This window comes from Peromyscus maniculatus, chromosome 23, assembly GCF_049852395.1.
Source record: "Peromyscus maniculatus bairdii isolate BWxNUB_F1_BW_parent chromosome 23, HU_Pman_BW_mat_3.1, whole genome shotgun sequence".
Classification (NCBI taxonomy): Eukaryota; Metazoa; Chordata; class Mammalia; order Rodentia; family Cricetidae; genus Peromyscus; species Peromyscus maniculatus.
Window position 1 is genome coordinate 53,828,941 of NC_134874.1, and position 72,089 is coordinate 53,901,029.

Genomic DNA, 72,089 nt, shown 5'->3' on the forward strand with positions numbered 1-72,089 from the left:
TGTCATGTTTGACAATTATTTTCTCCATAATATGAATCTCTTGTTCTACATCCACTATCTGAAAGGTTAAAATGTAGGTTGAGGGTCCCAAATCTTCTCAATCATCTCCCCAAAATGGTGCCATTCCAAAGTCATTATTTCTGCCACTAATCTTTTTGTCAGACACATGGGACACATTGGTGTCACTTTGCAATCCTTCCCCCTCTTCTGATTCTCCGGAGACTGCAGGCACCTCTCCCCAGTCACTATGGAGCTAGTGTGCATTGAGTCTGCAGGGACCTGTGCTTGGTCTGACCCTCACTGCCAAGGACTTCTATTCCCCAGAGACCAGGCCAACAGCCAGGGTGGGAACCCTCTGCCTGGAGAGGTCTTGAGATGCCTGTAAAGAAAAACTAGAGCAGGTAGGATTTCAAGAGTTCAAGACTCCATAAGAAGAGTTGTGCCTGCTGAGACCCATCACTGGCATGGTCCCACGGCATTCTGGGTAGCTACCAAATCAACCCCCTGGGTTGCCCCAGTCTGCCATATTGGCTGCTAAGATCCTGCTTCTCAGCCTAGTTAGTATCTAGTGAACAATAAAATGCTCAATTTAAGTTAATTATTATTCATTTGTTTGTTAATTAAGCACCAGAAGGAACTAACGACTCTTTTACATCTCCTACCCTTGATCTCAGGAGAATAGGTGAGCATTGTCTCAGGAGAGCCGTGAGTAGTGACGCTTGTGGACTGAATTGTGCACCCCCTGATGGTGAGTGTGAGTACTTTTAAAGGACTAAGCAAGCTAAGGGAGGTTTACCTAGTGCAATACGTCTGTGATCCTTGTGGAAAGAGGAGCTGAGGACGTATGTACATGATGGGTTATTAATGCTGCCTTGAGATTCCTCTTCTAGGGGTGACGAGGAAGAGGTCATGTCCTTTCCTGTGGCCACATGGACAAGTTACAAGCACCACTGGAAGGCTAGTGTGTGTGTGTGTGTGTGTGTGTGTGTGTGTGTGTGTGTGTGTGTGTGTGTGTGTGTTGGCGGGTGCGTGTGCGTCTGATTTCTAAAGATTAAAATCATACAGCATCTCCTTGCTTTCTATCACTCTCATAGAGTGTCTGCTTATGTTTCCAGTGATCTGCAGAGCTAAAGGGCTTTCTGAGGCACACGTTTTCTGAGTTACAGAGCTGAACAGTCTAGCAGCTTACATTATAGTATTTCTTATAGAACATTGTGTTTTTCCACCCACATTATAAAAAGACCGAAACTGGTTTCTTCTGTAATTGACTTCAACCACGAACGCTGTGTGAATTTGCTGTTTTGATGGTGCACTTTGGATTACCCAGCCCGGCGACCCCCACATATGAATGCTGGGACTGGAGAGGGGATCGCTAGCTTACACAGCCGTAATGCGAGCTAAGCACGGAGCCTTGTTTCTTCTGCATCACAGACTATTTTTTTTTCTGCAATTCTCCCCTGCTCTTAATGTAGACTGCAAATTCCGTAGCCTAATTTAGGAAGTGCTGTCGATTCTGAATCAGGTTGTTTAAGCGACAACCAACCTGTCTCCACCCCACCAGGATGCTCCACGCCACTCCTTCCAGCTCTCCAGGTACATTGCTCAGTTAAACGTCTTCTCTTTCCCTCATTACCACAGTACCCTTCCCTCCAAGATTCTAGACCTTCTGTTTCTGTCATCCTTCATTTGGCAACACAGCTATCCCTTTCATGTGATTATTCCCCTGTCCCCTAGCCTGGAAAAATCCCCTTCCTCTATGGATCAAGAGTCTCTTTTATGTCCCCAAGTTCTAGTCCACATCGCGTCCCCCTTTCGCCCTCCTACATCTACTGCGCTATAAGAAACTCGAGGGCCAAGTCATGAGACCTTAATAAACAACAGGACAATAGCCAGTGCTCCTGAGAATTCACATGTCGCTTGTTGCACTGGCTGTCCCCTGGGGCACAGCCCATCTGAACTTCCCAGGGCATACAGCCATTGGCGATACACTCTGACACCCCTTAACTTAAGTAGCCAAACAAGGATTATATATGGAGGAGTACAGAAATATGAATAATCGATGGAATCAAAGGCAAGTTCAATACCCAGGCTAAGGGGCAGATAAGAATCTAGAAGCATCTAGTGAGCTTCTATTGCCACTGTGTGACTCAAAATGTTCAACAGTCTCCAGTGAACACATCCAAAACTTCATGGAAAGCAGAGGAATAATTCCATAAAGGAATATTGATGAGGGTGAAGGAAGAAGCCTAATGAAACACTATCACAACCAGAACAATTTTGTCACCAACAAACAAGGTTTAATTGATGCTTTGAGGAATGTCATATAGCCATTATAGCCATCTGTCAGCATCTGTGAGGGATTGGTTCTAGGCCCCCACATGGATGCTAACATGCATGCATACTTGTCCCGGTACAAAATGCTGTAGCATTTACTTTGAGCCTGTACACAGCCTCTCATAAGCCTTAAACCACCTACCTCTAGCTGATTCATATAAAAGTTAACACAATGCAAATACCATGCAAACAGCTGCTTCACTGTGTGGCTTAAGGAATAATTGTTTTTTTTTTTCAAATTCTGCACATATTTAGTACAGGTGTAAGCTTTAAGAATTATTTTTGATTCATAATTGATTGAATCCATAGCTGTCCAGCTACTCATGGTCACAGAAGGCTGTCAAGGAAGTCGTGGGAAGATACTGACTCTAAGCTCATTTGACCACGAAGTTCATTCCTCTAACCTCATCCCTGGGGACACGAGGCAAGCACTCTGCACGTTCCTCAGGCGGTGAATGTAAAGATGGAGAAGCAAATGAGTATATAACGAGAAGTGTAAAAACGGTGGAGTGCATAGACATTTCTGTAAGAACCTACAGAAGGCTTGGGAAGTACAATAAGGCACAGTTCCCAGGATGGTCCTGTATTGTCCTTCTGTCTCATTTTCCACAGGTGATGGCTACTTTTGTCTGTCCAGTTGAAATGTCTGGGATGAGGGAACTCCAGATGAGGAATTGCTTCCATCAGATTCTCCTATTACATGGGGTTGTTTTTTTTTTTTTTGATTGCTGACTGATGGAGGAGAACCACACCCACTGTGGCACCTTGGGGCAGATGGGCCTGGGTTGCATTAGAGAGCAAGCCGAGGGGAGCAAGCCAGTAAGCAGCGTTCCTCTATGCTTTCTGCATCGGTTCCTGCCTCCAGGTTCCTGCCTTGAGTTCTGCCCAGGTTTACCTTGATGACAGACTGTAACCTGCCAGCCAAATAAACCCTTTCCTGTCCAGAATGCTTTTGGTGAGTGTTTTACCACAGCATCACAAAGCAAACTAGGGCACCACAAAAAAAAGATTTTCTGCTCTGCTTTGCTACCACATTTCACAAACACTGCCTCAGTAGATTTGTGCATTTCTTTAACCATCAATGCATCGACTTTCACCTTCAGTTCAGTCTCCTTCAGATTGAAAGCCTCCTCTATAATTTATACCCTTGTGGATCTTCCTATTCTGTGAGTCTCAGAGAAAGTTTCATCTCTGCAACACTCCCTGTATTAAAAACATTGATCTGCACAACCAGCTCATTGTTTAATATCTAATACATATTAAACAGCGCATCTTTCCAACCACAATCGCATTAGTTATAGGGCAGATAAAGGGTACTCCACAGGGTCTCAAGGAGTAGAGGACAAATTAAAGGTGCCTCATGAATAATTATTCCACGATTAATCACCATGGCATTGTTTCACCAATCAATGCATTATCTCTGGAATCAACAAGGCTGAGTTCCTAGACTGGAGATCAGTTAGAGTGATGTCAAGGTCAGAAGGGCTGGATCTGGATGAGCCGCTGCTGACCTCCAGCTGGACACAGACATATGGCGCTTGAATTCTGCCCTGTGTGCTCTGCTCTGAGCAGCATGGGAGGGGCAGAAGTCATGCGGAGTATGAGGGACTCATCAAACAAGGACTTAGAAAAGTCATCGATAGAGCTGGCCACCGGTCCACGAGCAACCTGCATGCTTTAGTAGCACAAGATCCCCCTCCGACTTGGTCATTTCTTCCATGCTAAGTCATGTGGAAACCACAGAACGCTCTCAAAACGGATCTCCATGAATTAATCTGTCTTGAGCAAAGGATAATTTCTTGTTTATCAGTGGTTTCTTCGATCTTCCTGCAAGGGATTTATTTTTCTTATGAATGAAGCTTAAAGTATTGTGTGTGTGTGTGTGTGTGTGTGTGTGTGTGTGTGTGTGTGTGAGAGAGAGATGTTTTCTTTGGGGGATTAAAAAAATCTCTCAACAACAGTACACAGCTTTGAACTTTTTTCTTCTGAATATGTTATACGATGTCTCAGCCAGATCTCCATATCCTTAGATTCAAGTAAGAAGCTTGAAAGAAAAATTTTATCTGTACTGAGTCCTTTTTATCTCGTCAACATTTTTTAAGCTGCACAGTAGAACTAATGCATGTAGTGTTCTCATATCATGAATCCTCTTGAAATGACTTAACATCAATGGGGTACCTGTATGTTCTATGAGAAACCCACACCATTTCCAAGGGAGTCTTGCCCATGTGAAGGTTTGAATATTTTGTGACAGAGGGGGCTTTGCTGAAACCAACCCTCCACCCATACTGAGGGACAGCTGCACCTGGCTCACTGTAGCATGAATCTTAACAGTTCTTATTAATAAAATCAAACCCGAGGCCAGTTATTGGGGTGAACACTGGAAGATCAGAGAGACAGAATAAGCCACAGCTACCTCACCTCACTGGATCCTCAGCTGATCTTGTCTCCTCAGACTGGAAGCCTCTGAGTTCTCATCCAGAATGGGTCTCAGCTGAACTGCTGCTAGAAGCCTGAAAGCTTAACCAGCCAAATGCTTAACCAGCCAAATGCTTCTAGTTTCTGGTTCTCACGCCTTATATATCTTTATGCCTTCTACCATCACTCCCTGGGATTAAAGGCGTGAGTCACCATGCTTGGCTGTTTCCTTGAACACATGGATTTCTGCCTAGCTCTGCCTCCCAAGTGCTGGGATTAAAGGCGTGAGCTACCACTGCCTATCCTCTATATTTAATATTGTGGCTATTCTGTCTCTGACCCCAGATAAGTTTATTAGGGTGTACAATATTTTAGGGAACACAATACCACCACATTTCCCCTTTTTTTGTCTAAAATTTAAAAAAAGCTTATAACTAATACAAGAAAAATTATATCCAATAAGTATATACAATATACAGTCAAGATTACATTAACTATGTCTAGTCCATTAACATTTGACAGATTCAGATAAAAACTCCATTATATATATAAACAATGTCCAGTCCAGTAACATTGATAAACTCAAAAAATTTCATTACTTATCCTATTTAAAACAAGTAATTCCTTTTTAAAAGTATTTTTTCTTTTCATAATAGATTCAGTAACATACCTTTTGTTATTTTTATATCTTCCCCTTTTTCTTTTCAGTGTAGATTCAGTCATCTACATATTTATCCTATTATTTCTTTATCTTTTTTCTCAGAGTAGATTTAATGATCTATCTCATATCTATATTCTCTTTTCCTTTTTGCTTTCTAGGGGTGAAGACATCTTTAGGGAATCTTGAAAAGAAAATTTTTAGGTTAATTGTCAAGTCCTGTATCGTTTGTCCTGTCTCTGCATATTGAGAAAGTTCAGGGCTTGTTTCAAATCCTTGTTCGAGTAGTCTGTCAGGCTGGATCATCTCAGCTAGCCATCTCGAAATTGTCCTAAACACTTTGTAGTACAAAGTCGATCTTTCCTTGGTGTTAATCAGCTTAATGGCTTTACCATAGTCCATGTAAAATCATCTTTGTGGAGTCCTGTCATCTTTTTGAAGATTTCAAAGTCGCTGTTAGACATGGTCATGGTTCCCTGCAGATTTTTTTTTGTGTGCCTCCTCTGTGGTTTGGAGCAATCACAGTCTGATAAATGTCTGTCTCTCAGAACCACAAATGTTCTTCCCTAGAAGAGAATACCTTCACAGCAATTTCTCCCCACCATTTGTCTTGCCAAACTTTTCCAAACTGACCTTTGCCGATGCTTTCTTGTAACATGATGGTCCTGGCAATTCTTCTCTGAACAGTGGTAAACTTTTTGTCCCAGGTAGCAGCATCACCGCAGTCACCAACATGATAAGAAGAAGCCAGCAACTCAGAGCAGTAGCCGGTGCCTCCATGGTCCCACCACTGTTTGTGGCTTGGCCCCGGCCAAAGCTTCTCCTTAGCAAGCCTCCTAGGCTGGCCTCAAACTCAGGATTCTCCTGCCTCTGCCTTCTTCAGTAAATCCAACCAGTGTGCACCACCATAATTGGCCAAGTGTAGCTCCGGCCTGAGCTGGGGCCCACAGGGCCACAGGCAAGCAACTTTTTCATGAATTTGTACCACGAACGTTGGGCAACAGATGTAGCAGGAACCTTAAAAAGTTCTTATTAATAAAATCAAACCTGAGGCCAGTTATTGGGGTGAAATGATGGAAGGTCAGAGAGACAGAACAAGCCACAGCCTCCTCACCTGGCCAACTTCTCAGCTGGTCTTGTTTCCTCAGACTGGAAACCTCTGTGTCCTCATATCTGAATGGCTCTCAGCTGAACTGTGCTGCTCAAAACCTAAAAGCTTAACCAGCCAAATGCTTAACCAGCCAAATGCTTCTAGTTTCTGGTCCTCACGCTTTATATACCTTTCTACTTTCTACCACCACTCCCTGGGATTAAAGGCGTGAGTCACCATGCCTGGCTGTTTCCAATGTGGTCTTGAACTCACAGATATCCAGAGGGATTTCTACCTCTGGAGTGCTAGGATTAAAGGTGTGAGTGCCACCATTTTCTAGCCTTTGTATCTAGTGGCTGTTCTGTTTATTAGGGTGCACAATATTTTGGGGAACACAATACCACCACAGCTCACAGCGAAATTCAGACGTCTCAAATGTCCTTTCCTGAGATCGGATTTCTAGCAACTCATGAAAGTGAAACAGCTACTTACAGAGGAGTCAGGAAGTTCAATACGGCCCATGCACACACACACACACACACACACACACACACACACACACACACACACACACGCACACACACACAGAGGTTTACTTTTACTAACTAAAATCACTTTACATGCCCAATATTCCTTTTACTCCAAAAGCCATCTATCTGTAAGACAGTGATGGAGCAGCTAACACATGGTCACCTGACTCTAGGACAGTGATGGAGCAGCTAACACATGGTCACCTGACTCTAGGACAGTGATGGAGCAGCTAGCACATGCTCACCTGACTCTAGGACAGTGATGGAGCAGCTAGCACATGCTCACCTGACTCTAGGACAGTGATGGAGCAGCTAACACATGGTCACCTGACTCTAGGACAGTGATGGCTACCACATGGTCACCTGACTCTAGGACAGTGATGGAGCAGCTAACACATGGTCACCTGACTCTAGGACAGTGATGGAGCAGCTAGCACATGGTCACCTGACTCTAGGACAGTGATGGAGCAGCTAACACATGGTCACCTGACTCTAGGACAGTGATGGAGCTGCTAACACATGGTCACCTGACTCTAGGACAGTGATGGAGCAGCTAGCACATGGTCACCTGACTCTAGGACAGTGATGGAGCAGCTAGCACATGGTCACCTGACTCTAGGACAGTGATGGAGCAGCTAGCACATGGTCACCTGACTCTAGGACAGTGATGGAGCAGCTAGCACATGGTCACCTGACTCTAGGACAGTGATGGAGCAGCTAGCACATGGTCACCTGACTCTAGGACAGTGATGGAGCAGCTAACACATGGTCACCTGACTCTAGGACAGTGATGGCTACCACATGGTCACCTGACTCTAGGACAGTGATGGAGCAGCTAACACATGGTCACCTGACTCTAAGACAGTGATGGAGCATGTGGTGATAATCTAATTGTACTGAATTATTATTTTGATTGTATGTTAATAAATAAAGTTGTCTGGGAGTCAGAGCTATTAGAGCCATAGCAAGAGTGTGGCGGTGGCGGCACACGCCTTTAATCCCATAAGATCTCTGTGTGTTCAGGGATACAGCCAGCATTGGAGACATATGCCTTTAAGACCTAGGGGGCTGTACATTCAGACAGTGACGAGGCAGTCATGTGTTTGGGTTTACAACCAATGAGAAGGCAGAACAACATACTTTAAAAATACGAACCGACAGGAAGTAGGTCTCTTTTCGCGAAGCTGGGACAGCAGGAGGAAGGGTGAGATTTTAGCTCTGAGCTCTGACTTCTCGGCTTTCTCTTTTACATTGTTTCTGTGTTTCTTATTTAATAAGACGGTTGGTTACATCTACATCTGGCGCCCAACGTGACAAGAATCCATTAAAAACTGCTTGGCTTGGCGGCAGGTCCGCTTTCCCGCAAGGGCGGCAGGCGGCCCGCGGCGGCGGCGGCGGCGGCAGCGGCGGCACACGGCGGCCGGCGGCGATCGGCTTCTTAGTCCGAGCTGCTGGCGTCCTAGTCCGGGTAGCAACTTCTAGCCCGGGCCTAGGTCTGTGAGCAGCTTGCCTAAAGCCGGTGCTACAAACAACTCAGACCTGCCCTGCCGAACAGGGCCCTGCCTGTAAAGCCAACGCACGTGGTCGGAGCTTAAGGAAGCCAGACCCAAGCCTTGACTCGGCACAAGAGGGAACACGTGGCTGCATTTAAGCTTTAGCCGGCTACGCTTTCTTGTGCGTTCTCTCTTTCCTCTCTCTCTCTCTCTCTCTCTCTCTCTCTCTCTGGATTTACACCTGGGACACTAGGTGGCTGCTTTGAAAATCCCCTCGGATTTCTACTGTTCTACGCAGATTTGGTAAGTCATAATATATCAGATATTTTAAAGGAAACTATCTAAAAGAGAATTTTTTTCCACATTAAAAAACAAATGGGTTTTATGTGTACATTGGAAGAAAATTGGTTTTTGTTCGAAATTTTAGGCAGTCTGGCAATGGAACAACTATATAATATTAGTATTGGTGGAATTATGCACCTCATCACTATAATAATCCACATTTTAATATTTAAAAAGATAGTCAATTTAAGTGCCAGGATAACAGCATTAGAAGAACTTGTTAAACCTGTAAAAATTCAGACAGAAGAAATTAACAGTGAAGTTGTTTCAAGTCGGGATCATAAGGTTGCAGAAAGAAAGCCTGTTTTCACACAGTCACCCTTAATTTATCCTGTAACAGTACAGCAGATGCCTGATCAAATGGCTACACAAAATACTTGGGCTCCAATTGAAATGTTGGATTTAAAAAGGTTTAAGGAGGCAATAGTATCTTATGGCATGCATTCCCCATATGTAAAGCAAATGTTAAACACTTGGTCAACATATAATAGGATAGTACCACAGGACTGGCGGGACCTCGCACAAGGTGTTCTGGAACCCAGCCAGAGACTTCAATTTCTGACTTGGTTTAAGGAGGAGGCTAAAAACATAGAAAAACAATGGAGGGATAAAGGAGTACAAGTTTGCCAGGATCAGCTTATGGGCGAAGGCCAATATGCTTCAGCACAAGCACAATGTTTATATGATGTCCAAACCCTAATTTTATGTCGAACGGCAGCCTTGAATGCATGGGACAAAGTTGAGGAACCAGGAAAAAAATCTGAGTCATTTACAAAGGTGAAGCAAGGCCCAAAAGAGTCTTTTACAGATTTTTTACAAAGACTGGCTTCAGCAGTAAAGAGAACGGTCTCGGATTCAGAAGCTGGTAAGGCAATAATTGAATCTTTGGCCTTTGAGAATGCGAATGCAGCATGCAAAAGAATAATCAGGCCATTAAGGGCAAGATCTGCACCTATGGAAGATTGGATTAGAGAAACAATTAATGTTGAAGCTGATGAGCATGATGATACATGGGTAGGAGAAGTAATTTCAAAAGGTTTGAGGAGTGTTAGATGTTTTGGATGTGGAAAGCAAGGACATTTGAAAAGGGACTGTAGACAGGTCATTTCCAGAAACAATGTTTCTTCAAGGAACAATGGCAACAGAATGCCCCTTCCTTCTGGAGTATGCAGAAGGTGTGGTAAGGGAAAACACTGGACCAACGAATGTAGATCAACAAAGGACAGACAGGGTAATCCTTTGCCTCAGTCTTCGGGAAACTCCCAGAGGGGCCTCAGGCAGGCCCCCAGTGCAAATCCAGTTCAAACCTTTCCGGCAGCCATAGAGGAAATGCCTGCTCTGGAGAGCGATTAAATAACCAAATGCCTATTGGAATAAATCATGCTGGTCAGAATGATGAAACAGAGAGAATAGAAAATTCAGGAGAAAACATAAAGAAAATTTTTTGGCAAACTTCTATTAATGAACAAAGACCAAAATTAACGATAAAAATAAATGGTGTTTTGTTGTCTGGTCTGGTAGACACAGGTGCGGACGTTACCATAATTGCACCAGAATTTTGGCATCCAACTTGGCCTCTTCAGGAGGTAAACGTTCAACTGTTAGGAATTGGGACATTATCTCAGGTGAAACAGAGTGCAAGATGGCTCGAATGTATAGGTCCAGAAGGACAGAGAGGAAAATTAAAACCATATGTGGCTAACATAACTATGAACCTGTGGGGTCGAGACTTGTTGCAACAATGGAATACTCAGATTAACATCCCTCCAATCTCAGAAACAAATCATAAACTAGCACATGTTACTGAGAGAAATATTAGAAGATATTGTTCTAATGAGTGGTCACCAGCCATCCATATTATACAAGAACAGGGCACAATAACTGATGATCTTCCAAAGACACCAACAGCTCTACCTTTAAAATGGTTAACAGACAAGCCTGTATGGGTCCAGCAATGGCCTTTAACAACAGAGAAACTCCAGGCTTTAGAAGAGCTGGTAGAAGAACAGTTAAATGCTCAGCATATTGAAGAATCAACCAGCCCTTGGAATTCTCCTGTATTTGTTATTAAAAAGAAATCTGGTAAATGGAGAATGGTAACAGACCTTAGGGCAATTAACAAAGTAATTCAGCCAATGGGTTCTCTACAATCTGGGATGCCTTTGCCTACTCTGTTACCAAAAGCATGGCCTCTCATAGTTATTGATTTAAAAGACTGTTTCTTTTCAATACCCTTACAAGAAAAAGACAGAGAAAGATTTGCTTTTACAGTGCCTACTTATAATAATTCTCAACCGGTTAAAAGATTTCAATGGAGGGTCCTCCCACAGGGAATGTTGAATAGCCCAACTCTGTGCCAATATTTTGTACAACAGCCATTGGAAGTGATACGTAAAAAATTTCCTAAATCTATAATTTATCATTATATGGACGATATTTTACTAGCTGACTCAAATGCAGATACTTTAGAAATAATGTTTGAAGAAGTAAAGAAAATTTTGCCTCGCTGGGGATTACAAATTGCTCCTGAAAAGATACAAAGAGGAGATTCTATTAATTATTTAGGATATAAAATAGAGCTACAAAAAATTAGACCCCAAAAGGTGCAAATTCGGAGAGATAGACTACAGACTCTTAATGACTTTCAAAGATTATTTGGAGATATTTCTCATCTACGAACTATTGTTGGGGTAAAAAATGATGAACTGACTAATTTGTTCAAAACCTTAGAAGGTGACAAGGACTTAAATAGTCCAAGAGAATTATCACCTGAAGCTGAGAAAGAATTAGCCTTGGTAGAAAAGAAAGTGCATGAAGGACACGTGAATCGTATTGATCCAAAGCTGGATTGCATTTTGGTTATCTTACCTTCTAGGCGTTCTCCTACTGGAATATTAATGCAGAGGGAAGATATTATATTGGAATGGATATTTTTACCAAATAAACCAAATAAAAAATTAAAAACTTATGTGGAAAAAATCTCTGACTTGATTTACAAAGGAAAAATGAGACTTCGTCAATTAGCAGGCATAGACCCAGCAGAAATTGTCGTACCATTAACTAAGGAGGACATTGAAAAATTATGGACAGAAAGTGAACCTTGGCAAAGAGCTTGCAGTAATTTTTTGGGAGAAATTAACAGCAAATATCCCAAAAGCAATAGAATTGATCTTATAAAGAGAGCTGATTGGATCTTGCCTCGAATTGTACGGCAAAAACCCATATCTGGAGTTCGTACATTTTATACAGATGCCAACAAAGAAGGAAAGGCAGGTTACAAATCAGAAAATTTAAGTAAAGTGGTTCAAAGTCCGTATAATTCAGTTCAAAAATCAGAATTGTATGCTATTCTGTTGGTATTAATGGATTTTTCAGAACCTCTCAACATAGTAACTGACTCTCAGTATGCTGAAAGAGTGGTGTTACATATTGAGACTGCAGAATTTATCCCTGATGCTTCAGAATTAACTTCACTATTTATTCAATTACAAGATACAATCAGGAAAAGGAATCATCCTTTATATATAACTCACATTCGATCCCATACTGGTCTGCCAGGCCCTCTAGCACAAGGCAATGATGAGATTGATAAATTATTGATAGGAAATGTGCTGGAGGCCTCAGAATTTCATAAAAAACATCACGTTAATAGTAAAGGTTTAAAAAAGGATTTTTCCATAACCTGGCAACAAGCCAAAGAAATAGTAAAGAAATGTCCTACTTGTTCCTTCTACAATCAAACGCCATTACCAGCAGGATGTAACCCAAAGGGTACTCAGAGAAATGAGATCTGGCAGATGGACGTGTTTCACTTCGCAGAATTTGGAAAATTGAAATATGTACACCACACTATCGATACTTATTCAGGATTTCAATGGGCAACTGCTTTGAGTTCTGAAAAAGCTGATTCTGTAATCACTCATTTGCTAGAAGTTATGGCCATCATGGGTATACCTGCACAAATCAAAACTGACAATGCTCCATCATATGTCTCTGTTAAAATGAAACAGTTTTTTGCTTATTACAATATAAAGCATATTACAGGCATACCACATAATCCTACAGGTCAAGCAGTTATAGAAAGATCAAACAGAACTCTAAAGGATATGCTAAATAAACAGAAATGGGTAACAAAAACCCCCAGAAATAGACTGCATAATGCTCTTCTAACTTTGAATTTTCTGAATGCCAATGAGAAAGGAACAACAGCTGCAGAGAGACATTGGATAATAGAAAAAACTACAGAATTAAATCAGCCTATATACTTTAAGGATGTGCTGACCTCAGAATGGAAACCAGGGTATGTATTACATTGGGGACGTGGTTTTGCTTTTGTTTCTACAGGAGAAGATAAGCTGTGGGTACCATCAAAATTGATAAAGGTTCGATTTGAACAAGAGAGACCTCTTAATTAGAGGAGGTGATAGTTCACCAACCAGCATGAACATCCAATTTAAACTAACTTGTATCAATAAAACATGCCTTTTCATTTCATCAGATAATAACTTGCCAAAAAGGAACATCCCCAAAATTAGTCTTGGGGAAAGGTTTTTGTTTTTGTCTTTTAGGAGAATGAAGGTTAAGGAATCTGAAGAACACTGGACAAATGAGACAACTGAAGAAAAGGGACAAATCATCTATCCCAAGAAACAGAGTGAAACGGTGTATGGGTATATATTATCTAAAAAAATTTTATGTCTTCCTAAATGTTTGTTTCTGCTTTTCTCTAAAGATTTAACACTCTTGGTTTTCTAATAGTCCCAGTTCAATTAAAATTTAAAGCTGACTTTGGAGTTGGAGAATGGCTCTCTCCTTCTTTAAAATCAAGCATGTTGTTAAAAGGAAAATGCAAACTCCCTGTATCATGCCAGAATAAGAGCCATCTTCTGCTATAGTACAGGACAAAAGCAAAATTAATTAAGGGACTATTCTATTACTAATCTCAACTCTGATTCTATTCTGATTCTTTAAACTTTTCTCAAAGTATAAATTTTATATCAAAATTTACAAGATTAATATATATATATACATTTTAAACTTTGTTAAGATATGAATGGTCACATAGAGTACTAACTAATTCTAGAAAAAAGGCTAGCTGCATATATATGTTTTTGTGTTCGAGTCTCTTATCAGTTTTCTGCAGGAAATCATGGCCAGGCCTAACATCAACTGAAGTCTCCAGAAAGAAGATGGGGCCCCACAACAACAACAATTCCACGTGGACAATAATAATATCATTAAGCTGACAAACATCATCCATAGATCAGCTTTGAACTACAAGGTGCTCAGAGCAAATTTGAGATGACTAGCTGAGATGATCCAGTCTCAAAGACTACTTGAATAAGGACTTGAGATAAATCCTCAACTTTGGCATTATACACAGACTGGATAATGAAGGATATAGTTACCTCTCCTAGAATTTGACAATTAACCTAAAATTTTTCTTTCAGGATAAAGAAAACTTCGCCCATACCCAGCAGGAAGCAATTTTAAGAATACGACGCCCACATTCCCAAAGAGGTGGTGTGGGGCGGGTGGTTTTTTGGTCTTTTTAATGGGTTTTGGGTCTGGGATAATTTTCAGTATTTAGGGGGATTGGTTACAAGTTATTGTCAAGGGTTAGGAAAAAGGCTAAGCAAAGGAGATTAGATTTAAGGTTCTTGTTTAAAAAAAAAAAAAAGAGTAAGAAAGAAAAGAAAAAGACAATTACTAGTTTTAAATACTTTACATTGGATTGAATTGTTTTATATTGTACACAAATTTGAAACTGATATTGTTAGAAAATGCTATATGTATATTTCTAATTGTATTTATTCCATCCATTTAACAATGTAATGCAAATTTCTGATCCTTGAATGTTATTATTATCAACTATTAGGATATAAAGAAATGAAAGCTAGTAGTTAGACATTATCATAGAACTTGTAGTCATATTAAAAATGTTTTAAAAATTGAGCAGAGATGTTTTAGACAGGTCATCTTCAAACCCTTCAGAGATCTACAGAATATGGCATTTAAAATGTTTTAATAACTTAGAAAATTTTTCTTTTTTGAGACATGTCGGCTCCTGGCAGTACCAATCTACTTTAGAAAAAATATGGGCATTGAAGAAACTGCATATGGAGTCAACTTTCATTCTGGCAAAAGTTAGCCACTGGACAACAAAGTATCCTCGAATCAACAGGACAAAATGGACAAACAGATCACGAAACAAGGGACTACTGATTCTTGCCAAAACAAGTGTGGTTATGGCTTTATCAAAAGGCATCTTCTGAGGCCAGGACAATATGGCCCCATCCCTGAAGTGGCCTTCGCATCCGGAAAAGGTACGGTGCCCTTTTCTTCGAAGGCAGCTTAACAGGCAGAGGGCCGATGGATTCTGTTGTACAATGGAACAGCAGCTGAAAGCTCATGCCTCTCAAAAGTAGACTGGCATTTAATAGAGGGATGTGGAGAAGAAGGGGATGCTGAGATGAAGCCATATATACACAGCCAAGAAGAATGGACAGCTGAATTAAAAAACTGTCAACAATTTCCAGAATTTAAAATCCTGAATCATGACAGGACACTAGTGGAATTCAGGTGTTTCTGGTACGTGGACTGCTCTCACCCAATGTGAGGTTGAACTGTTGACCTTGTGTACATCCTACTTCACAAATGAGTCTGTCAGATACACTAAGCCTATAGGCTGAAGATGATGCCCCAACACTGCGGAGAAACCTCAGGTGACTGCCCAGGCAGCTGGCTGTTTCTGTCAACTCACAAAATTTTTTGGAAGTTGCTTGCATGCACTTCCTGTTTTTATTTTTGTTAGCTACTATTATTCCCTTCTTGGGTCTCTGAGGGAGTTGAAGATTAGTTAGTTATGGTTGAAGATTAGTTAGTTATAGTTGAAAATTAATTAGGATAGAAAGTGCATTAGATACATCTTGGATTTACCAAAATAGGATAGATAATGGAATTATTTTCTCTGATTTGTCAAATACCTGTTTAGGTATTTATTACTTGTATATATTGTATATAGTTATTGTACTTTTGTATATAGTTTTTCTTTTGTTAGTTATAACCTTTTGCTTTCTTTTTCTTTTTATTAAAATAGAAAAGGGGAAATGTGGTGATAATCTAATTGTACTGAATTATTATTTTGATTGTATGTTAATAAATAAAGTTGTCTGGGAGTCAGAGCTATTAGAGCCATAGCAAGAGTGTGGCGGTGGCGGCACACGCCTTTAATCCCATAAGATCTCTGTGTGTTCAGGGATACAGCCAGCATTGGAGACATATGCCTTTAAGACCTAGGGGGCTGTACATTCAGACAGTGACGAGGCAGTCATGTGTTTGGGTTTACAACCAATGAGAAGGCAGAACAACATACTTTAAAAATACGAACCGACAGGAAGTAGGTCTCTTTTCGCGAAGCTGGGACAGCAGGAGGAAGGGTGAGATTTTAGCTCTGAGCTCTGACTTCTCGGCTTTCTCTTTTACATTGTTTCTGTGTTTCTTATTTAATAAGACGGTTGGTTACATCTACAGGAGCAGCTAGCACATGCTCACCTGGCTCTGGGTAGGAATTAGAGACATCATCTATTCCCTTTCTCCCCACAGCCTGTGGAATTTAAGTGAGTTTCAACGGCAATAAAATTAGAATTCTCTGGCGTGGCAGGCTGAGCGGTTTCCAGATCTAAAGATGCTAAGTATGGCTGTGATAGAAACTGCTGATGGATGGGATCCTGAGAGGGTGGAGCAGGCAGAACCCAAGCTCAAGGGGATCCACCCACAGCTGCCCAGCAGACCCACTCAGGTGTCCATGGTGTACTTTTGTTCTGTTAAATCCCAGTGGTGAGAACCTGCACGGGCCAGACTTCCCCTTCGTAAAAGAGTCTAGGAACAGGGCTTTGAAGCCCCTGAGCACATGGGTCTAAGTGTTTCTGATCCAATTTTCTTTCTTTTTCTTTAAAGGCTCCAGCTGCCAGGTGATATGAAAAGCTGCGATTTCCACTTCTGATCATTTTTCATATTCCCGAAGCCACAGGCAAATGCAGGGTGAGTTTAAAAAACTGTTTCTCAATTCCCTTTTCTGTGGTGAAGGCGAGGATTTTTAAGGCTGCAGGAAATGTCCATTACAGAGACCAGAACCAAGGCACCCTCCTGAGGCTGTGACTTCGAGGTCAGTGTACCAGCTGAGTCTCAGCCTATCAGCGGGAGTTTGAGACCACTGGGGACCCTGCGCCGCAGTCAGGAAGCAGGGAGTTACAGATGCTCAGCTCACATTCTCCTCTTTCCTCAGTGCAGGACCCCAGCCCACGGGTGGTGTCACCCACATTTAAGGCAGGACTCCTCCCTTAGTTAGCCCAGTCGAGAACCCCCTCCACAGACTCGCCACCGCTGACTCTGGATCCTGTTGCGCTGACAATCAGCGTTAACCACCGGAAGTATGCCATGAGAAGGTGGCCTTCTGCAAGCAACGGGACAGACTTCAGGAGAAATCAAGCCCACTACACTGTGATTTCAGACAGGAGCCTCCAGAACTGTGAGATGGTATGTTTCTGTCTGCTAAATTGCTTATCCTAAGGCGATTTGTTATACCAACTCTGAAAAAATTAGTACAGGTGAGTAGGTATAAGAAGTGGAGGAGGAGGAGGAGGAGGAGGAGGAGGGAGAGGAGGAGGAGGAGGGAGAGGAGGAGGAGGAGGAGGAGGAGGAGGAGGAGGAGGAAGCAACAGCTAACCTCAGTGGGAAACATGAACATATGTGACGTCTCAATTCACGACACCAAAAAGGTGGAGGGAAACCTGGTTAAGAACGTAACAGGAGGGCTCTGGAGAGAGCTCAGTGGTTAGAGCACTGGCTGTTCATGAAGAGGGCCCAGGTTGGATTCCCAGCCCCCGCATAGCAGCTCCCAACCATCTGTAACTCCTGTCCCAGGAGGACTCGACACCTTCTGGCCTCCACATACACTGCATGCACACGGCACACATACATACATGCCAACTATCCTTCCACAATAACCACAGAGCAATGGTATCATAGGAAATTAAGAACATGGGCATGATTAACAGCACACACTGCCGACGCTGTCCCCACGCAGTGGAGGAGAACAGGAAACAACCAGAAGTGCAAGGGTAAACACTGACTATAAATACACTACAACGTGGACTAATTTTACAGCTGAAATCTGGGGCCATATGAACTTCCAGACAATTGTAACCTGGCAGATGGCGAGCGGGATGTGAGAGTTAAAATATTCTGAATTTCAAGAGCGGGATTGAAATGCGGTTTATCATTGGGTATTTTTTAAAGTGTGTTAAGTTTTGGGGATAAGCACCCATAGAACGGCAATGAGGCGTTTTATCCCTAGATAGAGGATAAATGAAAAGCAGATGAGGATGAAATAACAGCAGAAGAGAGAGGGTGAGTAAGAAAACATGGCCGAAAGAATTCACAAAGTGCAGGGCTGGGCTTGTGACTTCTGTCTGGGTAGAGCATTTGCTAAGGCCCAGGCGTGACTCCCAGCAACCAAAATAAAAATTTTGTTCAGAGAATAGTGATGTGAGTAACTAATCGGTTAGTTGACAAAAAAAAATTTATTTTCTTCAAATAAAGCAGGGAACTCAGGACCAGCCTGTGGGAGTTTCCTCATCTCTAAAATGGGGATAGGAAGAGCTAAGCAAGGCGGGGAGTGTGTCCAGCATATTGTGGACTGACTGAAGGCCACATGGTGGACTATCCAAAAGCCAAGAATAAAATGGAAAAGGGTCTGTTTAAATGTTTTTTCTGGTTTGTTTCCTATTGCTGTGATAAAGACCATGACCAAAGCCTCCAGGGGAGGGAAGGGTTTGTTTGGCGGACACAGCCAGATCAGTCTTTTGTATAATCTTATAGGACCAGCCTTAATCTTATACTACCCCAGGGGGCCCAGAAGGGACACTACCAGTGGCGAGGGACTGAATCTAGATACACTGAGTTCTTTAGTCCACTCACTTCATTCTTCTAAGCCAATTCTGTCTACACAGCTTCAACCCCATCCTCACACTCAGCTCCTCTCTGTGCCCAGTTCCCCTGTCCTCGTAGTTTTAGGAAGCTCCTGTGCTTTTGACCTCATCTTCGTCCTCTGTCCCTTCGTCCTCCGTCTCCTCTTCCTGGCTCTCAGAAAACTCTACCCAAGATCTGCTTCACCCTCTACAGAACCTCTGTCTTCCTCTCCTCTCTCTGGCCAGGGTTCAGTCTCTCCCTCTGGAATTCCTCCAGTCCTTACTGCACCTGGTTATGTAAAAACCCTACTGTCCTCAGTCAATCTCCCTGCCGTGTCCCCAGGCATGGAGGAAGGGGATGGTCTGTGCTTCATTTGCACAGGAGACAAAGCTGTGCATCTAGGAGCCTGCTGGTCTCCTGGGCCCAGCGGGGGAGTTCGTACCTAGAAGTTCAGCAGGTCTGAGGAACTGAACTGTTAGCCAAATGGTCTGGGAATATTTGGGGATGCAAGAATTTCATAGCAGAAGACAGCTGGAATATTAAAAGCTGGATAACACCAAATATTCATAATAAATGGCTTGCCTTTTGACACACCCTTGGCTGGTCAAAGTATACCTTTAATACACAGCTGAATCTCTATATTCTTGTGGTCAGGAAGAAAAGTCCATCGTGAAGGGAATCAGGCAGGAACCTGGAGGCAGGAGCTTCACAGGGGCCCGGGAGGGGAGGAGCAGGGCTCACTGGCTTGCTCCCCATGGCTTGCTCAGCCTGCTTTCTTACAGCCCCCAGGACCACCTGCCCAGGGGTCACACCACTCACAGTGGGCGGTTTCTCATCTGAGATCCCTCTCCCCAGATTCGCATAGCTTTGTGTCTGGTTGACAAAAACCAGTCAACGTAAATGTAAAGTGAGGAGCCAGAGGCAGAAACAAAAGGGGAGTGAGCAGCTGGAGTGACAAACTGAGGCGGAGAGGGCCGGCCTCCTCGATGCGATGCTGTCCTCGGTAGGTACCAAATGTGTGTCCCTGTTCTGCCGAGGGCACAGGACTGAGATGGGTCTGAGCGGAATGGTCGAGAGAGCCGGTGACCCGATCAAACAGCAGAGTGCAGAGCAGCCTGTCTACAGCAAGAAGAAATGTGTGGCCATCTGTGCCTGGGCTCTTCACCTTTCACCTTTCACCTCATCTGGGTCCCGGGTCAAAGGTCACCTCCGCTGTTCTGCGCTCCTCTCCCCTCTGTTCTCTTCACAGCTTTTGTCACTGTTTGTCACTGTTATTCCAGTCTCGGTGAGAGCAGAAGACACCCTCACAATGCACACACAACACAACGCACACACAACACACACACATGTAATGTGTTAGGCCCTGACCCCCGTTCCTTGCTATTGCCTTGCTTGCTGACCTTGACCAGATGTCCTCCCTATGCTGACTCCCTGCCGGTTTCCTTTCTCCTGAAACAGCTCACGGAGGTTCCTTGTGAAGGGTTCACAACACGCCCCCACGGTCGCATATACCAGGTGGACACTTCTGCCTAGCCCATTCCAGGTCAGGATAGGCATTTCTGGGTCAAGGCGTCTCACGTAACCAGGATCCCTGACGTTACATGGCCACGTAAGCGCGCAATGTGACCATGTGATCTACGCACACGCGTGGAGTAGTGACGTGACCTGGCCACGCCCCCAGCCGGTTTTAAAGTGGAGCGCCATGTTCCTGGTTCTCCTCTTCCTCTTCTCCACGCACGTGTCTCTCCCACAGGCCTGCACACTCTCTATCCCTTTATCTCTAATAAATCTCTTATAAGCGGATTCTGTCATGTTTCGTGACGTTTCCTTGCAGGGTAAGAACACAACGCAGCTAAATAACTAACACCTTGTCTGTGTATCCTGTACCGTGCCTATTGGTGTGTGAACAGTGAGGACATTGGTAGTGACCTTGTGCCCTCGGGGTTCTCCCACTGCGCTGTAAGCCTGTGTTCAAGGCCTCCTCTCTCCTGATTCTAGTCTGTTTTCTGATCCACAGCCCCTGGCTCGGACACCGTGAATGGGTAGTAGTGCCAGCGCCATAGTAATGCACATATACACAACACGTACACATACCACACATCTCACACACACACACAACACAACAAACACGAGTACACATGCAATGCACACACACAACATGTATACATACCATACACCACACAAACCACACACATAACACAACACAACACACAATGCATACATACACCCAATGTGCACACACATAATATACACAAATATACACATACAACACTTACACAACACAACACACACACATGCACACACACAACATACATAACACATACACACCACACACCATACACACACAATACATATATACACACACTGCATACACAGCACACAAACCCCCTCCCACCCATCCCCACATTCCTCACACCCAGAACATGGTAAACTCACAATAACAGTTAGTTGGTTAAGTTATTAAGTTTTACCTTAGGAAGAAAAATCTAACATTCGGCCTATTTATTAAATATGATAGACATTGTCCCAAGACATGAATTTCAGTTTTTATAAACCTAAGACCATTAAGTTCAATATCCAGCCTAAGAGAGAAAAATGACGGCAGATGGTGACTTAAAACACCCACAAGGGGACCCCACGGCCGGCTGGGGCAGGCTGACCTCGCCTCGCTGTTACTTCTGTGACTCATCAGTGATCAAGGTCATTACCAGGTCTCCCAGGACGGTCAGAGAATTCTCCTCTGTGCAGTCATGAGCCTGGCTCCCAGTCCTGCTCCTGCTCAAGAGAGGTCGTGTTCTATGGTCTATAGCTCTGACCAGCTCAGGAGAGGAACAGGCACCACAAAAAAAGGGTTTCAAACTGGCATATACTTTAATTCTTAATAAAAATACTTATGTGCACGTGTGTGTACCTGAATCCTACACCTATATGCACACCACGTGCATGCAGTGCCCATGGAGCCCAATAAAGGGAGTCAGATCCCCTGGAACTGGAGTTACAGACGGCTGTGAGCTGTAGTGTGGGTGCTGGGAATCAAACTCGGGTCCTCCGCAAGAGCAGCCAGTGCTCTTAACTGCTGAGCCATCTCTCCAGCCCCATGAGTTCCCTGCTTTGGACGCCTCGCCTTCTGACATCACACCCACTGCCCCCTCACAACGTTTTCATTGTAAACCCGCAGCTGTCTTTGCTGCCTTTGGAGTTGAGTGTGGTGTCCCCTCTACGGTAACAGCGTCTCACAACAAAATGCCTTTATTGCATGGATGGCTGTCTAAGTCTGCTTCTCTTGGAAACACACTGGTTATTGGTCGCTGAAAACTCTGTCTTGGGAGACACTGCCGCCCAACCAGGCCAGGGAGGGCGCTCTGCTGGGTTTTCCAACACTGCAGAGCAAGCCAGCTCCCTCTACATACATTTTTAGAGTAATGATTGCAATCAGAAAAAAAGTAGAAATTGATGAAAAGCTCGCTAAACAGCCAGAGGACTTTCTAGCGTAATGAATCCATGGGCCCTGATCTCCAAACTCACCGGCTCCTGTACCACTTTAGGCAGAAGCAGATCTTTGCTACCTTCGTCAAATGCCTGGATGTTATTTTTTTCAGTGACTTCTAGTCATCCTTTGTGAACTCTAAACTGTCTTTGGAAAGGCATGACCCACTTTTGTCTCGGAGAGCCTGATTACTGTAATAGCCCCGTCTGTACAAAAAGAAAATGAACGAAGTTGAATTAAGTCGCGACAATTTAATTTGTGGAGTATATGAGGAAGAAGGGTAAAATCTTTAGCCGGATCCCAAAGGAACATGTCAGCTTCAATGCAAACAGCATTTGACTTTCTGGAAAGAGAAGTTCATTGCACTAGATTATAGTTCTATTTCTGTATTCCATACACTCTAATTTCGCTCTGCAATAGTCAAATGCAAGGCCATTTTCCCCTTTCTAAAGCAAATGCCGGCGAGCTTGGGAATTAATTTTGAAACATGGCATGAATTTTGCCAACAGTCACTTCTGTATTTGTATCAGGTGTTTTATTCGAATTTGTGTTTTAATTCAGGTGAAGACAGAGTGCTTCCGTCTTGGCTGGAGGAGAATTAACCCTATTCAGTGGTGTCCTCTCTAGGAAGCGTGTCTGGCTGATTTGTCTCTCTACTCTGCTGTTCTCGGGAAGAGGCAAAAAACAAAGGAAGAAAGCCAGACTTTTGGCACGCAGGGATTGCCATTTCCGGTCACAGATCGGTGCGTAAACCGAGGGCAGGCGTCACTGGAGCCACGCTGCAGGGTCCAGAAAGCGTTTTTTCCGGGTGAGAGAGGGCAGCACTTCCGCCTCACCCGTGCTGACGCAGCGTCCACAGGCCATGTGCATCAGACACAGACACCCACCCGGGTATCCCACACCCTGCAGCTCGTGCCCACCCAAAGCTGCCATAGTGGTCCTCACAGCAGCTAACGCAGTAACCCCGTCACCAGGCACCTTGGGTAGATGGGAAACACATCATTAGGAAGTGAATGCTGAACTCAAGGCAGGACCTTGTGTACAAAACGTCTGCATGACCCACCCCCGCATCCCCCAAGCGTTTCTACTCTGGGTCTCATGCCTACCTCCAGGCAAGGATCAAGGGGCGGCAGAATCATTCCAACTACGCATGTGCCGCTCCTTTCCGGTACAGTGAAGTCTCAGTTCAGTTCATAGCTCCCGGGCATGTGGACAGCTCAGCATCAAGGATCTGAGAAGGTCTTTGTCCTGGGGGAGAGCTGTGGAAGCAGCTTCCCTGGAATATAACAACTGAGGAATCCCAGGCGCTTCGCTAAACTGGAAGGAAACCCCGGATGCTGCCTATGGGGGGAAATGCTCGCAGGAGCGTGGATTCCAAAGTTAGCCGTAGTGGGAGCATGCAGAGGACAGAGCACACGTGAGGGAACCCACCAGGCTGCTGAGGTCCCTTCACATGCAATTCGGGTCACCAGCACTGTGTCTTGGAGTAAAAGTCCCCAAGATAAAGAAAGGAAGCCCCTCTCCTCTCCCTCTGGCCTCTTCCCCTGCTGGTCGTCTTTCTGTTTCTCTAACAAGAATCCAAGATAAATCATCGTTAAGCGGGGAAAGACTCATTCGGGCTCACGGCTTCAGAGGTTCGAGGAGGCCACAGTCTCAGGAGTCTTTTGAGTCTGTGACGTCGCAGTTCATGACAGCTGGAGGATCACTGCGGAGCAGCCAGGAAACCAAGCGCTGAAGAAGACATCTTAGGACTGCGTGTTCTAAGCCATGGGCAACAGTGCACGTTCACAACGATAGAAGATACTTAAACACGGGATTGGGGTGGGTTTTGGGTATCTGTCACACCAGTGATGCTGATGGCCTGCTGTGGATATTTCTAGAGCCTTCTCCAGGCACAGAATCTCTGACTACTGGATGCAAACATACTCTGTATGTTGCCACACACCTCTACAAGGTCGGAGGGTGCAAGATTTTCTAATACCCTCTGACATTTTTACTTCATAAGACATATTTGAATACGTTACGCCATTTGATATTTTAAAAAGCAAACCTGGAAGGTAAATGGATAATTACCATCCCATTTTACCATGCTGGAAGCCAGGAGGAGGTCAGTGCCCCCACCCTCACAAGCCCAAGGACTCTTGTCCCGTCAGTGATGGAGGCTGGAACAGAGTCAGAGTCCTGACCTCTGCTTTGGTGACATATCACATCCTTCCAGATTGGTTTCCATGTGACTTGGAGAGCCCTTCACAGGGTCATCTCTAAGGACATCTTCATTAACAGGTAAAATATATTAATAGCCCATAAGGAGGTAAGTGGTTTGAACCTGAACAGGAAAAACTTACTTACGGAGAGAAACTGTACAACACAGTTTGCAGGGGCCTCTTTCAAAAGGACAGCTCCTCAAAACTCTGTGTCAGCCAAGCTGACGGGTACAGAGCAACGAAGAAAACAGAGGCCCGGAGGGAGCCCTGCCTTGTGTCTGATGGCATGTGTCAGCATTGAAAGTTCTTACCGGGTGGAAGAGGCTTACAGTTTTAGTTACTGTATAATGTGATGATGATGAGAACCCTGCATCACTGTATTTTGTTTGTTTGTTTGTTTTTGTTTTTTAAGTCACCCATTGGTGTAGAATGGTGAGCGGTAACAGCTGTGAGATGGTCCCGGGCAGGCGGCTGCCATGAGCAGAGACCGCCAAGACTCATGGCCTTAGGAGAACAGTCAGCCAAGGAGAAGGTGTTCGTTTCCTTTGCAGGTGTGGGCAGAAAACAGGGTATGTCAACAAAAAGCTTAAGAGAGAGGGGGAGGGAGGGAGGGAAGGAGGGGGGAAGTGGGGGAGCCTTCAGAAACATATCCCCCAAGAAAGGCCAGGCTCTGAGCTCTGAGCTCACTGGGAAAGAGTGGGCACATGCACCAGGGTCCCTGGCCACTGGGAAGGTGACAGTCTCTCTGGACTTTTCTATTTTGGTAAGGGAAGTTGACGCAGGATGTGATTGAGAAGACCCTGCAGGGTTAAGGGACCCCTGCCGTGTGTGGTCCACCAGGAAGTTCATATGTTGGGATGAAGCGTAGCAGCAGCTAAGCAAAGGCCTCTGCAAGTGCTGATTAATTACAAGAGTGTGGGGTCAAGATGTATGTCTAAACGGAGCCTCCCCTTAGCGAATTTTTAAGAGATGTCTTAAGAAAGGGAAAACTTGGACCAACTGTCAAAACCCTTTCTGGATCTATCTGTAAGTGCTGAGCAGGCAGCGGAGTTCAGTTAGTTCAGTCTCATAAAGAATAGCTCTGAACGTCGCAGGCCACGGGAAGCCCTTATTTCACGTCAGCTGAGATGTCAGAGAGAATGATGAGTGGGAGAGAAGCTGTGGCCAGCGTGGAGCTGTGGGTAGAATCCTGATAGGACAGGAGAGAGGGCAAGAGCCCCTACCGCAACGAAGGAGCGCAGTGATCACCTTTATCCATGCCCTTGCTTCCTGTAGTTTCAGGACCTGTGGTATTCTGAGTGGCATGGTGAAATCGAGCACCATCCTGCCGTATCCCACCCTAGGAGTGAAGGGTCCCTCGACCCAGCGCATCCACACTGTATATGCTACCCCCTCGCAAACCACTTCGTAGTCATCTCTGCTGAGACTGCTGCTGTTTTATGGTACTTGTGAGGTGTAACCCTTACACAGTCACCTAACATCACAATGTGTGTGTGTGTCTTTCACATTACTTCATCTTATCACATAAACATTGCAACAACTCATACCATCACGAGAAGGCTGAGTATAAACCAGAAAGAGATATTGAAAGAGTTAATATATATATATGCATATATATGCGTGCATATATACATACGTAGAACACCTTCACATAACTTCTATTATAGTGCACTGCCGTGCATATTCTGTCATTGGCCATAATTAATCTCTCATTGTGCCTAGCTTACAAGTTAAATTTTATCATAGCATGTACATATAAGGAACATATAATAACATCAGAATTTGGTACCTCTGTGGTTTCTGGCATTCATATGGTTCTTCGAACTCTCCATGGATAAGGGATGAGAAGAAGTACCGTACAATGAAGATACTTGCTAAATCCCTGTTAATATATTCAACTTCCCTCACTTTGCTACTCAAGCTAGTAAGCATGACAACTATCATGCATGAGGTCCCTTTCTCTGGGCCTCCATGTTTCCATATAACTTTCTTTAACCATCAGTAACAAAGCAATATTTCTTTGGGGAATGACAAGCAAAATATACGAGCGTGTTTTTTTAATAACTTAGCTTCAAGGTTTTCCTAGCATTCTATTGGCCAATTTCTTAGAGTTTTTCTACTGTGTATTGAATATATCATCATTAGGTAAAGTAGACAAATCATTCCCCTGGACTAGGTCCTAGTATAGCACATGCATCAGGCAACTGTCACCTCTGGGGGGCGCTGGAGAGCTGGGCACAGTACTGAAGAGTGGTTGCTGCCTTGCCAAAGGAAGAGTGTTCATTTCCCAGCACCCACACTGGTGGTTCACAAACAACCATAATTCCAGCCCCAGGGGATCTGTCGCCCTCTTCTGGCCACCTTGGGAACTGCACTCACATGGAAAACACACACACACACACACACACACACACACACACACACACACACACACAGAATAGCCATTCCTCCCCTACATGCTTAATTCTGCCAATTCATCTTATTTCAACCAGATCCGTGAAAACTATAAAATTCACAACAAAAGGAAAACTATAGGTCAGTAACATGAAAGATGATTTCAGAAACACTTCCTAATGACTTTAAAGTTTAGCAGACCTGAAAAGTTGATTTAAGCAGAAAATCTGGGTAGACCAATGGCTGTGGAGGGATTGAAGGAAATTACCAACAAAAGCTCAACCCAAAGGTCCCAGCTAAGAGTGTCTCATGATAAAAAGTTGCTTCAGCTTCTAAGAGAGAGATGATTCTTTTTTAATTCTAAGTGTAGGGAAAAAAAACCACACAATTCGTGGAAGTACTATCTATATTCTTATTTTAGTAACAAGAAACGCACAAGCCAATCTTGGTGATTGTCATACACTAAATTCCCAAAAAGAGGGTTAGACTTTAAAATCGAAGAATTTTGTTTTTACTTCTTTTGATTCAAGTTCTCACTGTGTAGCTCTGGCTGGCCTGAAACCCTCTATGTAGAGGAAGCTGGTCTTGAACTCACAGAGATCACCTGTCTCTGCCTCCTGAGTATTGGGATTAAAGGCATATGCCACCAAGTCTGGCAAAAATCACGGAGTTTATTAAAATAGTAATCTAACCAGATTTGAACAGTGATGTATAGCTGCAGTCTCAACTCTCAGGATGCCAAGGGTAGAGGCTTGTGTGAGCTTGAGTCACTAGTTCAAGACCAGCCTGGGTAACATGATCCAGATGATGGATAAATGGAGAAAAAGTCCCCTCTTAAGTGTTACATTCAATGCGATAGTTGCCTTAATAGTCAAACAAGGCTTTTTACCTATTTATCCAGTGATGCTGGAGACTGAGCGCAGGGTCCTGTGCACCTAGGAATTACACCCCCAACCCCACAACTGCAATCGATTCTTTGAATTCAACTTTTAGAGTGTTAGCCTTATCTACTGCTGTGTAGCAAATCGCCCTACCCCAAATCAGCAGTTTGAAACAATAGGCGTTTACTAATTTACAGAGGTTTTATGGGCCAAGGAACCAGGAGTAGCTTGGCGGGATGTTCTTGCTCAAGGGTGGTTCAGAGGGTGCAGTAAGTCCTGGGATTCGGTCACTTGGAGAGCAGACTGGGGCCAGAGCGGTTGGCTTCCAAGGCGGCTCACTCACATCCCTAGCCAGTTAGAGCCAGCATCTGACAGGAAGGGTCCGTTTCTGAGCGTGCTGGAACCGCTTGAGTTCCCACATCACTGCCCTGGCTTCCTCTAGAAAGAACACGTGGAAAAATTTCCCACAGAAACCATTATGGCAGGTGTGAACTAGACTAAAACATCGGGCCCGTTGTATCTTGTTGGTTACATATCTGCTTAATTAGATAGGGATGGACACTGTACACAGGCATGGAGTTGATGGAGACATCTTAGGGGCTTCCTGTCTCAGGCACTTCCCTACTTGGAAAAGACAAGCAGGAGATAGCTCCATGCTTTAAGTGGCAATATCAGAAGCCAGTCCAAAACACTGAGGGTGAGGTCAAGGTAACTGCTGTAATCTTAACCATTTGGCATGTTCTAGAACAGTTAACTAATGACTGGCACAAAGCTGAACTCAGAAGTAAATAGACTAATAGAAAAACCCTTTCAACTATTTCTAAACCATATGGCTGTCCATTAGGTGATGAGCGCACTCATGTCAGTTATGACAAAACATGCCACTTGCTATGATACTGAAACTCCCTAAGTAACCACTATACTAAACAAGAAAATGGAATTCCTAGCTTGGCTGAGGAAGAGGACTGAGAAACTGGTTTGTGTGCATGTTCTCTGACTGTGAGTATGAAAAATTAATTGCATCTGAAACAGTGTATATCTTTTGTGTGTTCACCAGACGTCAGCAACGTTTTTAAAAATAAGTGATAAGGCTGGAGAGACGGCTCAGCCATTAAAGGCTAGACTCACAACCCAAACTAAGCAATAAACAGCTGGGCATGGGAATGGAGCCCTGTTTCCAACACTCAGGAGGCCGAGGTAGGAGGGTTGTGAATTCCAGGCCAACCTGGGATGCAGAGTGAGAACCCATCTCAAAAGGAAATCATTTCAAAGTGACTTTATAAAGAAATGGTGGGTCCTCAAGGATGTGACACAGCTGAGCAGTTTTTAAAAGAGGGAGCCAGGGATGTCACCTTGCCAGGTGCTTTAGAAATACAATTTCCAAACTTGATGTTGATATAAAAGATCAGTTGCTATCACAAGTTATGTAACCCAGGGATAGCCTAACTGTAAGGCGAACTCTAAGAACAATGTAAATCTGCACAACTGGTTTGTATAGAAGCATGAATCTCAAATGATACGGAGTTGGGAAGGAAACAATAGTTAAAGATGTGTACTGGAGTCTCTGGTTAGATGAATGGATGATACAGGGGTTTGATGGGGAGCCCTGAGGACCCAGAGGACCCAGGCGAGCATCTGTATCCTGGAGAGTGGTTGACAAGAGCGGATTCCAAAGGATCCAGGGTCCTCAACTCCCAGCTCTTCCTGTACTTTCCCTCATTGTCTCCGAAATTCACAAAGTAAGTGAGCTCAGTGGCCATTTCCCTCCCTAATTTCCTAGGTTCCCTGTACAAAGGAATTTCAGTTTATTCAAGTTTTGAGGAAACCTCGATTTTTCACTTGTATGGGGCCTGATCCCAGGAAACAGGACAATTTATTTTAACCTCGTCAGTTTGGCTTAAAAGGATTCAGAAAGCTGGGCCAGCCTTTCAAACCTACAGACGTCCACTGAATTGTTCACTCTCCTGCCAAGGTAGATCTTCCTTTTTTAAGTTTTCTACATTATGCTATCAAACTACTTTAACAATCTACAAAGCAGTGGCTTGGCAAAACTAATGCCAGGCTTTTTAGTTTATCTAAAAAAAAATCTTCAAAAATCCACTTCCAAAGACTCGAAATGAAGAGCTGATTGCTAGGTAGATAGTTTAGATGATGGATAGACGGACGGACGGACGGATGGATGGATGGATGGATGGATGGATGGATATGGATAGATAGATAGACAGACAGACAGATAGACAGACAGATGAATAACCATAAAAACAGTACAATGGGCTGCTGGATATGGGGACACACTTGCAGGTCTAGTGTTGGAAGGTCTGAGGCAGGAGGATCGTGTCTTCCCAGCCAGCTTGGCCTACGTAATGAGGCCCTGTCTCAAAACAAATGAAGAAAAGAAAGAGAAGAGAGAATAGGCAGTCGGGTGATGTGTACCAAGAGTCTCCACTTGAAAGTGAAGTGGAAATTACGGGCAAAGGCTTTCCCTTCCTGTGGAGATCAGCGACTCCCCTGCTGCCTCAGGCCAGACGGCTGTGACAGGATGGGAAGAAATACCCTTTCTTTTTCCCTGTGAAAGGCGGCCCCAGAGGAGACCCTCCCCAAGGAGCTGACAGGCTATCTCCCTCGCCCGGGTCATTCCAGCATGGCTCGGGAACACCAAGTGCTCCATGGTGCTGCCCGAAGAGCTCCCCCACACCCCAGCACCCCACATGCTCTCGAGTCCCCTTCTTATTGCTATTCTGGGTGGATTCACTTGGTAATTTCTCAGAAACGTAGACGCTTGAGACCTCAATTTGCATAAATACTGCTACCCCCGAATTCTCTCATGAACCAAGCTTGAAAAAGCACCATCCTAAATCCTGGTATTTCCCTGAATTTTCTCTTCTTCAGTTCAACATGACATCATTCTCATGTGGGAACACCATAATTCCGTAGCTATAGGCTTCTTACATTTTTTTTTTTTTTACGTATGTTGTTAGACGTCACTGTCCTGAATGATTTTCCAGAACAATGTGCACATGTCCATTGATATTCTGCAGTTCTTCTGTGGGAATTACTCTCTCAGTGGCTGTTCCTCTTATGACACCCACTGCTTGATACTTACACTCCATGCACCGAGTCATCCAAGCACTCTATATGCACCCATCCCATCCTGCAACACCTTGGAGTTTAGCGATTATCATCTGCATTGTCAAATAAGGAACTCAGAGAACTTGATTAACTCACTGTGTCACAGAGAACAGCTGTATTTCCAAGTTTTCTGCTGTGTCTTGGCTTTCTTTTTTATTTTTGTTTTCTTCTTTGTTCTGCTCCTTTTTTAAAAGATTTATTTACTTTTATTCTGTGTGTTTGAGTGTTTACTAGCACACATGACTGTGCACCTGTGGCAGGGTCCTGTGCTGTTCCCTTTGCGGGAGGGATCGAGTAGGCACAGAGTCAACCACACAGACTCTGGGAGGATGTTGAAACAACAAGCTCAGTTTATTCAGTTAGAGGCAAGCCTTATATACCCTCCACCCTGCCCTGGGGAAGGTCTGATGACTATGCATCTGCTGCTGTGACGTGGCTGCCTCTCATTGGTCCATGTCATCTCCAATTACAGCTTAGCTGCTGTTGCTAAGGCCCTTAGGCAGACCCAGGTTGGCTCTCAGGAAGTATCTTATTACTGGTTTGGGCTGGCTGGCCCTGAGGCCTGTTTGGACTGAGTCCTCACTTTGATTCTGCGTGTATGAGTGTTTGCTTACACACATGACTGTGCACCATGTGCACACAATGCCAAAGAAAGCCAGAGAATGGCATCGGATCCCCAGGAACTGGAGTTACAGACGGTTGTGAGCTGCCACGTGGGTGCTGGGAACCAAACCCAGGTCCTCTGCAAGAGCAGCCAGTGCGCTAACCTCTCCAGCCCCTTGGTTTTGCTTTTCCAGGTCTCTTGCTCAGTATGTATACTTTTATTCACCTTTGTCAAAGCACAAAAAAATAGCCCCACTAAGGAGATAGTAAGAACTAGAGGTTTGTATCTCACCTTGTGAGAAAACTGTAAGATGGTTTTTCTTGTGCCATTAGGTTGGTGAAGATTAAAATTATGAAGTTAAAGAATCTAACCACAAATCCCTTGGGGCCTTGAGCAGAGAGGGATGGTACATCAAAACTTCCAATACTCTTTCACAGTGGCCAGCAGTGGCTTAGGTGTGGCAGGTGGTACACTGTTTTTAACCAGTTTTTATGTGTCAGATTATTCTAGTCATGAAGTACATCCTCTTCTTCCTGTGTACAGAAAGAACAAGGAGAAGGAGGATATGGTGATACTTTATTTGTGCTGAAATGTAATTTTATTTGTATGTTAATAAATAAAGTTACCTGGGAGTCAGAGCTAGTAGCAAGCCATAGCAGAAGTCTGGCAGTGGTAGCACACGGCCTTAATCCCAATCACATGACAGGCAGATCTCTGTGTGTTCAAGGACACCACCAGCATGGAGACACACGCTTTTAATCTCAATACCAACCATAGAAGATCTGGAGGTCTGTATAGACAGGCAATGACAAGGAGGTCATGTGGTTGGGTTTAGAACCAATGAGAAGGCAGAACAGAAAGTCAATAAAAAGACACAGGAAGTAGGTCTCTTGCTGAGGGGAAGGACAGCAGCGTCAGGAAGGGTAAGAAGGCGGTTTTTAGTCTCAGCTCTCAGCTACTGCTCTGACCTCTTGGGCTTTTAACTCTGCATTTGGCTCTGTGTTTCTTATTTAATAAGAATGTTACATCTACAGGAGGAGAAGGAGGAGGGACAAAGGGGAGGAGGAAGGGAGGAGAGGGAGAGGAGGAGGAGAAGAGGAGAAGAAGGAGAAGAAGGAGAAGAAGGAGAAGAAGGAGAAGAAGGAGAAGAAGGAGAAGAAGAAGAAGAAGAAGAAGAAGAAGAAGAAGAAGAAGAAGAAGAAGAAGAAGAAGAAGAAGAAGAAAACAATAACCCAAATTCCCAAATCCAAACACACATTATAAAATTGCATTGACCTTTCCTTCAGGAAACCCATTAAGCATCGATGGGCCTCTGTTTTGAGTGCTGGGAGAAACATACCCATGCAGCAATGCCTCTGAGTGGTGACGCGCTGAATTCTTGACTAATCTGAAGTCTTCCGAAGCTAAATCTTACTGTCTTTCAGAACATGTTGCACGGCGCATGTCACTGATTACAGAAGTTTTCTGAGCTACTTAGCTTTGCCCATAGTAGAAACACCCCAGAGGAAGGTCTCGGGAAAGCTCTACAAAGACATCGGCAATTGCTCCATAGAATGGGCTCGGAAGACATGAAAATTCATCAAAATCTTTCAGGCAGAACCAACTCTTCCCATTAACTCTGAAATGAAATTGGTGCCTGGAGATACACTCCCCTCCCTTGGTCCTTTTCATTAGAAAGGAGAGCGAAACTCCACCAGTAATTAGAGATAATTGCTTACACTGAGCTATTTGAGTGCAATTATATTTGCTGAATCATCCCCACTCTAACCCAGGTACCTGTGGAAACCCTGGCTTCTTTATGTCTTTCATCAGACACAAACATCAAGTTGCAAGCTTCACGACTGAGAAAGACAAAATACCCAGCACCCCAGGCTTCCCTTTGCTTTACGTAAAACATACAGGGCCAGAGCAGCGTCTCCGAGAGCTTTTTTCCACTTCTCCATTGCCCTGGGGACATTTTCAAGCAGTTTCCAGCTCTCTGCCTTCATCTACATTTTGTCGACATTTAAAAAAACAATTTCATATAAATAGAATTAAAGCCTTTTTTTCCTATAATGAGTATCTATGTATTTCCTAACTCCTTTTTAATTAAGTACTAAGATGATAGCTTCAATAAGACCATAAAATGAGAAATAATCCTTTAGTAATAGCAAGTGTAGAATACTGAGCAGAGATCTTATACTTTTAAAAAAATGACTTCAGAAACCCACTGAAATCAACATGAGAATGTCTTCCTTGAATTTCTTAGTAATGCTGCACTTATCTCGAGGAACAAAGATCTGAGTGATAAACAAAACAGCCAGCAACGCCATTTTTTTTTTTTTAAAGCATTGTGGCATCTTAGCATTTTCAAATGCTGAGGTGAATCCCAGGATTAATGAGGAAGAAAGTCCTGAGGCAGTTGTAACCTACACATCTTTGCAGCAGAGAGTTAAAGAGATGAACCAGTCTCCAAATGGGAGGAGGGGTGAGAATCAGCGCTCATAAATTCACGGAGGCCCGTGTACTCCCTTTGCAGAGTGGCCTGACACCTCAGATCGTCGTGACACTGGATTTATTGGCTTATTGAGGTTTCCCATTCAGAACATAAATTATGCCATAATCGCTCACACGATGCCAGCTAGGCCTTCTGTGTCCATTCATCAAGTTTTAAATATCACAACAAAACCACAGAATGGTCAGCAACCCTGTAACCCACAACCCCAGTGCAGCAGAGAGCTCGCGTCAGCCCGGGCATGCCACACCCCTCGTTACCACTCCCAGGAGCCACACAGATGAAATACTGCCCGTTAACCTTTCCCACCACAGGCCTGCAACGCAGGAGAGCTTGAGGAAGGAGCCATCTCAAGTTTCTAAAGATTTGTCTGAAGGAAACTGAAGGAAGTTTAAAATATGTTGATTCTGTAAGACGGCAGCGACAGCCACATCTCTGTCACATGTTTTATTTTTGTCCCTGGAAGATTTTAAAGGTGTGATGCTGAGTCTACTGGGCTGCGAGTGTGAGAAATCTCTCCCGCTCCTCTGACTGGGCTATAATCTTGGTCCCGTCACATGCGGTTCCTGCCTGGATCAGAGACACTCTTCCATCGCCGCCCCCGGTCTCTCAATTACGTGGCCATCCCGCAGCCTGCTGTTAGCCTGACTTTCAAAACTTCCGTTTATTCGGTCTCCTTCACTCTGCAGCACACAGTGGCTCCCAGTTGCTTTTCCTAGACCCTCATCTAGATTTGCAAAGTGGTCTTACTCACCCCTGCTCAGGCAGGAACTCTAGCATCACACACAGGAACTCTAACATCACACACAGGAACTCTAACATCACACATATACAGGAACTCTGACATCACACACAGGCAGGAACTCTGACATCACACACAGGCAGGAACTCTAACATCACACACAGGCAGGAACTCTAACATCACACACAGGCAGGAACTCTGACATCACACACAGACTGGAACTCTGACATCACACACAGGCAGGAACTCTGACATCACACACAGGAACTCTGACATCACACACAGGCAGGAACTCTGACATCACACACAGGAACTCTGACATCACACACAGGCAGGAACTCTGACATCACACACAGGAACTCTGACATCACACACAGGCAGGAACTCTGACATCACACACAGGTAGGAACTCTGACATCACACACAGACAGGAACTCTGACATCACACACAGGCAGGAACTCTAGCATCACACACAGGCAGGAACTCTGACATCACACACAGGCAGGAACTCTAACATCACACACAGGCAGGAACTCTGACATCACACACAGACAGGAACTCTGACATCACACACAGGCAGGAACTCTGACATCACACACAGGAACTCTAACATCACACACAGGCAGGAACTCTGACATCACACACAGGCAGGAACTCTAACATCACACACAGGCAGGAACTCTGACATCACACACAGGAACTCTGACATCACACACAGGCAGGAACTCTGACATCACACACAGGAACTCTGACATCACACACAGGCAGGAACTCTGACATCACACACAGGCAGGAACTCTAGCATCACACACAGGAACTCTGACATCACACACAGGAACTCTAACATCACACATATACAGGAACTCTGACATCACACACAGGCGGGAACTCTGACATCACACACAGAAACTCTAGCATCACACACAGGAACTCTAACATCACACACAGGCAGGAACTCTGACATCACACACACAGGCGGGAACTCTGACATCACACACAGGAACTCTAGCATCACACACAGGAACTCTAACATCACACACAGGCAGGAACTCTGACATCACACACAGGCAGGAACTCTAACATCACACACAGGCAGGAACTCTAACATCACACACAGGCAGGAACTCTAACATCACACACAGGCAGGAACTCTAACATCACACACAGGAACTCTAACATCACACACAGGAACTCTGACATCACACACAGGAACTCTAACATCACACACAGGAACTCTAACATCACACACAGGAACTCTGACATCACACACAGGCAGGAACTCTGATATCACACACAGACAGGAACTCTGACATCACACACAGGCAGGAACTCTGACATCACACACAGGCAGGAACTCTGACATCACACACAGGCAGGAACTCTAACATCACACACAGGAACTCTAACATCACACACAGGAACTCTGACATCACACACAGGCAGGAACTCTGATATCACACACAGACAGGAACTCTGACATCACACACAGGCAGGAACTCTGACATCACACACAGGCAGGAACTCTAACATCACACACAGGCAGGAACTCTGACATCACACACAGGAACTCTAACATCACACACAGACAGGAACTCTGACATCACACACAGGCAGGAACTCTGACATCACACACAGGCAGGAACTCTGACATCACACACAGGCAGGAACTCTAACATCACACACAGGCAGGAACTCTGACATCACACACAGGAACTCTGACATCACACACAGGCAGGAACTCTGACATCACACACAGGCAGGAACTCTGACATCACACACAGGAACTCTGACATCACACACACACAGGAACTCTGACATCACACACAGACAGGAACTCTGACATCACACACAGGCAGGAACTCTGACATCACACACAGGCAGGAACTCTAGCATCACACACAGGCAGGAACTCTAACATCACACACAGGCAGGAACTCTGACATCACACACAGACTGGAACTCTGACATCACACACAGGCAGGAACTCTGACATCACACACAGGAACTCTGACATCACACACACACAGGAACTCTGACATCACACACAGGCAGGAACTCTGACATCACACACAGGCAGGAACTCTGACATCACACACAGGCAGGAAGTCCAGCATCACACACAGGCGGGAACTCTAACATCACACACAGGCAGGAAGTCCAGCATCACACATATACAGGAACTCCAGTGCACAAAGGGTACCATATTCCCAGGAGACATCAAGCTGTTCTGAGCTCCCCAGAGTGGCAGTTGGGTCTTGTTGGCCTCTGTGTGTGTGATGTTAGAGTTCCTCTGTGTGTGGGGGATGCTGGAGTTCCTGCCTGTGTGTGATGCATGCACTGGGCTTCTTTCTGCTGACCTATATCTTCTGGCTTCCTCCCGCAGCCTGGCTTTTTCCCCTTCTACAGCCAGGTTTTTGAGTATCTGAATCTCCCCTGTTACCTCCCCTCTCTGGATTCCAGCTGTGTCACATTACACACTCGAGCAAATAGCCTGTGTCACCTGCTGCAGAACTTCAACTCTACCTGACGCACAAACTCCGTGTCCCTCATGGGACGGGTACAGTGTTGGGGACATAAAAGTCACTGGTTGCTTAAAGCCCGTGACTAACACGTGATGTCATTTGGTCTACGTATCTTGAAGCTTTGTGTTCAATAATGAGTGAACTAATTTTAACCAGAAAAGGTGACTTGGTGCCATCATGTGAATGTACCCAAATCTTTCACCCTTACAGTCACCTGCCTTCGGTGTTTGTATTGAAATCTACGTGTTCAAAAGTGAGCGGGAATGACGTCATCACCACTGTTTCTAGGGACTGTAAAGGAGACGCATTTCTGTATCCTGCATTCTTATTTCTTGTCTGTGTAGAATTTCTCATCTCCTTTGCATTTCTCTTATGACAGGTGTTTGAGTTTCACCTTCCTCCGACCCACGCAGTGGCAGTGTCTCCTCCCGGATTCCCTCAAACACGGTTGCCATGAGGTGCTCTCTGTACAGGCTTCTGTCCCACCACTCTTCAAGGCAGGGAAGGAAGGTGACATCACAGAGAATCGGGGCCACTTGAAATCCATTCTCAGCCTTGGATTCCAAGCTCTATTGGCGATCCCCACCAACCCTGCCCTGATGGTCTCCCCTCCCTCCCGGGATCCCTGCAGCTGGCTGTGATCCCTGCAGCTGGCTGTCTTCTGATTTTCTTCATTTCTCCCTTCTGGGGCTGCTCCTCTAGCTTAAAATCCCTATTGCCTCACCCCGACCTGTGAGGGTCCTCTTTCTCTCCGGTCCGCCGGGCAGCCATCTGTCCTAGAGGGGAGAGAGGCAGAAAGGTGACAGGAAGCTTTGTCGGAGGCCCGTGAGCATCGATGGAGGGAGGCCTCTGGGAGACAGAGCGCTGAGTCAGCTCAGCTTTATCCAGAGTACAAGGAATATATAGGACTGGAAAGTCTGGGGACAAACTAATTTGTATGAAGTGGCACGCTCCAATCCCAAGGCTTAGTAGATGGCAGTAGGGTCCGATAAGGAGCCCCTAGCACGAGTCTTTTAGAAGGGATCTGTGCCAAGGATCAAGCTAAAGATGAATCAGGCATCTGGTTTAGAGACAGCTTTTAGATGAGGTCAGTCCTCCAGGCCCAGGGACATTCTCCAGACTAGGGCAGGTGGAGAGCAGGAAGTCTTGCTGGGTGGGAGGGAGTTTCCATATTGGGGAGCTTAGAGAGAAAGCTGCCAGGCTATGGCAGACCTGGACCCCTAACTAGCCAGCAATGGATCCCAACACCAAGCCAGGCCCCCTCCCTCTGCAGAGAGAGGAAATCATCAGCGTTTGATGTGTCTCTCTGATCAGGACAGACTCTGCCATCAGCCCCTAAACATTGTGTTATCTCACATGTGAGTTTTACACCTTTCCCTCATCACACAGCTGGAGAGGGAACGTGGGTTCTGAGCTGGTGTGCGGTGTGCTGACACTTTCATCTGTTTTATCCCAGGTGCCTGAAGCCAGTGGACAATCATTTAGTGTAGTTAGATTAGATCACAGAGCCCGAATTCCATCCATAGAAATGCCCCACATCTTCCATAAGTCTAAATCTTCCTGAAAGCCAACACAGATTGTTTTCCAGTTACCAGTTGTACTGAGTAATGACTGCCCAGCTTTTGAGTGTGTATTGTGGGGTGTTATTTGGGAAAGATTCCTGGTAATAGAAGGGTTTGTGTGGTATCAATTTCTCCAAGGTGGTTCATTAAAGAAGTGGCTAATTCTTCATTTTCTAATCTTTGAGACTTCTTTGCTTAATCAGGAAGCCCATGGCAATATCCTCAGTGGTTAGAGGAGGAGATGGAAGCTAGTGTCTTCTCTGCTATAATCAAGAGCCATGGTTAACAGGGTCTGTGAGGTTTAAGCGCAGGGCTATACCCTCAACCATTAGACACTCCTAGACAAGATGGGGAGCAAAATCAGATCACAGAAGCACTTGGGAACTCTTCCAGGAAATAATTAACACCCATAAGGCTTCAGAAGACTCTGGAGCTGGAAACCAGAATGTCACCAAAGGGTTGACTAAGGCATAAGAGTTTGAAATCTCATTTCAGTGCTGAGCCAAGCCTTGGGTTCAAGTGCAAGCATTGTAAACAAGCAAAAATAATAAAACAATTAACTAAAAGGTGGTCTATCACCTTACCTGACTCCCCCTACCTGACGAATGACTTGCATTCCACATTCTCAGACGTCTTTGAGTCTTATCCTAGTACACCACAGTGCAGAGAGCTGGTCTAAGCTCCTGGGTCCTCAGAACTGCCTTCTCTGCTCTCACTTACTGCTAAGTCCAAAAGAAGAAACAGATTTCACACAGAGATCCTGGTGCCCTGATCCATAAGGCACCCACATGCCCTGCCAACACTCACCCCTTTGCTATCTGGGCCTGCATTTGTACACACAGGTAATATCTACTTCATGATAACAGGCACTTAGAAGAACCTATACACGCTTTCCAAGAGGGCTTGGGACAATAAGGCAGGGTACTGGTGGGTGACTCAGAGAATGTTCTAGAAGGGGCTGTGTCATATTGACTTTGCACAGCGTGAGGGGAGCCAGAATAGGAGGGTTGGGGCCGGGACTGGGGCTGGGGCAGTTACCCAAATTCGACAGCAGCATTGACAAGAAGAATGCCCACCAGCCAGAGAACCTACGTGAGTCAGAGGACCTGAGTGTCAAGACAGGAGGCAAAGGTCCCCCACAAGCATCACCTGGAAGACACTTGTTCAATGTGAATCACCTGTGGTGGTTTGAATAGGAATGGCCCCATAGGCTCATCGACTTGAGTGCTTGGTCACCAGGGAGTGGCGCTATTAGGGGGTGTGGCCTTCTTGAAGTGGGCGTGGTCTTGTTGAAGGAAATGTGTCATGGGGGGATGGGCTTTGAGGTTTCAAATGTTCAAGTCAGGCCCATGCTCTGTCTCTGTCTCTGTCTCTGTCTCTGTCTCTGTCTCTCTCTCTCTCTCTCTCTCTCTCTCTCTCTCTCTCTGTCTTTCTCTCTCTCTCTCTCTCTGTGTGTGTCTGTCTCCCTGCTGCCTGTGGATGCAGATGTAGAACTCTCAGCTCCTTCTCCAGCACCGTGTCTGCCTGCACGCTGCCATGCTTCCCACCATAATGACAATGGACTAAACCTCTGAACTGTAAGCCAGCCCCAATTAAATGTTTTCCTTTGTAAGAGTTGCTGTGGTCATGGTGTCTCCTCACAGCAATAGTACATTAACTAAGTTGTCGCCCACAGTATTTGCCTCCATTCCTTACATTGAACTATACTCCAATTATTCTTTCATGGTGTCAATGTGCATCACAACTTTTAGAACTCTTCGTTCATTCTTTACCCACTGTACTGGGTTAGTTTTGTTGTCCACGTGACACAAGCCGGAGTCATCTGGGAAGAGGGACTCCCTTTTGAGAAACTGCCTCCATCAGACCGGCCTGTGTCTGTGGGGCATTGCCTTGATTGCTAGTTGATATGGAGGGTCCAGATCATTGTGGGTGGGACCATCCCTAGGGAGGTGGCCCTGCATTGTGTAAGAAAGCTAGCTGGGGGAGCCGGAGAGCAAGCCAGTCAGTGGCGTCCCTCCGAGGTCCCTGCTTGCAGATCCTTGCCTTGAACTTCGGTCCTTACTTCCCTCGGAGATTGACTGTGACCCAGAAGACCTGCAAGTGTAAGCTGAATAAACCTTTCCCTCCCTTAAACTGATTTTGGTCATGGTGTTTACCCCAACAAGAGAAAAGCAGCTAGGACACCTCCACATCCCTATCTCTTGCAAGATCCTCACCAATGTCCCCACTGGGGCAGTGTTATTTAGTGTTTGCTCTGCAGTTCCCTGAAGATGGACAATGGCGAGAAGTGACCTGCAGGAGTGAAGTAAGAAGTCGGCTGAATGGACATTCACGAGAGAGCTATAAGACACGGAGCTTTCTCTGGAGAGGCGTGAAAGGCTGACCCTCCAGTAGGCATGCAGAAAGGGAGTGCCATAAATGCCAGTTTGTCACTAAATGGGTGGATTCCTTCAAGCATCAGTGACAACAGCAATTGCTGGGATAACAGGAGTCCTGGTGTGTTCCTGGAATGTGTGGGATATACATTTGTCCATCTCACAGGGCTGGAGAGATGGCTCAGGGGTTAAGAGCACTGGCTGCTCTTGCAGAGGACTCAGGGTCAGTTCCCAGCACCCACATGGTGTCTCACAACCATCTGAAACTCCAGTTCTAGGGGATGTGACGCCCTCTTCTGGCCTCTGGGGGCACTGAACCCACATGGTGTGCAAACATACATGCAGGCAAACACTCATACACATAAAATAATAATAATAGAGGAATCTATAAATCGGTCCATCTAATTTGGAAAGCAGTTTTATATTATTAATAAAGTGGGACACACAGATTCTCTGATCCACCCATTCTACTTTAAGCATATAATCGTGTGCTTACATCTGTTCTGGTAAAGAGCCAAAAGGAGGTGATGGCACACAGCTGTAATCCCAGCACTCAGGAGGCAGAGGGAGAGGAACTCTTTCAGTTCAAGATCAGCCTGGTCTGCACAAAGAGTTACAGAGATACATAATGAAATCCTGTCTCAAAAAATGTTTATGAAAGCAAGTTCATGTAAAAATATGTGTTTTTTTCAGTTTGGATCGTGAATTTGGACCATTCTTTCTCAGTTTTCCTTCTGTAATAGCTAAAAGGGAGTTGCTCATAAGAACAGGGAATGACTATTATTTCACCCAAACGAGGGATGTGGTCAGAGATGGAGACTTAGGCAGTGCACACGGCAGACTCTGGTGACTTTTAAATGTGATGTCAAACAGTTAAACAAATTCAGTGCAATCCCCACAGCCAGCAGCTCCCAGCCTCGTCTTGGGTCTTTTCTTCTCAGGAGACCGATTATCTTTCCCAGTGAGTTTGGTTTTATTGTTCAAGTATCAAAATATGAATATGCTCTGGAAATCCGAGAGCAAACAAGAAAAATGAGGCCACTTCCTGCATCCCAGGTAACATGAAATCGTGCTGAAGTAAAACCAACAACTTCAAGTTGGATTTGGAGTTAAAGGCCTTCCTTCTTTTTCGTTTTCTTTGTTCCCCATTTCTGAGGCAGAGTCTCATGTAGCCCGGGCTACATGTGATCACAGACCTATACAGGCCCACACATAAGGAGCTGGGTCCTCTGCAAGAGAGATGTGGGCAAAGAATGCAGTGGAAAAGGGGAGCGAAAGAAAATATGGTCTAAAATACTGCAGGGTTTGGAGCCTGTGTGTCATTGGTGATTGGGTGGATTTGATGATAATGGGACAGGGAATCAAACAGGAAGCAGTAGAATGTTCTGGAATAAAATGTATTGGAGCTTTAACTGGGTATAATACCTGCTCAACCAGTTATCTCTGTGGCTTGGTTAGCTGTCCTTTCTAAGCCCTGGTTTTTTCATCTATGAAAACCAGCCAAGTATCAATCCCGTTTCATAGGGTGCTTGTAATAATCTAATTATGTAAACTGTGAAAAACACGGAGTAAATAGATGCCCATATATGACAAAAATTCACTATACAAGCTGTTGGATGGACCATCAATATTTAGCAAATGTTTTTTGTTTTGTTTTGTTCTAACATTTTTTGAGATGAGATCTCACTATGTTACCCAGGCTGAACTTTAAGGCATCCTCCTGCCTCAGCCTCCTGCTTAAAGGGACTGTAGGTGTGTGTCACCATGCCGGAATTGTTCATCTTAATAGTGATCAAGGTGTGTAAGGATCAGTGTGTAGCAGTCAGCCATCTGCTCCGTAGACAGGAAAAACATCCCTCCTCCAAAAGGAGGCGTTCCCTTGAAGAAGCGCTGGGCTAGGAGGCAGCTTTGATGTCAACCGAGGCAAAGGTTCAGTGTGCAGGGCTCAGGTCCGCAAATCTCTCTTTGAGATGTCTTTTCTATGTCTCAGAAAAGAAAGGGAAACCCAGCAAAGTGGGTGGCGGGGTACCAGAGCCAGCAGTAAAGTGAGGAGGAGGGTAGAGAGCGGAAGTGCTTTTGACATCTTGTGTGAAATAGTTACTACAAAAGCAACGTGCCTGAAACCAGGTGGCCCCACCACTGAAAAAGAAAGGCATTAATGGGTGCTAGTGGGGAAAGAGGGGTACCAGAAAGAGCCTTTGTACCAGAGGATGCCATTTTTGTTTCAGATATAATGTTTGTTTTTCAAATAAATCTTGACTATTCCCATTAAATGTTGACAGACTCAGCTGAGAATGTTCATTATGTTTCATGAATGCATTTGGGTGTCTTCAAGAGGCCCCCATCACTCCAGCAACCATTACCTGGTGGAGAAATGACTCTTTGAAGGTAGGCTCTGTGTTTTAGGCAGGCTTTCTCTTGAGAGGCTGGTGCTGTGTATACAAATTCCACAACTACTTGAGGAGTTAAGTTGACTCTTAATAATTCTGCAAAGTGTAGGATGAATTTTCACCGACCGTGCAGACAAAGGTGAGGGATGCATTTCCACCAACGCCTTTGTGGAAACCCTGTAGCCCTGCTTAGAGGAATGAATTAAATCCGTAGGGGCCAAGAGGAAGAAGAGAGCCTCTTATTTGAATGTAGCCTGAGAGGCACAGACACAAAAGGCGGCAGACATTTTAGAACTGTTAGCGGCTTGTGAGGATGAATAGTTTAAAGGAGCTGTCCATGTATACTGTGGCTGATGAGCAAACAGTGCTCTGTACGCACAGGGAGCTTTCGAGACAGGGTTCTTTGGTATGGAAACACTACTAGAGCTTTATTCCCTCTGTAGCTACAGGGAATTCACTCTCAGAATCTCCGGCCATTCAGTTGGGGAGCAGGTTTCATTTCACTGTCCAAAAAACATATTCATGTTCTTCGCTTATGGAGGCTGGAAATTGAACCCAGGGCCTTGCGCACACGGGGCAAGCTCTCCACCACAGAGCTACTACACTCCCAACACACAAAAAGCATTTTTTAAGAACAAAGGCAACTTTTCAGTGTTATTGGATCTTATTGTGAATACTGTCATGTGGAAGTAAAATAACAAAAATCATTAATGTGCCCAAGCCCATAAACAAATAAATATTAACTTATTGGAGACTGAACAAAATATATTCAATATTAAACCCAAGGATAATGTGTTATTAGAGAAAAATTGTAAAAGCCTTTCAAGTTCTTTGAAAAGTTACTGTTTCACAACTTGGCACAACTTCTAACGGACAGCGTGGCCTGCGGCTGGCAGGGCCTACGCCCCTTACCAGCTACCCAAGCCCAAATGCGTTATTCAGACTGAGTGGGCAGAGTTTTCTTCGTCAGAAAATGAAGTCAGTAGATGTTTTATCCTTGTGTGGCTGTGTAACAAATGGTCACAAAGTGGTCGCTTAAAACAACGCAGAACCAAGTGAAACTATAGGGCAGGATGTTGCAGTGAGGCTAGGAGCCAGGGACAGATGTGCAAACACTGTGGGATCTATTGATGTGTGGAAGGAGCGAACTACAGATGGTTTGGGGATGAAGAGGTCACTCAGCTGTTAAGGGCTTGTGCTGCTCTCCAGAGGACCCAGTTTGGATCATCAGAACACACAAAGTAGCTCATAATCACCTCTCACTCCAACTCCAGTGTGTCTGACGCCCTCTTCTGGTCACAATGGGTACTGCAAACACAGTGTAACACATGCAGGCAAACACACTGAGACACATAAAATAAATGTAAAAATGTTAAATATGGTATGTACTCACTCATAGGAGGATACTAGATGTGGAGCAAGGATAACTGGACTGCTACTCACATCACCAGTGAGGCTACCTGGAAAACAGGACCCCAAGAAAGACACAGGGATCACCCAATGACGGAGAAATGGATGAGATCTACATGAACAGCCTGGACATGAGTGGGAGCAATGAACGGCGAGGGTTGAGGGAAAGAGAGCGGGAGATCCCACCTGGATCAAGAACAGAGAGGGAGAACAAGGAATAGGAGACCATGGTAAATGAAGACCACATGAGAAAAGGAAGAAACAAAGTGCTAAAGAGGCCCACAGAAATCTACAAAGATACCCCACAAAAGACTGCTGGCAATGGCCGAGAAACAGCCGGGACTGACCTACTCTGGTGATGGGATGGCCAAACACCCTAATAGTTGTGCCAGAAACCCCATCCAAGGACTGAGGAATCTGGATGCAGACATCCACGGCTAGGCCACGGGTGGAGCGCTGGGAGTCTAATTAGTGAGAAAGAGGAGGGTTTATATGAGCGAGAATTGTTGAAACCAAGGTTGGATAAAGCACAGGGACAAATAACCAAACGAATGGAAACACATGAACTATGAACCAAAGGCTGAGGGGCCCCCAAATGGATCAGGCCCTCTGAATAGGTGAGACAGTTGATTGGCTTGATCTGTTTGGGAGGCATCTAGGCAGTGGTACCAGGTCCTGGGCTCGCTGCATGAGATAGCTGTTTGAAACCTGGGACTTATGCAGGGACACTTGGCTTAGTCTGGGAGGAGGGGATTGGACCTGCCTGGACTGAGTCTATCAGGTCGATCTCAGTCCTCGGGGGTGGCCTTGATCTGGAGGTGGTGGGAATGGGGGGTAGGCTGGGGGGAAGGGAAGGGGGGAAAATAAAAAATAAAAATAAATAAAAATAAAAAATAAAAAAGTAAAAATGTTTTAAATTTATTTCAAAACCAAGTGTTTTATTTCATTGAAGCAGAATAGTGAATACTGCTCATGAGAACTGGGTAAGGGTACTTAACACACACACACACATACACACACATACACATACACATACACACACACACATACACATACACACATACACATACACACACACACATACACATACACACATACACATACACATACACACACATACACACACACATACACATACACACACACACACACACACACACACCCCGCCCTACATTTTAAAGGCAGATCCTCACTGTATATAGAGTAAGGTGCAGTTCCCTAATCTGATATTGTGTTTCATTCACTATTTCTCTCTATATAGATTTAGTGTAATACCAAAAAGATGAACATTTGATGATTTACATCTAATACCAATAATTCAATAAAGTAAATGATGTTATGTCCATAGACAGTGAACAATATAGGAGAAAGAAGATAAAGAGAAAAGGGGTGTTTTATTACCAAACCCTTCAGCAAACACAGTGTTCAGAAAAATACAGAGTTCTGACATGCAGCAGAACTCACACAAATCGCTGCGTGTTATACTGAGCACTCGAAGAGCTGAAGATGGAAGATTCCCAATCCCAATGTATGGTGAATGCTTTAGAAAGACAGACACGCAAATTATCCTGGTGTGGGCATTGCATATGGTTTGCCTGTACTGGATCGTCACACTGCATCTCACAAATGTGCATAACTGTTATAGCAACTTGAAATGGTTTGAAGGGGCCAGCGAGATGGCTCAGACATTAGAAGCATTGTTGTATAAGTTCAAATGCACACAAAGGTGCAAGGTGGAAAACCAACTCCTAAAAATTGTCCTCTGCCCTGAACGGCCACACACACGCACACGCACACGCACACGCACGTGCGCGCGCACACACACACACACACACACACAATCCTAGTGATGAAGAGAGGCTCAGAGGCTAACAGCACATACTCCTCTTACAGAGGATCCAAGTTCGGTTCCCAGCATCTGGGTCAGGCAGTCCACATCCCTGAGTCTGAAATGAGGTGTAGACTGCAGCTGCTCTCTCACCTGAGACTCGGATGGAGAGGAGCTCTGTTTTAGTCCTGTTCTTAAGCAGAATTCAGTCTCTTGTAGTGGAAAAAGTGAGGACTTCAGTGTTTCACTGTCTATCACTGTGAGTTCCTAAGTAATTCACAAGGGAGCTTCCTTCTTAGAACCAGGAAGGAAGAGAGAACATCATCAGGATGAGCATATGATATCGGGTGTTCACAAAAACCACACGCAAGTCACCAACTTTGCTATAGTTCTGTCTTAGTTACTTTTCTATTTCTGTAACCAAGGCAACTTACGGAAGAAAGATTTTATTGGGCCTCGAGGTTCCAGAAGGTTAGAATCCAACAGAGGGAGGAACCTAGCAGCAAGCAGGCAAGCATGTGGAACAGGAGTGAAGAGCCCACATCTTGATCTACAGCAGGAGGTGGAGAGAAAGCCAGCTGAGGATGTCTGGGCCTTTAAACCAGCGACACACCTCCTCCAACAAGGCCACACCTCCTAATCCTTCCCAAACAGTTCCACCACCTGGGGACCCAGCATTGGAATATATGAGCCAATCCAAGCCATTCTCAATCAACACGCCAAACGTTCATTGGTGAGAGGCACTGGCAGGTCCCATTCATGCTCCCAGGGAAGGGATCTTGCAAGGTGAAGCTACACTGTGATCTTCTAGGAGTTTGTCTGCTGGTCAGTGATGAGCACTCAGGCTTTGGGGGTAGCAAATCTTAACACCTCAGGCTCCAGGCACACATCCCAAATTTGCCATCTCACAAGGCATAGTAGTTAGATAGTAACATGGTAGTTAATGTAGAAAGCAAGACATTGTCTTGGTCTCTAACAAACTTAAAGGCATAATACTTTGGGCACTACCATAACCACCATAGGTAAATGTTTCCAGTTACAAAACTGGCACAGAGGTTAAGAGTACCGGCTGCTCTTCCAGAGGTCCTGAGTTCAATTCCCAGCACCCACATGGTGGCTCACAACCATCTGTAATGAGATCTGGCACGCAGGCAGAACACTGTATACATAATAAATAAATAAATCTTAAAAAAAAAAAACAAAAAACTGGATTTGGGAAGGCCAGGGTGGTGAGCAGCATCCACTTCAGCAAAGGAAGGAAACATGGATTCTCGGAGGGCAGATCATTGTGAAAAGAACAACCAGGGAGCCGGCATTTTGGTCCTTCCAAGCCACCCGTCTCTAGGAAAACCTTAAGTGAGAAAAACCTGGGTTAACCCTACTGGATGAGAAAAAGACTACTACCATAATTTTTGAGCCAAATTTAAAGCAAGCTTTATTAAATACTGGCCAAGTCCATCCCCGGGATTCCCAGAGAATGGCCACGAATTACATTAGTCTAGTGCTTATGAAGGCGGAGACCGGAAGGTGACGTACTTCCTGCCTTCATCCCATCAGAGGCATACAAACATCGTGATGTGCTTCCTGCCTACATGACTCCCACTTGTGTGTGACCAAACACATCCTGTGCAGTTGGGGCAGCCGACCTGGTTCATAGAAGTGACAACAGGTGGCTTGTCACCTTACCTGACCGACAGCCCCCAACATTCCAGCAAGTTGTCTGTCCCTGGGCAGGTGGGGCTCACAGGTTGGAGACGTCTTTGTTTTACAGATCTCTTAAGCACAGTAGTTAAAACTTACAACATAACTTTAGCCCTCACATCTGCTTTACATCTCAGATGGAAGGGCAGACTCTCGAAGGCCACGAGGAGCTTGCCACATGCCACCCAAATAAGGCCAGTGTGGTGGCACAGCTAACAAAACCTTGCCACCCTGTCTCTCTCACTGACAAACGCTAAGTGCCTGGTTCGTTGAAGACCATTTCACTAGGTTCTGAAATGAACTCTGCTCCCCCGTCCTCCAGGAAGGACAATGAAATACAAATGTGAGTCCAGAGGAAGATCATCCCATCTGTAATGGCCCGGGAAACCATTTCAACACCTGAGGACAGAAACAATTAGACACACTTATCCTGAAACTGTCTCACCAGGAAAACAACATCCCTCATCGAGGACAGATTCATATTCAGGCATAGTGGCTGGAGCAGGATCCTGAGAGCTCATATCCTCAAGCGCAGGGGTGAGACACACAGAGAGACTAGGAAGCAGTAGAAGCACACGCCCACCCCCAGTGACGTATTTCCTCCACGGCTGGGCCACTTAAACCTCCCCAAATAGCACTGCCAACTGAGGACCAAGTGTTCGAGGGCACAAGTCTGTGGGAGACAGTGTTCATTCCAAGTACCACACCCACTGCCCATTCTTTACGGGTGCTCTGCTGGGACTTGGCACAGTGACAGGTGATCTGGTAAGCAGGGCTGACCACGCTTTTGTTTTGGTGCGCCCTCCACTTTATGCAAACAGCGGCCCGTCAACATTTTCTGTTTTGAATCTTTGTTCAAAGATTTCTTTTTATGTGTGCAGATATTTTGCCTACATGTATTACCTGTGCACCACATGCATGCAATGCCAGTGGAGGCCAGAAGAGGGCAGAAGATCCTCTAGAACCCTTTGAGAAGGGCTATGACGATGCTAGGAACTAAACCTGGGCCTTTTGCAAGAGTAGCAAGTGCTTTTAACCGCGGAGCCATCTCTCCAGTGCCTCCACCCACATCTTCACACAGAAGAAAACACTCCTGTTTGCAGTTCTGTCTTGTAAATAGTAACCCCCTTTACCAGAAAGAAATGAGTTTCTTATTCTCATGGGAACCAGCATATGCAGATAATTAGAATTCCAGCTTCCTTTATGCCCCGTTAAGATGGCACACACGAAAGAGAAGTCAGGGAAAACGCTGACAACCTGCACCTGGCATTAGAGTCACCGCTCCTGCCAATTAGAGAAGTGCTGAACACCTAGTTATAAAATAAAACCAGACAGCCGAGGCTGGGTAATTAATGGCTTCTCCAACATTAATGACGATAATTGTGGCTGTCACCACAGACAGCGGTGTCCCTTGGTGTCTCTATCAGCCATTGTGTATTTGATTGAGAATCGCTAGGAAGGAGGGCTTGTCCCTGGGTTCTTATCTAATGCCGCTCCATATAAAAATATGTTTTCATTAGTGTTGGCCTTGGGTTAAAAGTCTCCAAGGAAATGTCAGTGTTTACATGCATAATGCTCATGTTGTGTAAATACAGGTTCTCCTCCTCCAAATGCTAAGCAGATTGCTGTATTTTAATACTTTGTCCTGTGCTTACACCAGGAAGAATAAATGAGCTTTCCTTTGTTTGGCACGAGAAACAATATTGAAATAAAATTCAAATACAGCCTCCCGATCTTATTGGAGCAACACGATCTCATTATGTCCAGGAGAATACATATTTACTAATCTGTTGATTTGCATATTTCTAGAAGCTGGGGCGGACTCTTGTTCTGGGGCTGTGCGTTCTGTCCAATCTTTTTAGCTAAGGGATCAGGCATGTTTATAACGATCTGTGACTGCGTGCTGCTCACGGCACTGTTCTCCAAAACTGGGCTTTTCTTTCTCTCATGTTAATTTAGATTACATTGAGCCCGGGGCCGACCTAATTGGAAACTGTATTCCTCGGCTTCCCTAAGTGGGTTCTGCAAGGGTGATTTCTCATCGATGGAGCCTTCGAGCAGGCAGCTGCCTCTTGCATGCAGAGGCACACAAGCAGCGACTAAGACCCTGAGGGAAGGCCAAGTCTGCGGCCTCCTCTGGCTGACAGACCTGTCTCTTTAAAAATCTTGTATTTAATATTTATATGTGTACATATTGTGTTTGCATCAAATCATCCATTCCTTCCCCTCCAACTCTCCTCCCTACCCCCACCACTTTTTCTTCCCAATTTCATTTCCACTTCACGTTTCTCTCTCTCCCTCCCCACCTCTTTCTCTCCCTCCCTCCCTCTTCCTCCCTCTCCCTACCCCCCCCCCCCAGCAGCCATCAGTGTCCACTATCCCTTCAGAAAGGGTAGGCCTTCATAAAGCCTTCCTTCATCGGTGCTGGCGGTTTGGCTAACTTGGTCTGTGTAAGCCTGGGGCACTATTCCTCCCCAGACATCTATCGACCCTCTCTGGCTCTTCCATTCTTCCCATGCCGTCTTCCGGTAGAAGCTGAGCCTTGGGGAAGGGGATAGGGTAGAGATGTCCCATTTCTACGGCCTCTCAACTCTCTGCTTGTGGAATCTCCGTACCAATCGCCATCTACTGCAATAAGAAGCTTCTCTAGTGATGGCTGAGAGATGTGCTAGTCTATGGGTATAAAGATAAGAACTCAATGGGCAGTTTATTACTGTGTCTATTTAGCAGAATAACATTACTGAGCTCTCTCCCAGGGCATATGGCTTAGCCAGCCGTGGGTCTGTGGTCCAATTAACATTACCAATTGATGCCAATTACATTGACCTTGTGGAGCAGGCTTTGAATCCAGGCACAATGTGGTTGGTGACTTCCATGATATTGGTGCCGTTAGTGTACCTATGAGTCTATCTTGCCAAGCCAGTTGTTACTGTAGCTCCCAGGTCTCACAGCCGGGTAAGACTGTTGAAGACCTCTCTCTCCAAGAGCATAAAAAGGGGCTTCCAGCACTACACTCTTAGGCTGGAGGGGTGGAGCTTCCAGATTGGTACCAGCTTGAGTTCTCTATGACCTGTGGCTCAGGCCTGTGGTGTTTTTGATGACAAGGTCTTATCATCAGGTTCTGGGAGGTAACCAAGAGCATGGTAACAGCCTGTAATGTTGGGGCAGGGGCGGGGGAGGGGGGGGACGGACTCTGTGGGACCTCATTGACCAACAAACCAAAGAGATAACTTATACCTAGCCCTGGGCTTTTCTTTTTTAATTTTAATTTTTTTTTTTAAGACAAGGGTTGGAATTTTTTTCAAGATGGGGTTGGAATTCCCTGAGGGGTAATAAGGATGGAATTCCCTGAGGGACCATGGGGACAGAATTCCCTGAGGGGCCTTGGGGATGGAACTCCTTGTTGTTTTAAAGCAAGTGGGAGCTACACCCTTGGCAGAGAACCTAGAAAGAGCTCTTGTTTGGTCAACGGCTCCCAGGCCCTGCAGAGGACAGGTACCCAAATGTAGCCAGGGTGGTTTGTTCCAGGGTCCTTACCAAGCCCAGGCTACTTGTATGAATGACCTTGAGAGGTTACTTGTGTGAATGACCTTGAAAGGCTACTTGTGTGAATGACCTTGAAAGGCTACTTGTGTGAATGACCTTGAATGCTAGGCCACAACTGATCTTCATTTGTCAGACTACTTGAAGGCTCCAAAGAAAGACTTCTATCCCAACTTGGTCCTAATGTACTCCTGCAGACCCTAGAGTGATTCACTTCAGTAGTATACTCAAAGACTATGAGAAGCCATGTGTGCATGCGTGGTTCACTCTTGAGGGAGGAACATTTTATCTGCTGTTGTTTGGAACTGACCTTAGTTGATTTTATTGCATTTTAAACTCTCTACATTCACTATCTCTTTATGCCTGTAGCAGGAGGTCCACTCTTCGCAGTCTGCTTAGCACACCCCTGACGCACTTCACAGAACCATTCAAATGTCTGTAATGATGAAGTTTGAGTTTTAGAAGCTCTTGATAAAGACAGATTAAACAAAATTAATAATACCAAGAGCATAAGTTATCCTTGGCAAATGCCATTGGCAGACACTGCCATATCAATATCATGCGGCCGTTCGACGTCTCTGTGTGTGCGAGAAGCAACTATGAGCTGCCTGTCGTTCTTCAACCCAGTCCTCTGATACCGGTCTAATCAATATCTTATAATTATGTTAATGTTGTTTAAAGAACTTGTGGGTGGACAGTGAGATGGGTTAGTGGTGCTTGCCACCTTAGTTGACAAACTGAGTTTGATCACCATGATGGACAGAGGGGAACCAACTCCTAAAAGTTTGTCTCTGGCCTCTATACATGCACCTTGATATGCCTGTTCTAGCATGCATGCACATGTGTGCATGCACGTGCACATGTGTGCATGCATGTGCACATGTGTGCATGCACGTGCGCGTGCGTGCGCGCGCGCGCGCGCACACACACACACATTAATAAATAAAATTCAAATTAAATCAATGGTGAGCACTGGATAACACAATGCCCAAACCATAAGTCAAAATGTTAAGTCACTCAAGGCAGACTCACATCATTAACCTCCATAAAATGCAGTTTTAAAAACTGTCAATCAAAAACTCACAGTGATGGAATATTAAACTCTTTAACCTGAAGCCCCAAACAGAAGACCCCAGTTTCATTAGTGGGACAGCTTTGGCCATATCAACTCGTCTTTCTGAACTCTGGAGTTCCCATGGGGATCTGACGACCTCTCAGGTTACGTGGATTTGAGATGCTCACCTGGAATAATGGACAGCAACTTCCTTTACAAACTATTGGTCTTGGCATGAAGTGACTCACTGTTGGTTAATACTCACGCCTCTGAGAATTAGGACGACACAGCGTAGATTATAAAGATTTCCGTTTAAAAAAATTATATCAGGAGCTGGAGGGGCAGCTCAGCTCAGCAGGTGAAGAGCTTGCCACGCAAGACCTACATGTGATACCCAGGACCCGTGTAAAGATGGAAGGACGGAAAGAATCAGTGTCCCATAGTTGATCTCTGATCTCCATCCGCGCATCTTGGTGCTTGCGTGTTCATATGGGTCTATCACAGGCACACAGCAACAACGACAATAATAGTTACTATTATCCTTAGTTTAAACTTTATATTAATTTTTATGTAAACTGACTTTGGCAGGTTGCATACCTATAAGCAAGCACTATTTCCTTGTATTGTTGTTTTCTTTTTGTCCCTGCATACATGACTGTCCACCGGGAAGGAGCCCTCCACCGGGAAGGATTCCCTCCACCGGGAAGGAGTCCTCCACCGGGAAGGAGCCATCCGCCGGGAGGGAGTCCTCCACCCGGAAGGAGCCCTCCACCCGGAAGGAGCCCTCCACCCGGAAGGAGCCCTCTACCGGGAAGGAGCCCTCCACCAGGGAAGGAGTCCTCCACCAGGGAAGGAGTCCTCCGCCGGGAAGGAGCCCTCCACCCGGAAGGAGCCCTCCACCCGGAAGGAGTCCTCCACCGGGGAAGGAGCCCTCCACCGGGAAGGAGTCCTCCACCGGGAAGGCGCCCTCCACCGGGGAAGGAGTCCTCCACCGGGAAGGAGCCCTCCACCCGGAAGGAGCCCTCTACCTTACCTCTGTGTGGCAGTGGAAGGAGAGCCGCTTTGAGCCTCTGGAACACAGTAAATCAATTCTGATTAGCACTTGACTAGATAGTGAAAGGCCATGAAAACAGTGCTTTTCGTTATTTACTTTTCTCCTGCCTGTGATTGGGGCGGGGGTGTGGGGAGGCTGATTTTAAATACTGCTTTAAAGCATAACGTGTTAGGGTGTAAAGTCCTGGGAACGAACTGTTTTAATGTACTCCAGCTCTAAAAAGGGCGTCTGTGAGGCACATAAAAGACAAGGGAAAGTACTGGGCCAAAAGTGTGTGGGGAGAGAGAGAGAGAGAGAGAGAGAGAGAGAGAGAGAGAGAGAGAGAGAGAGAGAGAGAGAGAGACAGAGAGAGAGAGAGAGAGACAGAGAGAGAGAGAGCGAGCACGTACGGGCTCCTCAGCGCTCCAGGAACACAGCACCATTTCTCTCACCCCAGGTCAGGAAAGTACTGAGTCCATCTTCAGTATTTCACGGTGCACATTCAGAGCCACTCCTGTGCACACCTCCTCTGGAACCGCTCCTGTGCACACCTCCTCTGGAACTGCTCCTCCTGTGCACACCTCCTCTGGAACCGCTCCTGTGCACACCTCCTCTGGAACTGCTCCTGTGCACACCTCCTCTGGAACTGCTCCTCCTGTGCACACCTTCCCTGGAACCACTCCTGTGCACACCTTCCCTGGAACCGCTCCTGTGCACACCTCCTCTGGAACCGCTCCTGTGCACACCTTCCCTGGAACCACCCTCCTGTGCACACCTCCTCTGGAACCGCTCCTGTTCACACCTTCCCTGGAACCGCTCCTGTGCACACCTCCTCTGGAACCGCTCCTGTGCACACCTCCTCTGGAACCGCTCCTGTGCACACCTCCTCTGGAACCGCTCCTGTGCACACCTCCTCTGGAACCGCTCCTGTGCACACCTTCCCTGGAACCGCTCCTGTGCACACCTCCTCTGGAACCGCTCCTGTGCACACCTCCTCTGGAACCGCTCCTGTGCACACCTCCTCTGGAACCGCTCCTGTGCACACCTCCTCTGGAACTGCTCCTGTGCACACCTCCTCTGGAACCGCTCCTGTGCACACCTTCCCTGGAACCGCTCCTGTGCACACCTCCTCTGGAACAGCTCCTGTGCACACCTCCTCTGGAACAGCTCCTGTGCACACCTCCTCTGGAACAGCTCCTGTGCACACCTCCTCTGGAACAGCTCCTGTGCACACCTCCTCTGGAACCGCTCCTGTGCACACCTCCTCTGGAACTGCTCCTGTGCACACCTCCTCTGGAACCGCTCCTGTGCACACCTCCTCTGGAACTGCTCCTGTGCACACCTCCTCTGGAACCACTCCTGTGCACACCTTCCCTGGAACCGCTCCTGTGCACACCTCCTCTGGAACCACTCCTCCTGTGCTCACCTTCCCTGGAACCGCTCCTGTTCACACCTCCTCTGGAACCGCTCCTGTGCACACCTCCTCTGGAACAGCCTCTGTGCACACCTCCTCTGGAACCGCTCCTGTGCACACCTTCCCTGGAACCTCTCCTGTGCACACCTCCTCTGGAACCGCTTCTGTTCACACCTCCTCTGGAACCGCTCCTGTGCACACCTCCTCTGGAACCACTCCTCCTGTGCACACCTCCTCTGGAACACTCCTGTGCACACCTTCCCTGGAACCGCTCCTGTGCACACCTCCTCTGGACACAGTAGATGAGCAGTTGCCGGACTCAGTTGCTTCCTCTGCCTCCTCCTCCCTCAGTCAGCTCAGCCCTGCCCCAGCCTGTCTCTCCTGGGCTACCGTAGTCCTCTCCTACTTTCTCACTCCCTCCAGATTTTCCACTTTCTGATATAATCTACATTCTGCATGTAGGGTTTTCTTATTTTTTCTCTCTGTTTTATTTGTGTTGTTTATACCCCCAAGGTCCTCAAGAAAATGTCACATCACCACTTGGCTCAAATTGTTCCAGCCACCTCTCCTAGGCTTGAAAATTACAGGGCAGAAGTCAGGTTTTAGAGCATTTGATGTCACTGCTTACCGTCTGGCCTTTAAGGGCATAGCAGACGATCTTCTGCATACAAAATAATTCTTACTTGGCATATTCATGCATAATAATTGTAAGGCATTAAAAGCAATGTTTTGCAGTTCAAATTTATGTTAAGTGCTCGCACTCTTCCCATATAAATAACCTCCCTGACGTGACAAGCAGAAAAACAAATGTGGACACAAATTCTGATTCCTGTATCAGGCTTTCTCCTAGCACATTCTTCAATAATCTAAAGCCAGAGTATCTCATCTTTTCGTTCTGTGTTGGACATCTTGACTATTAGTGATACTGAAGAAGCCCTGTGCTTATCGGCCATTTCTATCCATCAATGAATGGTCCTAGAAATTCTCTGTTCACTTTTCCTATTTTTTTTTTGTTTTAGTTTTACATGATGGGTGTTTTGCCTGCATATATGGCTATGCACCACATGCATGCAGTAGAAGAGGGTGTTTGATCCCCTGGAACTGGAGGTAAGGATAGCTGTGTTCTGCCATGTGGCTGCTGGGAACCGAACCCAGGTCCTCTGCAAGGGCAGCCACTTAATCGCTGAACCATCTATCTCTCCAGCCCGGCTTCTGGATTTTTCTTCTGGGCCTCAACACTTCCTAAAAGGCCCTACTTCTGGGCACCGTTGCATTGGAGAATGTTTCCAACACAAGACTTTGGGGCACATAGCAATGCTACAGCATTGTGGCCCCAACAAAGCATGGATCTCAGCTTACCTAACCGCATGTGTGAATGCCACTGTGTCCTCCTTAGTTTTAACAGTTCTTCCTTGGCTTTATATTGCTTTTCTTTTCTGGTCTTGCTGTATTTGGCTTGTACAAACACAATACAGTAAACACTCGACTTGCTTGACAACTTAATCTTTTCAAATAGAAACACAGAGTGTGAAATCAATTGTGCGAATATTTAATGCCATGGCTGTTCCCATCTCTGTATTTTCACCTGGCCTCAGATTTCCCCGTGAATCTGTCCAGCACTCTGGTTTTTCATTCTCAGACTTCCATCGCCCTCCAGATATGCACATTGGGCCACTGAGTATTCACGTGACCTTCCGTGAAATTGGAGTGTAAGCTAGTCAAGTCACCTTCTCCAGTGGGAGCTTCCAGGGCCACCCCATTACCTTCTGTTGTTACCGATTTTGAGATCCACCACAGGACATGCAGGACAGTGACCTGCATGGCTTTGGGACTGAGCTGACTGGAACTATGGGGAAAAAAGAAACTGTAACAGACATATATACTGAAAAGCTGCAATCAGGTGGTCCATGCACTCTCATGGAAACTCACCAGCAGCCTAGAAACCTGGGGGGTATTATAGATAACTGAATGAGGAGGCCAGTGAATCTCAGGAAGGGGTGTCTATAAGGGAGCAGTCTCAGGCTGTAGTCATCCTGGAGAAAAAGATGTAGTTGATGCTGACTGCACACACTGTCAACATCCATACTTTAGTCAATGGAGCCCCTTGTCCTTCCCACAGGTCTGAGGCTCTGCGGTCATTGAAAAGGCTGTGTGCATGTCATGAATGTTCATTCATGCAGGGGTACAGCTGCTCTCCACATCTCCTGCATATTTTTAGAACTTTCCTTTAATCCCTAAAAATTCTCTTGGAATATATATTTTCTTTTTACCTTTTTACCTTCCTCTTGATAAATATATTTCATAAGGAGGTACCTTGAGTGGTTTTGAACCATACCACCTCCTTATTGGCATTGTGATTCTTCTTCTTCTTTCCTTAAAAAGCAAAATAAATGTTTACTTATTATTATATATCAATATATGTTAGCTATTTGCATAACAAACCACTCTACACTTGTTAAATTTATTTCATGATTCTATGAAATAATGATCTGGGTTGGACTCAACTGGACTATTCTGTTTTTTACTGGGCTCCATCATGAAATTGTGGTCAACTTTGGGTCTGCTAGGTATTTATTAGTCAAAAGACATTCCAGGGCTAAGCTCAATGTTAGAATGGCATTGGACTACAGAGTTACAGGTTGTACATATGAGTCCGATTATTTAGGACCATCCACACAGTTGGTATTAAAATATTTATTCATTATCACATCATAAATAAACTGAATGAAATAAGTAATTAGTCAAGACATCCACACAGTTCTTCATAGGTGGGACTGAGACATGACAGGCTTCTGTGAGTGATGGTGTAAAGGAGGTATATGGAGCTATACCTGCAGGGTCTATCGTGACATGTCCTTCCTAATTGTCTAAGCAACATGGCCTTCATCCTTGAGCCTTGGTCTCTCTGGTGATGCTTGTCTCAACAGCATCAATGGTAAATCAGTGAAGGTCTTCTCCCACTTTTTTTTTCTCACTGATCCTCCATGTGGTGACCAGGTAAGAATGAGAGCCTTCCTATGTCTTCACACAAGCCCATGCAAAGCTGCCCTCTTTCGCAAGGGCGGCAAGATATCATCAAAGGCCTTCATGAACTCTGTGATGTCAACACCAAATCATATGTTGGGGAAATAGTTCCATAAAGATTAGGACATGTGCAGGGGGGCCGATATCTGCATCTTGTCATTGTTGCGCAACATACACACAATGTATAGATCTTAAATGTCCAACTGAATGAGGTTTGACAGGTGTCTCTACCACCCAAAATCAAGTTACAGGACTTGACATTTGCCCAGAAAGTTTCCTTCCATCTAGTCTTCCTCGTGCCAAAGGCAACTCGCCACCTCCGTCTACAGTCATTCCTTCGCCACGTGTTCAAATTCACACAAATGGAAACTGTTTCCTTTCCCACTACATAATACTATTGAGGTATGTCCGCTTCAATGCATACAGCGTTTGTTGTTCCAGTAAGTCAGTACACTACAATTGTCGACGGACGGTTGACTCATTTTTAGTGTTTTGCTAGAATTGAGAAAGCTGCGGTAAACGTTTTCATGACAGGCTACTTGCTTCTGTTGAATTTATAAGGAACAATTGCCTATGGTTCTGCTCTCAAAGATTTCTTTGGTCCTCACCACAATGAAATGAGCATATTCTAAATGGTTAGTGTTGCCCTTAATCTTCAGCACTTTGCTATAAATTCTAAAAGCAGGACTTAGTGTCTGTTATATGAGAAGTAGATTCATAGAAAAAGTATTGTGTACTCCACAGGCACAATCACAGGGACGACGATCAGAATGAAGATCTCTGTGATGTTGTGCATACCCATGTGTACAAACTCAGAGACAAGGACGTTCCTGCTTCAACAGTTTATAAACAAAGAACAAAAGCATTCTTGTTTATCATCTCTTTACGTCTTGTGAAGAAACACATAGACAGACAGGCAGCTAATACAGAAGCTAATAGCATTATATTTATAATAGTAGGGAAATTCGGCCAAATAGTTTGTGGAGGTGATTGTAGAATCACAGGAAACTGAAACATACTCAGTGATTGGGTATATATATTGAAATGGGCTCATAGGAAAAATCATTTGAACGTGGTGTGACGTATGGAAAATAAAAATGATTTTATAAGGTGATTATACGTCACTGTAAAGGACGGGACTAAAGCTCAGCGATTTCATTTTGTTGGGCAGTGGAGAATCTGGAGCGATTGGTATTGATTTACTCACTCATTCAATCACATATTGGAGACAAGGTCTCATGCTGTAGCTCTGGCCAGCCTGGAACTCACCACCCAGCCCAGGCTGAAGTTTCAGCAACTTGGGAAGCAGTTGTTGGCATGCAATGTGGGACCCTCTGGACTGGATGAGTCCCGAGGCCATTGTGAACATGAAGGCACTGTATGTTTCCGATAAACACCTCAAATGCATTCTGATGTCCTTGAATTAGGCTAGATCCAGGAGTTGTCTTTGGTCTTCCACAGTCCCAAAAGTGGGACAATTGCCCTTTCAAAAGTTCTCTCCCCAGTAAGGGACATGGGTGAGGAGGAGAGCTGGAGGCAGCGCGTGGATAGGAGTCGGGGCCAGGAAAAATAAACTCTCAAGGATCCAGGTGCAGAGCAGGAATGAATGAGTTTTTGTCATTGTTTGAAACTGAGTAGGCATTGCTCTTGTATTAAGTGGACATAAATGGGATGAGGTGTTGATCCTGTAGCAGCTCTCTAAGCTAGAAAAATGCCATGGCTCTCAGAATGGGACACATCGTCAATTCCTGGTTTAACAGTGGTTCGGAATTAAAAGACAAGGGCTGAGGTATGGAGCTGTTGGTTTTGTAAGGTAGAGAATCAAAACCATCAGTTACCCTTTCTTTCTATTACCCACACTGGGACAGGTGCCCCCTGCTCCATCTCCCCCTCCCCTCCCCCTCTGCCGCTGCAGAGAGCCACAGCTTCCCACTCATGTTGCTTTTCTCTCCAGTGCCAACAAATCGCCCTTCCGCTTCCTTCCAAGTCCTTTTAAAACTCTTTTATTCACAAGACTAAGAACCCAGGATGGACAATTTCCCCGGGAATACCGTAAGTCGTCCAAGCTCCTGTCTGTCTGCCAGGTTTTGACAGCTCTCCAGAGCTCCATTTGCCTTTGTCGCTTTCAACGTCAGAATTGAAGTTCTATTCCTGTTCCATCAACTTTAGGTTACATCTGGGCCTCTAGTTTGAAGGACTTGAGCATACTTCTTTTTCTACTCTTTCATTTGGCGGAAGGAGGTTTCCCGGGTTTATGGAATTTAAGTACGAAGCAAACGTGATAAATTAGCTAGGGAAGCTGAGAAGTGGGCCTGGAGAGATGCTTCGGTGATTAAGAGCTCTGGCTGATCTTGTAGAGAACCTATGTTTTCTTCCCGGCACCTACATGCCATCTGTACCTCCCGTTCCAGAGGATCTGGTGTTCTCTTCTGATCTTTGTGGGCACAGCACACACTGGGAGGAATAGACATGCATGCAGGCATGTTCTGCGATAAAACATTTCCTGGGGAGAAGTAACACACGTGTCTCCTCACGACAGATAGAGAACCCATGCCAGACCAGAGTACTGGTACTACCGAAGTCCAACTCAGTGAGCCAATGAAGTTTACTGGGGTTACCTACAGGAATATGGACTAGGGGTTATCTACAGGACCAGAAATGGTTGAAAGATGGGTGCATTGCCGAAGCTCACCCCAACATGGGTGGCACTTCACAAAAGCTGTGAAACCTGGAACACACTAAACACTCCACGGGTAGCTCAACAGGCTGCATCCTTTCCAAGCGACTCTGGCCTAAACTTCTTCTTCCAGGCAGCCTGGCTGGTCTCAGAGTCTTTGCTGCTAAGCTCCCTTCCATCCGAGGGGACTCTCAGCTGTTATTGCTCACTCTGTGAGGGAGGAGCCCAGTGAATGCGGTCGGTTTGGGGGACTTCCTGAAGTTGTTATGTTTACCTTCCTGCTGAAGGAGCTGCCCTTCCTTCTGGGAGGAACCGGTCACACAACACAGCAAAATGTTCATGCACGCAAAAGAATTAAAATGTTTTTAAAGCTGAGAAATAATTAACATATTTATTCCCTGATGATTTGCATTTTGTTCATTGCCAAGGAAATACTCTCAGGATTCTGCTTCATCCTTTATGGCTAGACGCCCTCACTCCCGCAATACTCCCTGGAGATAACCAAGCATCTACGCTGAGTTAAGGCTTCTTTGTTGCTTGAATGATTTGAAATTTTATGGAAACACATCCAGTTCCATGTGGTTTGGGGGTTTTTGTCTGTTTGTTTTGTTTTAATTTTTGATTGTTTGTAGGATCCAGGTGCTGAGAAGTTACAGGTCAGATCAAGCTTTTAGAGCAATAGCTACTTGCATGTCCTAGTTAGCTGTCTGTTGCTGTGATGAATGCCATAACCAAAATGACTCGGGGAGGACGGGGTTTATTTGGCTGACACATCCTAGGGAAGTCAGGGGAGGAACCTGGAGGTAGGAACCTGGAGGCAGGAATTGAAGCAGAAGCTGTGGAGGAGCGCGGCTTATTGGTTCACTGTCCATGGGCTCATTCAGCTCTCTTTCTTATAGCGCTCAGGACCACCAGCCTAAGGGTGGCACCACCCACAGTGAGCTTGGCCCTCCCACATCAATCTTTAATCAAAAAGAAAATGCTCCCCAGAAGTGCCTAGGGGCCAATCTGATGGAGGCAAGTTTTAAATGAGGTTCCTTCTTCCCAGATGATCCTATCTTCTGTCAACATGACAAAAAACTAACCCGCATATTGTGAAAAGATTATGTGCCCATTTTTTATGCATACAGCCAAGACTGAGGAGTGGTTAAGAAAACATTTTCACTGCTATACTCTGACAAGGAGGTTTGAGGATACATTTCATACAAAGATGGTGTCTTAGTTAGGGTTTCTGTTGCTGTGAAGAGACACCATGACCATGACAACTCTTATAAAAGGAAAAAAAATTAGTTGGGCTGGCTTACATTTTCAGAGTTTTAGTCCTTTACCGTCATGGCGGGACATGGTGGTCTGCAGGCAGACATGGTGCTGGAGAAGGAGCCGAGTGTCCTACATCTTGACTTGCAGGCAACAGGAAGTGGTCTGTCTCACTGGGACTAGCTTGAGCATAGGAGACCTCAAAGCCCACCCCCACAGTGACACACTTCTTCGGACAAAGCCACACCCACTCCAACAAGACCATACCTCCCGTTAGTGCCACTCCCTGTGGGGTGCATTTTCCTTCAGATCACCACAGATAGGTTGGACCCTCCCACAGGCTTCCAGGTGTTCCTTCCTTCCCAGACCCTTCTGAGTACCACCATGACAGTTAAGCAGTCGACACAACAGGATAATTCCTCCCTTTGGAAGCCAATAACATGAAATGCAATGCAATGCCGTGTTCTTCCTGGTGTTGCACTGACAGAACTGATGGGCCCAGACTCAGCTGGTGGTTTGTTGCAAACATTCTTTTCATCCCGCATTCCTCTGTCTCCTTTTATGATATAATCCATTTAAAAACCAGATTCATCTCCCAAACTCACACCACGGTGATGTTCCTTGCTAACTGAATAGGCTCTTAATGTGAGTTTCTATTCTCTTATTCCGCGGCAGCTTTGGGAAGCAGGGAATGAAGTTTGGCTTGAAGGCTAGCCGAGGTAATAAAAAAAAAATCAAAGCTCAAATGGTCACTTGTTTGGGGTCAGGGAGAGAAGTACCGTGTGGACAGTGAAGAAGCAAGGGCCTTTGTGCAATGTGTACTCTGCTGTCTCCTTCCATCTTCGAGGAGAAAATGTCCTCTTCTACTACATACACATCCTGTGCAGGGGGACCTGCGATTACCATACAGGGGAAAAAAAGTCTAAATTAAAATCAGATGATGAGATGAATATCTGAGCCGTTAACAGAAATGAACCTGCTTCCTCTTTTAATGAGCAGAATTTGTCAAGAAGGCTCCCTGCTGTAAAGTCAACAGTAGAAACGGAACAGAGCTGCACCGTTATAAATCCAACTAGCTAACCCCACCAGCAGAATAGGTTAAAAAACGTGCTGAGAAACTTATTTACATAAGCACTCTACTGAAGTCAGCTCCCGCGCTCACGGGACATGGGGACAGCTGACCTTTGGGGACCGACAGCAGACCACCTGCTGGGACGCTCTTCCCTCTGCCTGCTGAGAACCCGGGTTTCACTTCCCTGTGGTCTAACATGGGGAATAGTGACCACACATTGCACAGGCTGGTTGTGAGGAAGTGCAGAACAGCATTCATTAAACACCAGCTAGAGTAATAATTGTTCGTACAGATTTTTGCACATCACTTAAAACATAAAGCAGTCATCTAAGAAGAGAGTTCTGTTGCCCCTTATTTCTAACTGGGAGGCCATTGCATCACACAATCCTTTTGCTTAGCTGTTGGAAATAGAAAGATACGCATGTCTTTTCTACAAAAAAAAAATAGGTTACCATGTGCTGTGGGACCTTTCTATACACTGTTAATATGTTATATTACCATTGATTAATAAAGAAGCTGCTTTGGCCTATGGCAAGGCAGGATATAGCCAGGCAGGCAATCCAAGCAGGGATACAGGGAGAAGAGGGTGGAGTTGAGGAGATGCCAGCAAACTGCCCAAGAAGCAAGATGTGAAAGTACTGGTAAGCCATTGTACACGTGGCGATACACAGATTAATAAAAATGGGTTAATTTAATATGCAGAGCTAGCTAGGAATAAGCCTGAGCCATAGATCAAACAGCTTGTAATTAATATTAGACTTCTGAGTGGTTATTTGATAAGCTGCTGTGGGACCAAGCGGGACAGAGAAAAGGCTCTGGCTATTGTCATGTTTTCCTAATTTCAGGGCATCCACACTTGGCAAACCATTTATTTATAATAAAGGAAGGGCTATGTAATATAAGGTGAGGGTGATCTTCGATCTGTTGCATTGGCAATGGTTGATTTGTTACTGTATTATGCTTGTGTACAATGACTTGATTTAAACGACCTCAGCGCCTAAGGTGTATGCACTAACTCGTGCTGCTGAAGTCACCCTGTAGTAAGAGCATTCAGGAAGTCTCTAAGTATACACTTGAAATCAACCATGAGGGTGTGGTCGTGCATCTTCATTACCAACTTGATTGACATTAGAAGCACCTAGCAGACACACCTCTGCATATGTATGTGAGGTCATTTCTAGAGAGGTTTCACCGAGGAAGGAAGACCCATCTTAAACCGGAGTGGCGCCATCCTATGGTCTAGACTTGAGTGGCACCATCCCATGGTCTAGACTTGAGTGGCACCATCCCGTGGTCTAGACTGAATAAGAAAGCCTGGTGAGCCCTGATATTTTCATTCCTTTGCTTTCCCATTAGTACTATGCTGTTGTGGTAGCGCCTGTGCTACCACCACCCATTCACCATGTCCGAGCGAGGGGCTGTGGATTAAAAAATAAGAGACAAGAGACAGCAAGTCATTCGCCCCAGCAGAATTCCGAATGCTGTTTATTGAAGGAGGCAGGAAACCTTAAATACAGGCTTACAGCACAATGGAGGATTCCCGGAGGGCAGAAGTTTGCTACCAATGTTCTACATTCTTGCATCTAAGCTGTTTACACCGAATGCAGGATACACCAACAAAGAACCTCCGGTGAATGTTAGGTGAGAAGGAAACCAGCAGGGAATCAGCACAGGGAGAATATCTGGTCAAGGTCTGCAAGAAAGGCGGCAGCCACTCACAGTGGGGGGCAGGGCCCACACTGTGCTTCTGCTGCCACGATGGATGGAACCCTCTGAACTGTGAGCCAAAAGAGACTTCCTTTCCTTAAGTTGCATTTTGTCGGCCAGGCATTGGGTTACTGCAAGCTGAAATTAACAGCACAGAGCCAGGCAGACACATTGGGGTCAGTTTCCCCTCAGAGAGCTGGTTCACAGTCACAGCAGTGAGTGTGTCCCGAACAGTGTGTACGAGGGTAGGCACACCAAAGGCTGCTTCTGTTCTCTGTGACAGTGGCGTGATATCAGAACTCCCATTTTCCACGTGAGGAAATTAATAAATGATTCAAAATAATTCAAAGTGACACAGGGCAGAAGGTGTCCTGGCCTGCTAGGGAATATAACATCACAGGATTTTTGTAGCAATTCGGGAGTCCTAATCAACTTTGAGGAGTGTTAGGGAGGTAGGAATCATTCAAATTACAAAGCATGTGTTAAATCTCTGGGTGGGAGGATCAGTGCCAAGAGGACTGAAAAAGCTCCTGTAGATGTGAATATTCAGTTGGTCAACGTGAGGTAGAGCCTGTGTGTGCCACCTTCGGGTGCGTGAAGAGGATGCGAGACATGGAATATGCAAGTTTTTCCTTGAGAAAGAGCCCGATATCATTAGGACTCTTTAGCAGACATGTTAAATACTTAAGAATGTTTGCAAAAAGGCCAGGCACATTGGCATATCCCTCAGTCCAGTGCATAGGAAGCAGAGGCGGGGGAGGGGGAGGTGGTGATAGGTTTGAGGCCAGCCTGGGCTACATAATGGGAGCCTGTCTCAAAAAGAGGGACTTTTTGTCAGGGCTGGGAAACATGGCTTAGCAGGTAGAATGCTTAGAGCTCTTGCAGAGGACCAGGGCTCATTTGGCATCTACACAGTCACCCGCAACTGCCTGGAACTCCCAGGTCCAGAGGATCTGGTGCCCTCTGATGTCCACGGGCACCAGCATCCACCTGGTTCACAAAACCTCACTCAGGCACACACAGAGACCAATAAATACAAAATATTCGTTTAAAGTGAACGCTTGTTTGTCTGCATAGGAGGCTTTCTGAAGGAGACTATTTGGAGATTTTTGACAGATGTGGCTGAGCCTGGGCTGCCAGCAGGAAAGAGAAGGATGCTGGCCCCTGGCAGGTGAAAACATATAAGCAGCAACTTCGAAACTGGTGCTCTTTGGGAGCGAGAGAAGAAACTCAAACCAGACCATTTGGTTCCACTTTTTCCAGTCTGCTAAGAACGGGCAGAAGTCAAAAGTGGATTGAAGCCGGGGGTTTTCATTTTCCCCCATCACATTCTTCTGCCACCTTTGAAAGTAGGGCGGATGACTCACTGTATCTGGCATGGGACCATCGCCCATCGCCCATCCTTTCATCCGCCCCAAAGCCACACTGGCATACTGTACTCCAATGTACTCCAATGTAGGAAATCCCAACAAATACCCAGGCCGCCAAGCCAGAAGGATTGGGGAGTGGCTATTTGACTCCTACTAATATTCTTTGTTTCATAAAACAGGTCACTCTTACAAAATTACTTCTTTTCAACAGTTAAGTAATGGCGTATTCCGGGTACCATGGATGCAAAGCTGAATGAAAAGGTCCCACTGCCTCAGGCTAGGGTGCTCTGGAGTGGTGGAGTTGCCTGGGTTAATCACACTCAGCGATTACAATAAAGGTCCAGTATTTCCGGATTACAGATGCAGGGTGGGGCAAGTTACAAGGATGGGGTGTTTTGAGTGTCAGTTGACGAGGTCCCCAGATTATAGTTTGCCTCAAGGATGACAGAGCAGAAAAGTGAATGCAAAATTAAAAAAGCAACGTGTTGCCATAGTTTCCTCCGCATGCATTGTCCTCCAGCCTAGAGGATCACTCAGACATAATAGCCCAAGGCTCCTGTACCGTTAGCTGTAATGCCGCAGGAAAAGGAGCTTGTGGGTGTAATTGGAGCCGAGAAAATGAAAGTTCTGAAGACAGATGAAGTGGAGGCCACAAGTCATCACTGGCGTTTCCAGCAGGAAAACGAGTGACCTAGCCGGACCTCTGGTTTACCTTAAAAAGAAATGTGCTTTAGAAATGACAGAGAGCATAGTTCGGAGGGTAGAATACTTGAAGTAGAATCTCCTTATAATTAAAGCATCATTTGTTGTTGGTTTTTTTTTTAAATCTGCTCGCTTCGATCAAGGCCTGATTGTGCTAAGTAGGACATAAGCCTGCTTAGTGAGGCAAAGCCCAGGTCTGCTGGGAGGTTTAAATATCTGGTTTCTCCTCTCGGCAGTGGCATGGAGCATCTCTGCTTGAGCATCTGCTGGTCCATGAACCTGATAAACTTAGGTCGATTTTCCACCATCCACACCCTAAGTTGTCCCAGGTACCAAAACAATGGGCCCAAACAATTCAAGCATATTGAGTCCTTTGTCCTTTCCTCTTCATTCTCCAGGAAAGGCAGATAATCCTAATACTCAGGATGCTGAGGCAGGAGGATTGCCCAGTGCAAAGTCAGCCTGGGCTACATAGCAAGTCCCAATCTCATTCACCAAGAAAGAATAATAAACATTAAAATGTCTAAAGGTGCTGTAGAGATGGCTCACCCGGAACCCACACGGAGACTCAACTCTCTGTACCTCCAGTTCCAGATGATCTGATGTCCTCTTCCAGTCTCCTCACGCAGGGCATGCCCACGCTGCACATACGTGCAGCCTTAGGGTGACTTGTATTTTTCTTTGCTTCGAGTTATCTTCACTAATTAAGCACTCTGAGGTCCACTTACAAAGCAGAATGGGATTCATTCACTCCTTCAGATGAATGAGTGCAATTCTCAGGATGAGGGCAACAATACATGTAATGGACCCTACTTGTATCTCAAGGGATTTCAAATTGAGTCCAGCGTTGACTTCTGACAGCAAGCATCCTGCCAAGCCCCGTGGTTTTTCCAAATCCAGAGAATGCAAACTAACGGAACAAGACCTTCCGGTGGTCCTGTGACGGGCTGAAGGAAGTGTGTCTGGCTAGTGCTCTGGATGCACTTAGTAGGGCAGCCATGACGTCTGGGGAGCCGCTGGTTTCCTTTTTCTGTTTTAAACTGCCTTGGAAACCTTTGGGATCTTCCGGTCTCGATTCTACGCAGCCAGCGTAAGGATTACTGTTCATGTTTCACTTTCTTTCCTTTTAAAGGAGGCAAGAGGCTTTCGGAAGTGCAGTATCAAACTTCACAACCACACAAGGTGAGGAAATGATGCCCTCCCTGCCCACTGTTTGGAAATGAGCTGGTGGACCATACTGCAGTCAGAGAGCTGGATGGTTACTTCGCTTTGCGGCTTTCTTTTCTGATCCATGGTGGACAGACTTGAGAGGAGGAGAGTAGCCAAAGACCACAAAGGACCTAGGACTCGAGCAGACCTCGTGCAAACCGGTGGAAACCTCAGCCATTGGCTTCAAAGACAAAATGAGTCTCTCTATAAGGCTGCTTGTCTGATTGACAGCCAAACGTCATTACAGCTGGGCATCATTCAATTGCAGTTATCATATCCCAGAGGACTTCAGGCTGTAAGTAATTCCTTTAAGACTCTGATACTATCAGATCCAAGTGGTTTTAGAAATTTAGTCATTAGTGTTGTGGGGAGAGGGTCCATAGGGGTGTAACATGATCTACAGAATTGCCCAGATAAAATACTATTTTCTGGATCAAGACTAAATTTCTCTCTGTGTGTGTCTCTCTCTGCCTCTGTCTATCTGTCTGTCTCTGTCTCATTTTTATTTTCCAGTGCTGGGAATTGAACCCATGACCTTGCACATACTAAGCAAATAATAAACCACTCAGCTATATCCCCAGCCCTAAGATTAAATTCTCTACCCTAAGAAATAACTCCTTCATCTTGCAGGCTTCCTGGGATCTCTGAGCTTCTGCCTTGCCCTCCCGAGGTGTCAATCAGCCTCTCACACTCTGGTCTGCCTGTTTTTTGTTTTTTTAAATGATCTTTACTCTTTTTCAACCCATATTTTGAAACTCACTTTACCAGACTCTCTCCCATCCTTCAAATATGTTTTGACCTTGGGAAGCAGGCAAGGTCACACCTGGTAACGTGCCAACCCCTTTTCCTTGCAATATTAACTCTTTCATTCATGGATCCCAGGGCCTTAGAGCTGGAAGGCAGGCTACAGCTTATTGACAAAAGAGGATAGAGAGGCCACAGAAGACAGATGCTCTTTATGTTTATCTAAAGTCCAATGGTGTTATGAGATGGCTTCCCCGCCATCATCAGACAGAGTTCTGCTCTGTTAATTACATTTTTGGGTGAGTCTTCATCTCCAGAAATGGACAGTCCACAGACTTCCTATTTCCAGTCTCCTGGGTGAGGGTCAGTAGCACAGATAGACCTCAGGGTATCACATTTTTCACCTACTGTGAGAACAGAGAGGGTGTGTTCCATTTTGGAATGCTTCTTTGATGTTGTTTGATTAGGGATGCCCCTTGGGTTTTCTAATGGTAGCCATCAAGTTTCTCTTAGCAAACTATCGCTCTTGAACTTGGATCCATCTATAATTGTAAGTGCCATCAGATATTGTTCTCATTTTAATACTATTATAATTTTACACTTAGAATGCAAAATGATGGTGGCATGCATGGAATTGCTTCATATATTATCACGCATTGGGATCTGACTATACTAGGAAAACCAAAAAGGTTGCGCTGGTGTGGGAGATGTTGGCACCATGGTGACCACATGCTGTGCAGCCTCAGAACTAGGAGGCAGAAGAGAACCCGAGGAAGCCCCAAAGAGAAAGGATCAGTTTTGTCTATGTGACCAGATGTCACCAGGTGGGGGCAGGAACCTAATGCCATGAAATCCTTTGATATTTCTAGAGCCTGAAGAATCAGATTTTAACAGAAAATATTGTATTGAAATGTTCATGATTCACTTTTTAAAAAGAAAAATGTTGTTGGGGCCAAAGTTCAGGAAAAGTCAGGGGCTGCCAGATGAGACTCCCCTGAGCTGGAATCCCAGGAAGGCCTCTAGCCAGCTGTGCGTGGGTGATAGAACCAAGTCTACCCGTCGCTCTTGTGGACCATGGACCCCACTGCAGAGGTGATGAAACTGAGTCCTCCCCATCACTCCTGTGGACCATGGACGCCACAGCAGCGGTGATGGAACTGAGTCCTCCCCATCACTCCTGTGGACCACGGACCCCCATTGCTGAGGGGATGGAACTGAGTCCTCCCCATCACTCCTGTGGACTATGGACCCCCACTGCTGAGGGGATGGAACTGAGTCCTCCCCATCACTCCTGTGGACTATGGACCCCACAGCAGAGGTGATGGAACTGAGTCCTCCCCATCACTCCTGTGGACTATGGACCCCCATTGCTGAGGGGATGGAACTGAGTCCTCCCCATCACTCCTGTGGACCATGGACCCCTGCTCAGAGGTGATGGAACTGAGTCCTCCCCATCACTCATGTGGACCATGGACCCCACAGCAGAGGTGATGGAACTGAGTCCTCCCCATCACTCCTGTGGACCATGGACCCATGCTCAGAGGTGATGGAACTGAGTCCTCCCCATCACTCCTGTGGACCATGGACCCCCACAGCAGAGGTGATGGAACTGAGTCCTCCCCATCACTCCTGTGGACCACGGACCCCTGCTGCACAGACGGTGGAGGACAGTCCTCCCCACCTCCCCTAGCCTTCTCTGCATAGGTTCTAGGACTCAGCCTTGCCTACCTTCCCTGTGTACCATGGACCTCCCCTGCAGACAGTACCTTACCCGCAGTGTTACATCAGCTAAGGACCAGACAGGCCTAGTTCTCTTCTTACAGGGCCTATTAGAACCAAGAAAGGAGTCTCGATTTGATCTGCTGGCAGGCTCTGCATCTTCAAAGGCCAGTAATTGGCTTGACATTTTTAAAATAAGGAAACAGCAAGACTCATGCACTCTAAATTGGCCATGAATAGCTCTCTGGTCAAAATTACCAGCAAGCCAGTCTTGGGCATCTCCGCATGCTACTTTTCTCCCACTCATGGGTTCTGCTTTGCCCATGCATTTCAGGTGATTCTTGTGATAATAGTGTATGATTTGAACGAGATAATTTTTACATGTCAGAGAGAAGTCTGTGCACGAGAAAGGACTTTTTCCTACATAATTGGCTATCGCCTCATGAAGTCCAAACACTGTTTACAACAGGAGAAAATCACACAAATGTCTTATTTATGTGGATACCCACATTTTAATAACTAAAAAAGGAAATACACACACACACACACACACACATGCACACTGATATAGGTGAGTACGTTTGCTTTATAATATATATTTATATAATTATGTAAGTTATATAAATATAAATATATAATTATAATATATTTATAATTCTGATTATAAAGCCAGAATTCATCAAACTGTCCCGTAAGTGTTCATATGGTCCTGAAAGCAAACAGTTCACTGCGAGTTCTCTGATCAGCTCTTCAGGCCTCTCTGCCAGGGCCAGTACCTCCCTCTTATTTCTACACTGGCCATGTCCAGCTTTGGTGTAAGCTGGGAATATGGGAGCATTTAACTATAATGGATTTTTAAAACTTACGTCAAAAATCCCACTTTCTTGTTACTTCACACATATCTCTTGTCCCCTCTTCCACTCAGTTCCCTTTTGATAAACCAATGAGGTCAATGTTGCCCTTCCAACTTCAGAGAGTCATGGTAAGAAAACACCGGGTTTAC

General features: G+C 45.4%; 1 protein-coding gene across 1 annotated transcript; it reads left to right on the forward strand.

The window, feature by feature from the left end:
- The first annotated feature begins 19,903 nt into the window (after positions 1-19,903).
- LOC143270441 (uncharacterized) lies at positions 19,904-58,106 on the forward strand. Its single transcript, XM_076560371.1, has 3 exons — positions 19,904-20,122; positions 53,866-54,238; positions 54,649-58,106. The coding sequence occupies exons 1-3, from the start codon at positions 19,904-19,906 to the stop codon at positions 55,905-55,907; spliced, it is 1,851 nt and encodes a 616-aa protein (XP_076416486.1). The 3' UTR covers positions 55,908-58,106.
- The last annotated feature ends 13,983 nt before the right edge of the window (positions 58,107-72,089 follow it).

Bases quoted from the DNA above. Each gene is read 5' to 3' on its own strand.
- LOC143270441 (XM_076560371.1), top strand. From the start codon at position 19,904: ATGGTCGAGAGAGCCGGTGACCCGATCAAACAGCAGAGTGCAGAGCAG. The intron at 20,123-53,865 runs GTGAGAGCAGAA...TCCACCGGGAAG, and splicing joins TCACTGTTATTCCAGTCTCG to GAGTCCTCCACCGGGAAGGA. The intron at 54,239-54,648 runs GTAAATCAATTC...CTCTCACCCCAG, and splicing joins CTTTGAGCCTCTGGAACACA to GTCAGGAAAGTACTGAGTCC.